At 44.1% G+C, this 71,492-nt stretch overlaps 2 protein-coding genes, 1 long non-coding RNA gene and 1 pseudogene across 5 annotated transcripts in view; 2 read left to right on the forward strand and 2 right to left on the reverse strand.

Annotated features, from left to right (window-relative positions):
- Positions 1–12,301: 12,301 nt before the first annotated feature.
- Positions 12,302–18,859, reverse strand: LOC136641697 (uncharacterized). Of its 2 annotated transcripts, none has more exons than XM_066617684.1 (4): positions 18,738–18,859; positions 15,498–15,830; positions 14,665–14,780; positions 12,302–13,332 (listed from the first exon to the last, which is right to left on the reverse strand). In XM_066617684.1, the coding sequence occupies exons 1-4, from the start codon at positions 18,802–18,804 to the stop codon at positions 13,219–13,221; spliced, it is 630 nt and encodes a 209-aa protein (XP_066473781.1). In that variant the 5' UTR covers positions 18,805–18,859; the 3' UTR covers positions 12,302–13,218. The 2 variants fall into 2 exon arrangements, with proteins under 2 accessions (XP_066473781.1, XP_066473782.1); XM_066617685.1 differs by lacking the exon at positions 18,738–18,859 and adding an exon at positions 17,763–18,132.
- A 2,696-nt stretch (positions 18,860–21,555) lies between these two features.
- Positions 21,556–46,969, reverse strand: LOC136641155 (programmed cell death 1 ligand 1-like). 2 transcript variants are annotated; one of them, XM_066616822.1, is made up of 7 exons: positions 46,884–46,969; positions 32,641–32,830; positions 29,573–29,881; positions 27,105–27,347; positions 26,447–26,590; positions 25,616–25,665; positions 21,556–24,109 (listed from the first exon to the last, which is right to left on the reverse strand). In XM_066616822.1, the coding sequence occupies exons 2-7, from the start codon at positions 32,747–32,749 to the stop codon at positions 24,080–24,082; spliced, it is 885 nt and encodes a 294-aa protein (XP_066472919.1). In that variant the 5' UTR covers positions 32,750–32,830; positions 46,884–46,969; the 3' UTR covers positions 21,556–24,079. The 2 variants fall into 2 exon arrangements, with proteins under 2 accessions (XP_066472919.1, XP_066472918.1); XM_066616821.1 differs by having other exon boundaries at positions 27,099–27,347.
- A 13,355-nt stretch (positions 46,970–60,324) lies between these two features.
- Positions 60,325–60,440, forward strand: LOC136642879 (5S ribosomal RNA; annotated as a pseudogene).
- Positions 60,441–60,943: 503 nt separating this feature from the next.
- LOC136642141 (uncharacterized) overlaps positions 60,944–71,492 on the forward strand; it is a 28,057-nt gene continuing 17,508 nt past the window's right edge. The window contains exons 1-2 of the long non-coding RNA XR_010793968.1: positions 60,944–61,003; positions 67,159–67,590. This is a non-coding gene — a long non-coding RNA (uncharacterized lncRNA). The remainder of the gene's footprint in view (positions 61,004–67,158; positions 67,591–71,492) is intronic.

Consider the following 71,492-nt stretch of genomic DNA (forward strand, 5'->3'; position numbering starts at 1 on the left):
GACACTAGAGTGCCTCTCTATTCATCTGCAATTTCTGCAGGGCCTGTCATTCTGCAGCCCCTCCCCCCACTAGCATCCACATGATCTTACAGTGTGGGCTAATCCAGTTTAAAAGACCCTGAAGATAGGAACATTCATAGCAGGGTAAGGCAAAAACTGCTTTTACAAGAAAACATAATTTTTTTTTTGTTCCAAGCAATCTTTAGGATGACAATTCCTAGAGACACATTGCCCTCTTGTGTTCAGCCTTCAATTTGCAACATACATGTTCCCTATTCCATAATGCAAATTTTTGTTTGCCAACACAGTAGTGCAAACAAACAATCTGTCTGGCTCATCACGCAATGCAATTTGGAATGTCCTAAATCCCAAAAACCTGCCGATATCCTGCTAGACCTGAAATAATTCAGGACATTCCAATGTGAAAAACAATGTACAGAGTGTTTTCTATCTTCAAAGTTAAATATTAACATACCTACCCTTTATTAGGCACATTTTCTTCAACACTGAACCCAGTCATATCCTCCCAAATTTAGACATTTTTCTAACCCTCCCAGTCTAGACACCTCACAGGGTAATTGCCCAGGTCCTATATTTATCTCACCATTTTATCCCCTGCTTTATCTCCACATCAGCTTGTGGTTAATAAACCTGTAACATGAAGGATGCACCACTGCTGCTTTCCTCTCAAGACTTTAGTTCCGTTGACAGCTTTGCAGCTGGCAGAAATCCATCAGGCAAACAGTTCCTATCATTTCATGTATGTGATAGGTGTAGCAGCTGCACCTGTTGAATTTCTGCCTGTTAATGAAGCTGTTAAAGGAACCAAAGTCCTGACAAAAAAGTTTGCATTGCTGCTGCTGCTTGGCTTTGCAATGCTCCCGGTGAAGTTGTGACCTACATTTCGCAACATGAACATGTCACGACTAAGGTTACCTAAGCCCTTTTTGTACACTGTAATGGCAAAGAGATTGCCTCTGGAAAAGAGTGCTTTCAAATGTCTGGGACTCCACATCTCTGCCATAACTCATACACTTAGCAACCAAATGGGTCAGTGAGCTAGATCATCAGTGGTTCTGATGATCAGTGAGCTAGATCTATCAGTGGTTCCCAAACTGTGGGTTTCAGAACCCAGTTTTTGTTTGGTCCTGAAACTAACAGGGCAGATTAGGCTATGTGCATAACAAGCTGCTACCTGGGGCAGGAGCACTGTTGTCCAATCACCATTATAGCCACACCCCTTGGCATTTATCAATCAGGCAGCAGTCTTTAGGGCAGTCATTTTCAACCACTGTGCTGTGGCAAACTGGTGTGCTGTGAATGGGCTGCAGGTGTGCAGCAGGAGTTTGGAAGAGAGTCATTTATTAGCAGGGCCATTGGGGGATGTGAGCCTCCCACCAACAGCATGGTGTGCCTTGCCAATTGTCAAAAAACCGATGATGTACCTTGACAATTTGAATACCTTCTCAGTGTGCCATGAGACAAAAAAAGGTTGAAAATCAATGCTCCAGGACCTAAGTTTGGGAACCACTGTTCTAACTAATTCACATGCCCACTGGGCAGGTATGGCAAATGTGGGTTCTGAATTTATTATCTCAGCAAAGTATGTACTTGTCCCTTGGGAGCCCTGAGATGGAGTGGGCTGTCTCTCTAGAACTGTTGGGTTGACTACTGCAATGTGTTTTCAGTGGACCCCTCAGGACCCCTGGGTCCTGGAGGGGATGTTTTTCCCAGATGGCCCACCCCATACTGCAGAGAGATACCAATTTTATCCTTAAAAGCACATGTCTAGATGCTTTCCAACTTGGGTTCCAGTGGGCAAGAGCTTATGTTTTATGAACTCTGTGTTCTCTAGTCTCTCTCTTCTGTATGCCAGCAAACTATAGTAACCCTCCCCCCCTTTTTCTTTTTTGTCTTTTCCCAGGTCCAAGATACGAGAATGCAGGACCATAATCATAGGAGGGAACTGAAGGATACACCAGGTCCCTCTCTGAATTGAACTGAATTAAATTAATAACTTTAAGGGCGCAATCCTAACCTTATGTCAGTGCTTTCCAGCACTGACATAAGGGCAATGCAGTTCTGAGGTAAGGGAACAAACATTCCCTTACTTTGAGGAGGCCTCTGTGAGTGACATCCAACTGCAGGATGCAGCACACGTCCCATTGGCACCGCTATACCGGTGCTGGAAAGCACTGACATAAGGGGTTAGGATTGCGCCCTTAGTGTATTAGACTTGTATGCAGATTTCTGCAACTTCATGCAAAATAAAGTTTAAATAAAGTTTAAAGTTTAAACTTTATGCTTATGATGACACCCCTGCCCTCCAGTGCACCCTTAGGTCCTCTCTTCATTACGTATGTGGCTATGGAATTGGTTACAGGCCAACTGCTAAATCTTCTGTTTTACTTGGAAAGCTACACTGGGAGATGTCAATACTATTTTTTTTCCTTAACTCTGGTAGGCTCACTGTAGAGTAGTTGAAAAAACTGAATGAATCCTTTAATTTATATCTGTATCTATATATCTGTAGATATTCTCTCTCTCTCTCTCTCTCTCTCTCTCTCTCTCTCTCTCTGTGTAGGAGTTGGACCATGCCCCAATGACATTTATTAGTGCAGAATGCGGTGGCCAGTGTAGCACTTCGCTACCCCCCCCCCAATGCTCTGTTTGTGCATGCAAAGAAGATTCTACTTGCTTCATGCAAATACAGAGGATGGTGAAGAGGTAAGGAACATTTTTCTTGGAGCAGGGAAGTGTGCCCTCTCACAAAGGTAGACTCAGTTGGGCTGGCCGTGGAGGGAAGAAAGAAAAGTCTTGCTGCGGTTCCAAATCACCCCTTCCTGCCTGCTTAGTGCATATGAAACACCAAGCAAGCAGGGACTAATTACTTGAAATCTGTCATTCTCCCTTCACTTACCAAGAGTGTGGCATGCAGCCTCCATTATATTCTACTTCTGGAAACAGTGCAGGCTGGGAACCCAGACTGCATCACTTCTGTTCTCAATAAACAAAAGTGGCAGGGAACAGCCTGCACACCTCACTCTTAGTAAGTAAAGAGAAGGGGGGTATGGGGTGCCCCCACCCATTTGGCCTGCCCACCCTCTGTCCACATCCATGGGGTGTGTGTGAGTACAGAGGTAGTGTTTGGGGGCACACTGCCTCAGGCATTGGGAGGTCTTGGGTCAGCCCTGATAGGTAGACAACACTCCTGAAGCCAGCACTGGATATGGCCCTCAAAAAAGGAATGACTGCACACATGGAACTTTAGCTCTCCAGCAAGTATGCCATTGAGATTTAAGTAGCTTATCAGTAGACATTTAATAGTATTTGGGTGTTTAAAGCATATTTAATATGCAGGGAATTGAATATTTATGGCTGGTTTTTAATCCTTAATAAATACATGCAGGAATAATCAACACTCATGAGCTGTTTGATTAAATCTCAATTATAAGGGAAAGTCTTCTCTGTGTTTATTATAACTCTTCCTTCAGTATTAGTTAATTATGCCACATTTTATTACAGAGGAGCAATAACCTTATTTATTACAGATTTTACAGCTCTATAATTGATCTGTATCAAAGCTCAGCTGCTAACGCTTCTAATAAAGGTTTTAACTAATTATTTTGTTATCATAAAATAAGTCTCCCCCTAGTCTCAGCAAGAAGACATTTTTCCCCCCAAAGCATTAATCAAGACCAAACCATCTCATTGTGTTTCAGTGCTTCTGTCAACTTCATAAGAGCTGAACTTAATAGGAAGTAAGGTACACAACCGCATGGAAACCTGTACATTTGGTGTAGATCCCTTACAGGGAAGAGTGCTTGTGTGATGTTATTGTCAAGGCCAAAAATATGACAGACCCCCCCCCCTCCCATTAGTGAATGATGAAAATAACAATGAAAACAACAAATGCAGAAAAAAAAATAAAGGAAAAAAGAAAAATACATTACAGTATGTATTCAATAAACATACAAATAAGCATAGCTGTCTATAAAGTTGATATTGAAAGGCAGTCAGTCTAGATGTTTTTAGATTGTGAGCCCTTTTGGAACAGGGAACCATTTAATTATTTGATTTTGTCTGTGAACTGCTTTGTGAACTTTTTTTTGATCAAAAATGCTATACTGTATAAATATTTTTAATATTAATAATATGATGTCCACATTATATGCTCTCTGCAGTGAACATCAGTGTAGCACTGGAATTTCCTGCAGCCATCATAAGGTGTGGAGCTGCCTTCAATGTGCAGTGTCTATAGTGGTTAATAGTAGAGCTAAGCCAAAACAGGCTAGGATCCTATACTCAGTTGCCAGGGCCATTGGACTCAATAGGACAAACTTCTGGCTAGAAACACACAAGAGGATTGTACTGTTAGTTGGATTCCCTATGGTGGAAAAACTTCTCTCTTTTCTGCCAGTGTTTAGACCTCTCTCTAAAGGTTTTCTCCACCCTGCGTGCATAATGTACTCGTACTGCATTTATGACCAAAAACGATGGTTGTGGTAACTGATCTGCTTAATGGGCTTCCTGACATCATGCCCTTCAGAAAATGTCATGTAACCACAATTTTGTTAAAAACAACTTGCGACTATAAATTCTCATTAAGTTTAAAAAAAAATTGTCAAAGGAGCTGTACGCAAGCATATTACAATTGCTATTCTGGAAGTCCCACATTTGGTTTCTAGTAGTGACTAACCCTATGCCCCTGAGAACAAATGATCTGTGACAGAGAGAGCCATCTTTGGAAATATTCATGTCCCGTCCCCCCTGAACTCTGTAAAAACCAGAGGCTGCCGTTCAGTGTGAAAGTTTCATTTGATTATGGCCATTGATAGACTAATTACTTACAGCCCAATTCTGAGCTGCCTGGCACAAGGCTACCACGGTGCCAAAAATGGCTGCCACGGCATCCTGGGCACACTGGGGAGCTGCCGGCAGCTCCTTGGACGAAGGGGACATTTTTCCCCTTTCCCCAGTTAAGGAAAGTAGCCCTGCAATGGGGCTACTTGACTTTGCAGCAGCTATTTAGCCAGCACAGAGTCAAGGCACCTCTTGTCAGACCACGAGGCCTGACACAAGGCTCTGGATCCAGTAGAGCAGAGCTCCACTGGTCCCACCCCTCCCACCCTGTTCCCTCCTCTGTCATGCCTTCTCCCCACCCTGGAATGCCTCCCCCCTACCTCCCCCCACACTCCCACTTACCTTTCCGTCACCTGGTGCTTCACCTGGAGCACCTGGTGGCAGTCTGCCAGCCTCCAACCGGTGCTGGCCCAGCACGGACGTGCACTGAGTGAGGACCTGCACTGGCCCCATGTTAATGGTCACAATCACAGGTGTTCCTTATGGCACATTTGAGACAGTGCGCGCCAGCAGTGAACTGGCGCATGGTCTTCAGGATCATGCCTTTAGCCAGCAAAGTCAGCATGTGGCTACAAAATGGTTATGTTGCGCTGATGATTTTGTGGCAGTTGTTTGATTTTGAAAGTGTACTCCATTCTGGTAGCTATATGTTGAAGGACAGGTTAATCAATTTATTAGTATTCAATTTCATTTAATAGTCCCAATTCAGACCCCATCCACTTTTATTTGAAATTAGGACCCATCACCAGATTCTGCAGCACCTGCTGGAGGTGGTAAGCCACCAGCAGAGGTGGGCAAATTGGAGGCAAGGATCAGGGGCATGTCATGGGTGTAAGCAGAACCTTCTTTGCCAATATCCTATCCCACATTTTGTCTTTGACATGTCCTCTTTGCTCTATTCTACTGCACTAAGTAATTGGCACAGGTTTCAGTAGACTCATTGGGGACCATGTGAGAGCAGAGAAGAATAAGTAAAACATCTTTTACTTCCCTCCTGAAGCCCACATGGTCTCCCAACTGCCCACAGGGTGCAGTGGAGCGTTTACTGGCCCCACTGCACCTTGCGGGCAGCATTTAGTTAGGATTGGGTTTCAGAACACTTATGAATGTCAATAATACTGATTCTACTACAATCAGGCTAATCATGGGTGACTGTGAATAGATAAAAGTTGAAATGCAGATTAATATACCAAATAAAAGGAACAACATCTCCAATCTTGAACAACAGCAATTGCTTCATCAAATGACATTTTTTTCAATTGAGCATAACTTGGCAGGTATGCCAGCATTACAATGGATCCTTCATCCTTGGCAAAAGCTGGTGTATTGGTACTTTCTGGCATTTTCTTAGGTGCTATTCCTAAAGGAGACAAATGTAGTGTGGGAAAGAGGTACAGTGGTCAAAAGAACCAACAATCCTTGTCGCATCAATCTCCTTTTGAATATTGGCATGAAGTATATTTTGAAAAACTAAAACTGATTTCAGTGTATTTGCTGTGGTATGCCAGCAAAGACTTTCAGATGGTGTTCCGATACTCTGGCTGTAATTTTTATAATGGGTAATATCACAATATTTAAACCATAGGTCCCAATTTAAGTGGGTTGGGTGCCTTAATCGGAGTCCAGAATCTCTCTCTCTCTCTCTCTCTCTCTCTCTCTCTCTCTCTCTCTCTCTCTCTCTCTCTCTCTCTCTCACACACACACACACACACACACACACACACACACACACACACACACACACACACACACATTAAAGTCCCAGCATGTGAGGTAGGACTGAACCCACTGAACTTGTCTGAATAGCTGTTGTTGGCATTCTTCAGTCTTGGAAGACTATGGTATTGTACTCTGAATGGTGGTTCTGGAACAGAGTGTCCAGTGCGTGAAGCCTGGGTAAAGTAGATATGGAGGATAGACTGTTTCCCATGCAGCAAATCCCCCCTCTCCACGTCGCTGAAATGGTCTAATGGAAAGGCAGAGGCCAATATGGTTGGTTCCAGCAGCATCACAGGAGTTGCAAGAACCTGACTGTGTTCAGCTATGAACTACCTCAAGGACTCCGGCTCTGGATTTTGCCTCAAGGTTGACTCCTGAAGCCTTTTCCATAACTGGATGTAGCCACAAGGCAGTGGAGGTTTGGAATCAGAGTTTTCCGTCTCTCAGATGAGCTGCCTTCCCAGGCTAACGAGCCCCATCTACCCGGTGACTGTTTAGTCGCCTCTTACAACAAGTACAGAATAGCACCACTCTAGAATTAAGCAATAAGATGTCCACTACTTGCACAAAAGGGCATCTCCAAAGTTGTTTGTTCCAGCTTTTATGGGCTTATCTCAAACTGTATGTAATCCAACTTTCCTCATTAGAGTCTATGATTGTGGGGGAAGAGTCTGTGAGATGCACATTCCTTAGATTATAGCAGATTGGGTGAGGGGGAGAATTAATGCCTGCAGCTAACCAGCCCCCCCCCCTTCTTGCAAGGATCTTGGGGAACACACACTACTAACCAATATAATAAAACAGGGAAAGCAGCAATGGTGATTTATTTCACAGGGAGGGGAACTGAGCAGGAAAAAAGAAGAGTGCAAATGTATATATCACTGTGAAGGTAAATATCTATGCAACCCAAAATAGGGGTGGGTTGAGTCCAGCAAGACCTTTGAGATCTAGCTGCAGTTATCAAGTGGCCAGACTTGTTCATTTTTCAGATTCTACCTCTTTGGGTGTACACATGAGCTGTTTTGTTTTTTAATTAAGTGAATGTAACACCCTCCATTTTCTGACCTCTGTAGAACTGATCCACTTCTGCAACATTTTCTGAACTGAAGAAGAGTTAGGAAGCTGGCAAGCCAGCTTTGCAGAGTGTTGCCAGGTGGTGAGTGAGGCTTAAAAAGCCTCTTTCAAAGCCTCTGCAGCAGGCAATCCAGGCCTCCCCTCTGTCACGAAGACCTTGGCAAGACAATGGAAGAGGTATATACAAGCCCAACAAGAGATCAAGCAGCAATGCCTTCCTCCATTCATCCTCAACAACCATAGTTATTTTTCTTCTACTTTGGAAATGGAAAGACCATGTTGAGTCCACTCTTTGCAGAAGACCACCCCCAGCCTGTTAACAATGTTTCAAACCCTTAAAGAGTTTGTTTCTGTGGTTAATAGTTTGCTCTCATTAATTCAACCACAATCTGACTTTCAGGATCTTTATGATTTTTATTATTGTGCAAACAGATTTACCCTGCAGCAGGGGGAAAAGAACATCTTGAGAAAATGTTCATTAAGACAGCTTTGGGGGTTTTAGAGTCTTTTCTAATTCTTCTAGGTAAGAATTTGAAAAGAATAGAAGAAGGGCAAGAAAGCCGGGAGTCCAGGATACAGATGAAAACATGCACCTTTTGAACTGTTGGCTGTTGTACAGCTGTTAAAACTGTGGGAGATTTGCCAGGAGTAAAGGCAGAAATCCTCCTTTTGTTGGTATGCCACATAATCATTTTTCACTCCCAGGCCAAACTACACATTGCAAACATTTATGTGTCACATTTTCTCAGAAGTAGAACCCAGGAGCTTGCAGATGAGCAGAGTAGACGACCTGTCATTTGGCCTGCAAGCTGACTCCATGTGAGAAGAAATGCTGAAATCTCTGGTACTTCTTAGCAGATCGAAGCTGGCACCCAAACCGACTCCAGAAATCTATAAGGAATGGTTGTGACATGTCAATAAACTCTATGAAAGTATGCCCATGTATACTCCAGGCCTGAACAAGTTGTGACCCACCTCCAAGCCAAAAGCAGCTGACTGACCATATATCATGGCCTGCCATGTGCTTGACAACCCAGCCCATTTTGGCAATCTGAAACAGGGATTTGAGACCCTGGTGGGCTTGAAATCCTGGTATGCTCACATTTGGTCTATGTGGTGAATGGGTTATGTTCAACTTGGCAAGGCATATGTTGTACATTCCTGAAATAAACATACGCATGCAAAACAGTTGTACATGCTAGTAATGCTACCAGTTTCCAGTGGCATGAATCAACAACAGGTCAAATGGAAACCCATCAAAGCAAGAAATTTAGAGATAATGTCAGGGACAAGGCACATGGAAGTACCATTAACTTCCACTTTGGATGTCTCCTCTTCTGATTATTTAATGTGCAATTTCCTGACAGCCTCTCAGCTCACGATGACTGTTGAACAGAAGCTCACATCTCTCCCTAAGAGTAACCCCAGGGATAACCCAAGACCTCCCAGCACTTTTGACAATGCACCAAATGCTGCTTCCGTACCTTGTGCCATGCCACATTCTAGCCCACCACCCTCCTCTCTCCCATGTCCCCTGTCCATTGCAAAATCAGGGAGCATGAGGAAGAGAACTGTTGCAGGAAGGCAGACAGACAATGATAGATACCCCCCCCCCCCATCTATTTTCTGAAGAGATTGTCTCATGAGTGGACTGGTCTGACTCATCTCCGTTCTAAGAAGTTGAATAGATGTTCTATGTAGATGTTTTACTGTGTATCATGCAGTATTTCTCTAAACGCTTTTAAAACCCAAGCTCGAAGAGATCTTTACAAATGTCTCTTGGTCACCCTATAGCTGGTCTCACCAATACATTTCCTCATCAGAAAATTGTGCAATAGGCTGGAACCTGAGGCAGGAAAGGGGGTTCTGTGGTCTCTTTAGTGGCTTTGAAGCAGGAAGCCTGTTCTGTAAAACTCATTCAAACGCTGCTCAATTCTATAATTAAGACTTGCTCACAAAAGCTACATGCTGGGTAGCATTGCTGCCTGATATGATTTTTCTTAATAGATGCGTGAGACATTTATCTGCCAGGACAGCATGGTTCCATGGTATTTTGAACTGGGCTAATGGCAGTAGACCCCCAAGTCCTACAGGTTTCAAAAGGTAGGCCAAATTTTGGTCTGTCAGAGCAACCCTGCCCCTCCAGCAGGCTCATGTTCCCCTCATTCCCCAAATTGTCTTTTGGACAATTCCATGACTATTCAAACCTAGCTTTGGTCAGCAGATATGTATCTGTAAACAGAATTGAATCCTAGGCACTTCCTGACATAGGATAAATATGACACAAAGGAAGCTCAACTCCACCAACCACCTTAGAAGATAAAGATGGGTAGCCATGGCCTTTACCAATCTTGTTTATTGACCCCCAACTCTATCTTCTGTATCCCATCTGCAGTCAGCTTGATGGCATGTTTAGCTCTATCTTTTCTGCTTTTGTGTGGGTGTCTAGGACAGAGTCAAGGTCTATTTCTCACAATTTAGAGGGTGACCAGAAGACTAGCACCAGCTCTCGAGCATTCAATTTCCCCTAACGGATCTGTCAAGAACTCTAAGATCAAGGAAGATCCTTGCTTCCCATCCCTTCTCAGAGACTTGGGACATCAGTTGGGATTCTTGGACAGTGGGAGAGGCAAGCTTTCCAACTGCAAGTGAGGGAAGTGATTTTCCAGCCTGCCAGGGAGTTCATTCCTGACCTAAAGCCTTGGTTCTGGCTACTACAAAGAACACACAGTCTTGTGCTGCAACTGGAACTTTGGTATCCTCTCGCTTCTTTCTTTGCTTTCCCCTGATCTTTCCTTCCTCCTCTTCCACTATGTCAAACCTCCTGCTTCTTCAGCCACCTTTCCTTCTAGGTAACCCTTCTGATTCCCCTATGATCTGCTCCCCTTTCTCTTGCCTTCTCTTGTGCCATTAGACACTCCTCCTTATTAAAGACTTCCTTTTTCTCTCCTTTCTGCCTAGAAACTGCTGATGTTTAGGACAAATTGGACCCTACACCTGGAGGGGCACTGCACTGGGGTGGCAAGTGGTTTACCCACAGCTGTAGCTGACCCTCTGACATGGAATTTTCCATGCTCTTGTGAGGAGAGCACAGCGAGTGGAGCATTCCCTCCTGCCCGCCCCTGGGTCCAATTGGCTTGAAATCACCCCCCCCCCCGAAACAGTTGGCGGTGATGCTGCTACCAGGTGGCTCGCCACTGCCACTCATCCCTGGTCAGTAGGGGGGTGGGGCTCCTTGCAAAAATGTTTTGAATTGGTCCCCACAGCTCCTAAGGCGAGCCCTGTCTATTAGTGGCTTTGAACGTTTGGATTTGCAGGTGATAAGAGAACAGAAAGCTCTTGTGCCTTTCACTTTCCAGCTTCTTGTAAGGTGCTTTGAGTCTTTAAGTCAGACCTTTGGCAGCAGGACTTGATTACCGGATTCTCTGCATCACTGAAATAGCTCACGGGTGGAGCAGGACAGGTTGACCCCAGGTTTGCTACTCCACAGTACCCACTACCTGACAGTGTCAGGAAGACAAACAGGTCAGATTGCCCAGGAAGATCAGGTGGCATGGGCAATCAAGAGTGTGCCTGCTAAGAAGACTCTCTAGGACTTTGAAGCTATGAGGTCACTGGAATCTGAATCCTCTTTTTAAACTTAAGACCAGAAGTGAGCAACTAGTTCCAGAGCATAGAAAGAGGGCAAACCAAAATTATAGAAGGAAAATAAGAAGTTCCCCACATTTCCTTGAGGTTCCCCACATTTCTGCACACTTCCATTATTGCACACCTTGATTTATTGTGTTCTTCCTTAATTCAAATCACATTTCTAAAGATTTTTTCATTTATTTGTTTTTGTGAAGGGGATATTATTTGCTTCGATCTGCAATGGTGGCAGTAGCAAGAGTAAAGTTTATTTTGATTGCTGTATCTTGGGGCCACTGGAAGCTTTAGACTCTGGGCTTGTAGCAGTAGGACAGTAATGTGAAGGCAAAGGGTTAAATGACCATCCCCTTATTCCCCCTCCTGTTCAGATCAGGTTCTCCCACAGGTGCAGTCACAAATGATGCATTAGCATTGCATCAACTTTGATTCCCAAGTGTTCTCCAAAAGACGAAGGAGGCTTCATACCTGGGATGGAGATCCTTCCATAGCCTTGGCAACTCATGAAAGGGTGTGCTTTTAGCACAGTGTTTCTAACTTTGCCTGTGGATGGCCCTTTAAACTGAGCCTGATTACAAGATCAAATCTGATGTGGGGTGGACACCATACAAGCAGTCTTCGTTGTACGGTATGTCTCTGTTGAATTAGTCTCTTGCATTTCTCTAATTCCCCAGCTTGGTTAGAGGAACAGCAGTAGGAACAATGGATGGTGAGCCTTCTGTCTTAAGCCTTTCTAGTGACATTTTGAAGAAAAAAAGACTTGTTCTTTTAGCCTCCTAAAGACAAGTCATTCACACCCCAAGCTCTAAAGCCCAACCCAAGCCTCAAGCTTAGACAAGCCTCAAGCTATTCAGGAAATCAAATGTGTGAAGTCTACATCAAGCAGTAAACACCCACTCTTACTGTGGGTAGAGTGGTATAGACAATCATAATGCATACCACAAACTCAAAAGACAAAATATTTCTCAGCAACTATTTTTACTATTCTTCAGGCATAAGACAAGGATGGATCATGCAGATCGTAACAGACACAACGCAACGTGCACAAAGATAATATTAAGAATCTTATTCAAGGAGCATAGTTTTAATCACAGATTCCTACTCACAGAGGTTGGAAACTGCACTCCAACTCAGGAATGAGATGCCCCATTCCTGATTCACACTGTTTTTATACTGTATTTATCACCACCAAGCAAAATAACAAGATTCATTGACAACTGATGAGGACTCCTTTTGTCTACACATATTCCATTCATTAACCTGAAGCAAAACTTTTTTTTTTCCTGGAATATTTCCACTAAGAACTAAAATCCTTTGTGCTTAATCTCACAATAAGGAGAAAGCTTAATCTGAGATGGGGGAACAAAGAAATTGCTTTTCAAGAAGTGCACATTGATTTTGTTCTCCTTTGAGAACAAGAGAAGCTTTGAGAGGTGGGAAATGCAAGAGCTAAACATGGCAAAGGGTGAATAGGACAGAGTTGAATCAAAGCCAAAAGAGCAATAACTCAATACAATTCATTTTATCTTTGATTAACTGTGACACCCTGATACAAAATTACAGATTTCAGTTATAGCACACACTTTTAGTTTTATAGGTGCAGTCCAAATTTTGTCTCTCAACACACACTCAGTAAAAACCTCTGCTCAAAACTAATATATGTACATAACATATATAGTATAGGTGAATTTTCACTTTTGGTAGGCTGCTGTATGTTAGAGCCTCATATTTAACTTGCAGAATTACAAGATTCCCCCTGCCAAATCCAAGTTTCAGTGCAGAAATGAATTGTAAACTTTATAGAATTACAAAAACAACATTTAACATTGACAGGCCTCAGCTCTGATGGAACTTCTTACATACAACAAACATTTCAACAGTGCATTTGCTCCATACATTTCAGCTGAAAAGGCAGTTTTAATTCTGATAAACATTTGGCACATGACTGTTATTGTGCTTGCAGCCATTCATGTCTTCATAGATTATAGTCTGTATTTCCATTCTTTTTCCTTTACGGCAGTATTTCTTTACCTGTTTAAAGGGGGGAAAATTAACAGCCATTAAGATGCAGTTCTTCTGAAGGATCCCTTCCAAAGGGCTACTTGTCTTATCATGCAGAGAGTGTTCTTCCCTTGAAGAGTGAACTACTTCTTGACCCATCCATCAATGCCCTGACTCTTTAGATCTTCTATCTGGTATATATAGGACATGGAGGAAGATAGATGTGACCTCCTCTTTAAAGACAAACCAGATGATTTATTATGCTACATCAATTTGGAAAAGCATCACTTCAGTCACAATCCAGAGAAGCCTCATGAAATGGACAAAGCTTGTCCGTTTCACCAGAATTTTCTGGATTGGAGATGGAAATGGAGAAAGCACTGTCAGTTTCACAGGTATAATTATAATGATGGTGGTTGGAGATGAGTGATACTTGGAGCTGGACAGTTGGGATTGCACACAATCACCAAGGATGTCACTGACTCCTTCCAGGTGAAACAGTTTTACTATATCAACTGGCATCAGAAACTGTACTGTGACTGCAGTAGAAGTTTTAAAGCACTTGAAACAGTATGACAATAGGGGAAATGCAGTAGTTTAGGATGAATATAATTTGGATTCTCTCAAATAAATAAGTGGGTGAATTATGTTGATAGCCAGGGTTGGATCAAAGTGCCCCTCTCCCTTGCAGCCCTATTTATAGGCTATGTAAGGTGGCCTTAAGACAGAACCATGATTTTCTGGAATGGGTAGAAATTTGTTGATGCTTTTCTCACTGAAGCAGCCTAGTATTCACCAACTTCATGTAGCAACACAGGCTGTGGAAAAGGGACAAAGAAAGATAGGTCCTTTGGCCTCTGCACATTTGATCTGAAAATTTTTGTGGGAGAGTTTTTGACTAGCACTATAAGATAGCAGCTTGTGTACATGTTTTAGTGCATGTATGTTAAAGTCATCAGTTCTGCTGCTTTAGTGACTGGGGAGCAAGAGCTGTTAGAATGCATCTTTACCCATTTAAACTGGGGTGCTTCTGCATACCAGGCCTGCCAATGAGTACTAGTGTAGATTTGATTCTCTGCACTCTTTTTGTTTTTTTTAATTTCCAGGATTGAGACCACATGAACCCATCCCAACTGTTCCCAATGTGGAAACTGTTAAAGAGTAGCTGTGGTATTGACTTATAACCTGACCCATAATGTTCACTCCAATATGCTAATGTTTCTGAGAGAGATGAGATCCACTGGGAAGTTACTTTGGAAGGTTCCCTGGTGGAGTTCCAGACTTTTCAGGAAGAAATCAAATCTGTAAAATACAGGAAGACAAATGGAACTCTGCACAAACAGTGCTAATAATTATACTCACATCCATATGAAACAAAATAAAATATCCCAGAGCACAAGCCAAGAGCAGTGCCAAGATGATGACAACCAACATCTGGGGAGATGAGGAACACTGTTCCAGCTTCATAACTGATTTATCTGTAGGAAACATGTTTACTTACTATGCAACACTTAAAGAGAAAATAAATGCCATTACTATGCTGGAATGAAGTATTTAAGGCCCAAATCCTAACCCACTTTCCAGCACTGGCACAGCTGTGCCAATGGGACATGTGCTACATCCTGCAGTTGGGGGGCATTCACGGAGGCTTCCTCAAAGTAAGGGAATGTTTGTTTCCTTACCTCGGAGCTGCATTGCCCTTATGTCAGTGCTGGAAAGTGGGTTAGGACTGCGCACTAAGTTATTCTTGTTATATTTGATTTTGCTCATTATCATCTTAACTAAACCCACACATATCAGAGTCAAGAGAGGGGCTGTCAGTGACTGCACACTGATCTAGGGAAATAGGACATAGTAGTTAGCACACTCGTTCCCTTCCTATTCCCTTTCCTCCCCTGTTTGCACATTATCTTATGCTATCTTTAAAAAAAACAAAACCAGACAAAACACCTTCTGTGGGACATGCAGTTTGTCCTCTATAAGATTATTTTCTTTGCATTATCTAGCACTTTGAAGCAATGTATCTATTATGCATGTTCTGTGTTATATGTTTGCAGGCTTTGTTAAATATTTGGTTTCATATTTGTAATTTTTAGTTATAAATCAAATTCACAACATTCAGCTTTAGTGATAATTGACATTGCTGCTGTCATCTTCCGATCCTTTGTATTGAAGAGAGAGGAGAAAATACTAACCTCTTACTGCCAAAATGACACCTCTTGTTTTCATTTCTTTGAAGTCCTTGTCTATGTGCTCACACACATACACATCACTGTCATCCTTCTGCACCTGTTGTAACATTATAATTGCTCTGTCCTGCAGCTCAAAGTACTTCGTGCGATTTATATAGGCAGACTTCAGGGTCAGTTGTTCACCATGTTTTGTAGCATACAGCACCTCAATAGGTTTTAGAAGGGTTCGTTTCAGATACAGACCATCAATGTTTGAGGAGAGAAACTGGCAAGTAATATTGACCGATTCCCCTTCCTCAGCATGAATAACATTTGACTCCTTTTTGACCACGGTCTCTGAGGGGGAAAAAAGAGAACAGAATAAAAGAAAGACGTCAGGACATCTGAGGACAGTGTATGTATTGCATTGACGTTTTGATGCACCTGTGTCCCAGTTGAAATAGGTGCTTAGCCCATATGTTTGCCCCATTCAACCAGTGGAAGAAAAGGTAAGGTGCTGCTAGCAATATTCATAACCCCCCCCTTGACTTCCCTTCCTAATTTTAACCAAATAATGCCCCCTCAGAGCCTTCTAAAAAATTAGGTAATGGGGCCCTGAAGCATTGACTCATCTCTGGCCTCTGTCTTTCTGGCACTGACTTCAATTGGACATAGCCATGACAGATTGGACCTGTATAAAACTACACAGTGTACAAAACCTGAATATTGAAACCAAATCAGGACCTGAACGCTCATGCACACGGACCAGTTTTGGAGAAGTGCTGGTGCACTCTTTGGACACTAGAGATACAGACACCTTTCTTCCAGGTTGGACTACTGCAGCTGGAAATCCAGCATTCAGGCTGCAATTGAAGGTTACTGCTGCAATGTGATTCTTCTTCCTTGCTAGCAATATCATTGCATGATCGTAAATGATGGTCTCCAGGCTCAATTCAAGGTGCTAGTATTGATTTTAAACCCCTTCACAGTTTGAGTCCAGGTTACCTGAGGAACTGCCTTCTCCCGTATGCCAAATAAAGGCTGAATGAATGAACGAACAGACTGCCTTCTCCCATACATTCCAGCCCGCTCTCTAAGATCATATCAGAGGGGCTCTCCTACAAGTCCCACTTTTAACCCAAGTTACTGGGATGGCAGCATGAGGGCGAACCTTCTCAATAGTGGCACCATAATTATGGAATTCCCTTCCAGGGGAATTAAGAGCTACCCCTCCCTCATGGCCTTTCAGAGATGGATCAAAATGTTCCTGTTTCATATGGTGTTTGAGTGAGGCTTTGTTCTCTATTCTCTGATGTCTTTCAGCCCAATCCTATCTACACTTTCCTGAGAGTAAGCCCCATTGTCTCTGATGTGACTTACTTCTGAGTAAGACTTAGTCTCTGTAATATTGCTGTGGTCAAAATAGTTGCCCCCCCCACAATTGTTCATATTATGGCTTTATTTATTGTTCTAGATATTGTATATTTTAATGTGGTATATGTAAGCTGCCCTGGGTATTTGCTTTGGCATAGGAAAGATAGGATATAAATCTTTTACATAAATAAATATAGAATAATGATGTTCCTGTGACATCATTAATCAAAGGAACTTGGATATCCCCCCCATTCCATTCGAAAATGTCTTTTAAAAATAGCTTTCAATTATTTTTAGTAGCTCTTGAAGAGAGGGCTCCTGAACTCCTATAGACTCATGTAGACTTTGAAGGGGAAAAAATGGAGAATGTGAGCAAAGAGAGTCCGCTTTCCCAAAGCAATGCCAACCACAACAGTAAGGTTTTTTCCTTAAAGTATGGCTGTCCCCAACTCATACAAACATCATCTCTTCCAGTTCTCTTTGCTTGCCAAGCTGCTGACTTATAGGTTTGAACAGGTTTTTTCTTGGCCAGGTCCTCTGCAGCAGGACTTCTTTCTTCTTATGACTATTTGAATCGCTGTCACACAACTGCCCACTTCTGGTACAGGAAAACCACATTTTCCCAGCATTCAAGCCACATTCTAAGAAGGTCCAAGAGTCCTCGGAAGAGTGTCTTTTCTTTCTAGCAAGCAAATCAGTTTCTAGCCAGCTTCTACTATTTCCATGCCAACAATTCTCCATTGAACATTTCCTCAGATTTGCACTTCCCAGTTTCCTCCCCTGTACATGTCTGCCTCCTTCTCAACACTTCTCTTGGAGGATTGGGTTTATGGGATATACTTCATAGTCCCTAACACTACAGCTCTATGCACAATTCCCTGGGTGTAAATTCCATGGAAACTGAGTGGAACTTACTTCTGAGCAGTTTTAGCCTCTTTGTTGTTGTTGTTGTTGGCATCCTTCAGTCTCGGAAGACTATGGTGTCATGCTCTGAATGGTGGCTCTGGAACAGAGTGTCCTCTCCAGTGTGCAAAGCCTGGGTAAAGTAGGTATGGAGGATAGGCTGTTACCCATGCAGCAAAACCCCCCTCTCCACGTCGCTGAAATGGTCCAATGGAAAGGCAGAGGCCAATACGGTTGGTTCCAGCGGCGTCGCAGGAGTTGCCAGAACGTGACTGTGTTCAGCCATGAACTGCCTCAGGTACTCCAGCTCCTGATTTTGCCTCGAGGTTGACTCCTGAAGTCTTTTCCATAACTAGATGTAGCCACAAGGCAGTGGAGGTTTGGAATCAGAGTTTTCCTTCTCTCAGATGAGCTGCCTTCCCAGGCCGACGAGTCCCATCTACCAGGTGACTGTTTAGTCGCCTCTTACGACAAGTACAGCCAAACTGAGGGCCTATTCTTATCCCCAGCCCCCAGGGGAAAGTTTTAGCCTCAACTTGTAGGAATTGCACTAAACAGACCTTTAGACAGAGTTGGAGTTTTAAAAAAGTCTTTCATGTCCTAAATAAATGGTTGAGGGCCCAAACCTATCCAACTTTCCAGCACTGGGGTAGTCATAATGCAGCCCCAAGGTAAGGGAACAAATGTTCCCGTACCTTGAGGAGGTTTCTGCTTCCCCAACACAGAAAGCAATGCATACCCCATAGGCACAGCAGCACCAGTACTGGAAAATCAGATAGGATTGGACCCTGAATCAGCTATACAAAAACATATATTGATAAAGATACTGAGAATGGATTAGATATTATAGATTACTAGAAGGAAAATTCACACAATCCTGGAGGCATTCACCCACATTTAATAGAAACCTTTAATTACTTAGCATATTTAAGATAGCACTGTGATATACAATGTACCAAAGTTATACAAGATCATTTTCCTACCTACCATTTGAAGCTGCAGCTCCAGTAAAAATCAAGACAAAAACAATCAGGACAAAACAGATCCAAGACATTTTGCATGAACTTCTCTCCTTTTTTATTTTTGCATAACAGTAGGTCTAATTGATGTGATACTCAACCAAAAGGTAGCTCTGCAGGCTGTAACCATACAGTGAAATGAAACTGCACAAAGTTGTCAGAGGAACGCCCTGTGGTCTTTGTCATATCATCATCATAGCTGAACAGCTATTTTTAGAAAAAGGCAACAGGGACAAGAGACTTTTCAAGGGGTACCTAACCCCTTCTGCACCTAGCATTTACTGTCTCCAAAGTACAGTTGGAACTCTACTTGGGGTAAACCCACCAGCCTACCCATATTTAGAATGACATGCTGAGCTATTAAAATAAACTTGAACAAAGAAGTATGAGCATTTCATGGAATCTTAGAGTTCTAAGAGATTAGAGATTAAGAAGAAGAGATTAAGAAGGTCATCTAGTCCAACTTCCTGCCTGTAATATCCAGCCTCAGCTTGAAGATCACCAGTAAGGGAGAATCCACCAACTTCCTCGGCAATCGGTTTCACTGCTGAATTGCCCTTACCGTCAGGGATTTCTTCCTGATGTCCAACCAGAATCTCTTCTCTTGCAGTTTTTACCCATCAAATCTAGTTCTACTTTCACAGGCATTTATTTACAAGTGTAATTTGACCAGACTAATTTTGATGGTTTGGTTGTGACGTCTTGTTACAGTTTAAACTGTACTATATGTAACAACTTATAATCCACGATATGCCTACTGGAGCTATTGCTATTATTGGTGTGCTTAAATCATATAATTGTTATAATCAAATACATGACCAGGATAAATGAATTGGCTAGATATTCGGTGCATAGATGATTTTGCTTAGCAGTCGCTCAACAGGTCAAGGCTGTTGCCAACATATGCACATGTATCTATTCCTACATATGTCATGCAGAAACACAGTAAACTCAAATTGGGGAGATTAGCAATACTTGTAGAGTTTCAGCAATGTCTGACAATTTTAGGATTGTTGATTTGGATAGCGGTGCAAACAACCTCATAGTGCCTCTAATCCGGTCCCGTCTGGTCCATTCTCTTCAGTCATTTGAGAGGGCTCTGTTAGTTGTGCTGCCACCAAGAGACATGAAGGGGAAGGTGACCAGAAATAGGTCCTTCTTGGTGGTGGCTCCTGTACTGTGGAATTCCCTCCTCTTTGAGTTGAAAACAGCTGTTTCAATGCTAACCTTCCAGTGAGGGCTTTTTCTGCCTGAAGACATTTTTATTCCAGAAAGCCTTTAATGCCTGATAGAGGGTATAATGGCTGCTTTTCTGGAGGAAAAGTTCATCACGGGTTACAAGTCATGGTAGGTATGTGCAGGCTCCTGGTTTTAGGCTACCTCAGAGTGCCAGATGCAAGGGAAGGCACTAGGATTCAGGTTGTGTCTTATTGTCTTGTCTTGTCTTGAAGCATTTGGTAGGCCACTGTGAGATACAGGAAGCTGGACTGGATGGGCCTTTGATCTGATCCAGAAGGGTTCTTCTTATGTTCTTGTGTTTTACTAATTAATGTTCTTTAATTGCTGCTTTTTCACTGCTGCTGTTTGGCTTTTATTATCTATTTTATAGTTTTATCTGTATTTTATAATCTTTTATGTACTGTGTTTTATGGTTTTTAATTGCTGTTAGCCGCCTTGGGTGCCCTCTGGGGAGAAAGATGGGGCATGAATTAATTAAATGGACTGCCGATAACCACAAGACTGAGCTTTTCAAAGAAGATAGAATTTATAAAGAAATATCAAAGTAAAAGGCATGTTTACTTTTAGTTACTATGCTTAAGAGATCCATTACAGAGCTTTAAATGGTTGTGATTGGAAGAAATACTAGTAAATACTTTGTACAAGCAAAGCAAATAGCTGCACTATTGTGTTTTGATTTTAAACCAAAACCACAGGGTTCTGTGTTCTTCCTGGGAGGGGTGGTTTTTCTGAGATGGCCCCCCTCTGTCTGGTCTGGGATGAGGGTATCAGGATAGACCTACCAGCCATCTATTCCCACCCATTCCTTTGCTGCCCTGTGAAAAGGGAAAGTAAAGAGGAGAAAAGGTGCATGAGCACTAGACACTACTCCCTTTGGTCAGCCTGCCTTCTCCAGCTCCTTTCCCAATAGTCCCCTTACCCCAAGTACCAGCTCAGTACTTCATGCCTGTCCTGTTTAGAATAGTCAAGAAGAATGGTGCATGCTAGCTCTCATGGAATGGAGGCCAGAGGGAGAGATCTGGAGCTCCAGGTAAGATAAAGGGTGGGCTCCAGATTGCTACCCCCCCATCTGTCTCTACCCACTTGATTGCTCTTCTAAGCTGCCAGGTGGCTGAGAAAGGATGAGGCAGTGGGGACAGCTCTTTATGTCTTCCTCCATGGGACTTGGAGAAAGAAATTGGCTGTAACTGGCTCAATCCCCTTCCTGTTTGTTCTCAGCAAGTGGGAAGAGGAATGGAGTGCTGATGAAGTGACTCCATCAGCAACAGACTAGAAGCACTTCAGTGTAGGAGCACTTCATCAGTTTGTCACTCCCCCCCCCCTTTAACTTGCTGTTCAATGCAAGTTTTCAGTTGGTGTCATTGGTGGGCTGGCCCTGGGGGATGACCAGAAGAATAGTCTAGTTCACTCCTTTATTCTTGTGGATGTTCCTTTATAGAACATTGCTAACAAACAGTAGTCCTGACAACTTGCTTTTATAAACAATAAAACTTCAATAACTGTTACAGAGATACAGCTTAAAATGTGATTATAATCAATACCAAGAATCTAAAGAATGCATTTTATTTTCCTGCAATGAACAAAAACAAAAATGCTTTAAACAGCAGAGATATTTACAAGTGGATAGATACAAAATACATGAGAAAGTCCTGCAGGAATGGATCTAGTGGTTGCTGCATCAAGAAAACAAGCCAGGACTGTGCCCATATGTGACGTTTTCTCCAGTATTGCCACCAATCACCACTCACTCATTTGTTCCTGAGAAAGTTGTTTTCCCTGTTGTTGAGGATTTTGGAGTGTTGGCTTAACAGGTTTTTCTTTAAAGCTTCCAGCACAATAGTGGTGTTGAGCTTTCACTTGTGAACTGACTGCCATCATCATTTCACCTAATTCGGTTTTGGATAGGGTGGTTGGTGGTGCAAAACTCTACCTCCTTGATTCTTTCATTAACTATTTCTTCCAATTTCCCCCTGCTGTTATTGTAGACACCACGTTAGTACTGAATTTTCATATGCCGTTAAAAAAGCAAACAATGATTAAGTCTCCTCCTTGGACCAGCTGAAAACAATTCTGGACAAGGAGATGCAGGCAAGCCAAATGCTCAACTAGTGAAGTGTGCAAAGCACATGAGCTCCCCCTGGAGACCAGCTCAGAATGGAACAACCCACACTATATCTATGGTCGCTGCAACCAGAGGGTTCTGCCTGCTGCTGGAATTCCTGCTGTCTGGAACTGGAAACAGGATAGGAAAACTGCACTATTTATAATGGGTTCAGTGTGGGAAGCTGCTTGAGCAAATTATATACTACTACTACTACTACTACTACTACTACTACTACTACTACTACTACTACTACTACTTCATAGGACGTTCTGAATTTTCAAAAAGTTTTATATGTATTATCTTTCTTTATTCAATACAGGGCTGCTCGAACCCCGCCCCAGGGACTGGATCTGGAGTTCCAATGTATCAGTCTGCCTGGTGAGAGGGCCTTTCTGTTCTGCCGGGTGGCACAGTCCTCCATGTTCGGACGTCCTGTTGTGCGACCTTCTGGGATGCCAGGCAGCAGACATGACTGCCCAGAGCATCCCTGTCCCCTGGTCATGGAGGACTACATACGGCACCCAGGCGGAATGGAAAGATGCAGTCTGAACGGGGACTGTTTTTCCGTGGCACAGCAGTGGCCACTGCTGAGTCAATACAACAGCCCTAGAAGTTATCACAGTTATCAAGACTGGCCCTAGGCCAGCAGCACCAAAGTCACCTTCTCCTCCCTAGCGTGTGCAGTGCACCATAACCACACATTGAATGACTAGTGCAAATGGGACTACTTCTGAGTAGAGCTGCAAAGAATTGGGTCATACTGATGAGCCTCCCAGCTGTGACCTTCCTCTCTCTTGCTGCTTCTGTCTCTGCTTTCACACAGTTCATCCCACCCTCTCCCACCTTGTTTACAGATGGGATGGGGACATCAGGGGAGTGTTTAAAGAGCTCTCTCTTTCACACACAAACACATCCCAGCAGCAGCTTCCTTGTTTTTTTTCCTGCAGAGCCACGGCTGGCTTTGTAAAGGGAAAGACTCATGACTCAAGTCTTTGCGAGTTGTGAAAACCCTCTGGGCAACTCGGAAAGTCCACCTGTTAGGACTCATTTTTGACTCAAGTCATGGGGATAGAGACTCATGGCTCAACTTGAGTCAAGCTGCGCTGGACTTGCCTGTCCCTGGTTCCACCTCTCTTTCCTCAGCAGAACTGCCCAAGCACTGCTGCTTTCAGGTGGCAACCCAAAACATTCTTGTTAACTTATTGAACTCAGCCCAGTCCTATGCATGCATACTCAGATATAAGCCCCACTCCATTCAATGGACTGATACTCAGGAAGCACATACAGGTTTGTAGCTTTAGTGGGACTGAGAGCACAAGCGAATAGCCTCTCAAGTGCTAGGCCTATTTATGGCCTGGGACAGTTTGTGGCTCGGACAGTGTCAGTTCTAAACTAGAGCAGAAAGGATTATCTCTCCTCTGCTAACACTCTTTTTCATGAACTAGGGAATTATGTTGATCCTTAACTTTTAAAAAAATCTGTCTAAATAGTTCCCTACGACACCATCTTCTTCTGCACCGGTCCAGGAAGTTCAATTCAAAGATTTTTTTTTCCAGGTAGCAGTCACAAGCTTTCACTTCAAAGGAAACTCTTCATCATTATGAAGACCTATTGGTCACCACTGATCCTGTTTGCCAAATGAAGAAATGAAGTCAGAAACAATTTGGCTAAAGTGGCCCTGAAAGCCAATAGATGAAGCTAGAGCCTTGTGCTTATGAAACCATCCACAATGGCTTCATGAAGGCCTGCTAATTAAGGAAAACTGTGACATATGAATCCTGTCCAGAGCGTGAACAAAAATGCCCCTTCTTTAAACACATGGAGGTGTGAAGCGCTTGCAGAGCAGAAGGGAATACTGTACAAAATATTTGCCTTCACAGCTTTTTCGAGTTGTCATGTTATAGTTTTTGTATTAAGATCTTCATCCAAGAATTGATGTTAGTGACCTCTGAACGGGAAGCATTCTGTCATAATGAACTTCTTGTTGAATTTGTTCTCTGCAAAGGAATAAAGAAAGCAAATAGAGAGAGAAATAAAAATGGCAGCATGAGTAACACTGAACACAGACTAAAAATTAGACCAATTTTCAGATTACCTTATGGAAACGTGGGTTTGGATCCTAACTAATAATTGTGCAAATGGAAGATTTTTTGCTCACACAAAGAAGGCGGGAAGTTTTCCGCAGATGACCCCCTCCCTCTGCTACCTCCTATGTTTCCCTGGAAAACTGCTCCTGAGAACTGTCAACCGTTATGGACATTTAGGTATAACCTAATTATCCACAGATTTTTCACCCACGGCTTTATCTCAAGGCAATGAGAAGAGCCCTTTAAATTAAAGGAAAAAGTTGTTTTAGCCTCATTAATGCGAGAGAGGGCAGCTGGCTGACAATCCATCAATCATACTCTCTCCAGGTACTTAGAACAGCTTCACTCCAAGGCACCTCCCTTCCACCTGAGCACATGAAAGAAACATGATCACTTGGCATTCTTTCCCTGAGCAGCGCTCTGAGTGAAGGATGGGTCGCTGGCTCAGAGTGAAACCTTTCTAAGCGCCTGGAGAGAGACTGATTGATGGATTGTCTGCCTAATGCCTCTGTCTTACATCACAAAGGTAAGCAAGGCTGTTTATAAATCACCTGGCAAAGGGACAATGTTTTTTAAATGGATTTGCTTTAATGCAATTTTTGCCATCCATGTGAGTTCTGGGAATGGAACGCTTGCGAAAACTGAAACTCAACCTGTATTTTTGGGGAGTTGCAGAGGTAAAAGCCCTCCTTGTCCCCCTTGCACATATTGAACTTTTTCTGTTCACAGAAGTACTAATTTGGATCTACCCATCATTTTTCTGATTCACTCATGTTAAAAAGCTTCCAGTCTGTGCACCTGACCTACCCAGGGGCAGGCTGTACTGACTGGAAAAGGTGCACAGAGTGTGATTTCCCTGGAGAGGCTGCGGAATCCTTTAGTTGCAGTGCAGCTCTGACAGGGAAAATATTCTCTCTCAGAGCTTGGAGTGACCTCTACCATAATGTAGTACCATTGCCACCAGTGGTGGTGTCTTCATGGTACCTTGGAGCTGGGAGAAGGGGAGGCAACTGTGGCAGAGGTGTCTTGGAGCAGCCAGACATCACTGCTTCTATTGCTGTCTCTCCTGCATCCCAAACTTCCTAGTGCCTTGGGTGGGGGGACAGGAGGGGGCAGCAAGGCGTAGGCACTTTTTAAAATTCTCAGCTAGCAGAAGCTTCAGCTGCTGCCGCCGCCATCACTACCACTTTCTGATCACTCTCCAGAGATAGGGGATACCTACAGAAGGGCCAACTCCCCAAAAGTTCCTGCCACCTAAAGGTGTGATTCCTGACATGTTTGCTACTCCATGGAGTCTACTGGGACTTACGGTACTCCTAGGTAAGTGTGCATAATACAATATGTGGCTGCAGGATGCCACATTCAAAACTGCATTCTTGCATTGACTTCATTAGTAGCCTTCATAACACAATTTACCTTTGGAGCTTTGCGAATAATCATTCTTGGCCAGTATACATCATTGGCACCTAAAACAGGAATTACAAAACAAACTGATACAGCAAAATGTACCAATTAAAACATTGAAGAAATCTTCAGTTATTGCAGATGGATGAGGTGGGAGTTTTGAAGGCAAACTAGACTAGGAAATAATATTTGCATTCATGCCTCCAATTCCTGTTCTTTATGCTTTTTTAATTGTTCCTGTTCTGAACAATTCCTGTTCTTTATGCTTCAATACATTGTTGAAGCTTAGAAAATATTCTTGTAAACTGTAAAAACATATTTTCAAGTACTTTTGTTTTGTTTTAAAATAGAACATTAGGTTTGTTGAAGGTCCTTGACACAAATGTGAATGCAAATACACATTTGCACATACACATACACACCTACCTAGCTCCCTCTAATGTCCACACATTAATCCCATGAAGGCAGTAAAGTTGAGTGTATGGTAGCTATTTTCTTCCAGCTTTGTGGAACTGGAAGCAAAGAGATATTGGGGTAGAGAATGGCCCTTGAATAAGCTTGGATGCTCTGAAATCCTACCAGCTTTTTCAAACTTAAGAAGGATGACCCAAAGACCATCGCCAATCACACTCAAAATATGGGGAGGGTTCAGAATGCATGACTAGGCTTGTGGTTATTGCAGTGGATGTAATTTGAAGGGGTGATATGGCCTCAAGGGCCACATTCTGCATGCAAATATTGTAAAAAGACACAAATTTTCTGCTCCAGTACCTCCATAAGTATCTTTCCTGAGGAAGAAAACATCAATCTGAAGTACATACTTCCTGGTTATTAAAACCATACCTTTCCTCCTTCTGTACAAACAGAAAAATGCAACACCAATGACCAATACAGGAACAATGCCTATTAGGATGAATGACCTAGTGGTGTGTTCTTCAGATTCGAGCTTGTTGGGTGTGGTGATTTGTTGGGCAGCCCAAGCAGAATCTGTACAGAAGAGAAAACAACTGAAGTGAATGTACTACCAGGGCTATATTCACCACAATAATATCCACATTCTTCAGTCTGTAACATATAAAGGTCAGGAATATCTGGTTTCTCAGAAAGGTAGAGGTGCTTCAAATCCAATGCACATGGCCAAACAACTCCCTACCACACTTTTGGGAAGGAGAAATGACTTGACCAAGGCCACGTCCATTAATACATGACAGAAGGGAGTCCTAAGTCCTAAACAAAGTCCCCAAATCTTCACTATATGCCCAAAATATTCATTTCCCACCTGTGTCCCTCCCAGCTCTCCATGTCAGGACTGCTTGGAAACTGTAGTCTATTAGTAACAAGAATTCTTTGTTGGAAAATTATTCTCACTCTGGAAAACTACAGATTGGAAAGACTACAGATTGGAAACCATGACAGTTGAACATGCATGAAACTTCTTGAAAATGGTAAAGTAGACATAGTCTGATGGTGACTGTTCTAGAAAAATGGAACTCACAAGTACCAGAACATGTTGTATTGTTGAAACTACAGCAATATATTTCATCGACAGGTGATTCCACCTGGAGAGTGCTAGAGAGAAAGAATGAGCCATCCTCAGCTTCTGTAGCCTCAAGTTTTGAACTGTGAGTCAGGTTGAGTCCATTCTTATCAAACCAATAGAGTTGAGTTTTTGGAAAGCCTCCAGATGCTTTGCAAACAATGGTAGTATCATTCTGCCATCTCACCTCATCTATAGTATATGGGGCTGAAAAAAACAAAGGAAATTTAGGGTTACTAGTTGGACGTTAGAACCCACATAGTGGAACAATAGAGAAGATGTTTTTAAGATTTTAAAAGATGGGCAGCTCAATCCTATGCCAGGGCAGTGCTGGTGGCCCATGCAATGCTCTGGCAATGGCCATTGTAAATTGGCCGTAAGGCATGATGCGGCGGCTGGGAGGGGAGTGGCACTGGTGGGGAGACCAGCGCCAGTCAGTGCTGAGTCACTGCGCTGATCAGATGATCGGCAGCACCCACAAAGGGTAAGTTCCTCACCAAGCGGTACAGAGACATTCCTGGGCAGGGAAAGGTGGGGAGGCAGCACAACTAGGCAGGGTGAGGATAGGTCAGGCCTAGTTTAGGGTTGGGAGGGGGCGGTAACACAGCCTTGGATGCAACCAAATCCTATCCCCCTCCTGAGCCTTGGAACCCAACACAGGTCTCTTCAGTTCTGTGCCAGTTACATAGCTGGCACAGCACTGAGTAGACCCATAGGGGCTGCTGGGGTTTTACACAAGGTAAGGGAATCAATGTTCCCTTGAAGGGAATTGCCAGCATACTCCCATCATAAAAAGTTGTTACAATAGTATATGAAATGGACTGAGATGTACCCTTTGCATGGAAATCGATGTTCCCTTACCCCTAGGAAACCTATGGCTGCTTCTTTGATCCTGCAAGATACAGTGGTGACTATTTCAGCGCTGCTATACCATGGGGCACCAGCTAGGGATAGGACTGGGCTCTAATTCTGCTTACCTAAAGGCCACTATGTTCAGACAGAATTTTTTCCTATTTGTATCCCACCCTTCCTCCAAGAGCTATATCCCTTGATTTTGCAAGCAGTTATTTAGCTAATGGCCTGGCGAGACCTGTTTGGTTTCAGTACTTTAGGTACTTTCTACCCATCCTAAATTCATTTTCAAGCTGCTCTTATTTGCACATTTACAGAACTCATGTCTGCTTTAGGCAATCAGCACTTTGGTCCAGCTCACTCAGTTTACTTACAGTGCTGAGCTGCAGTTTCCCAATGACTAAGGCAGAGGTCTTCCCAGGTGTGCTGTCTGAGATAATTTTTAACTGGAAATACCAGGTGTTTGTTCATGCTCTCCTTGCTCTCCCAGGGTACAGTGTTTGACTACAGAGGAACATACTATATCCAGAGAGAGATGCTGGGTCTCAGTGTTCTAAATCACAAGAAGGATCTTTTCCTGAATATACCAAGTGCAGACACACACAGGGAAGAGGTGGGGGAGCAGAGCTATGGAGCAGCACCAGGGGCAGGGATTGCTAGACTATTCCCATCTCCATGCAATCAGAAAAAATGTTCATCGTTGCAATAGTGTATGAAATTTTTTAATTTACAAATTTATACCCCATTTTATCTCCCTAATGGACATTCAGAGTGACTTTGAAATGGGCTGAAATGTACTCTTTGTATGAACCTTACATTCCAGTATGCTTTTCGTTACTTTCATTTTGCCATGCATTCTAACTCATTAGGCCCTTTGAAATGGTTATAGTCCTACCCTCCCCATTGGGCCATATTCCAGCTGCTTCTGGAATGAGTGGAAGAAATTTCATTCATCCAAGGGGGAGGACTCACTTCCATGTTTCCCAGTTTCTCCTTCCTGCTGCAGTCCTCTGAACACTGGTTCTGGAAGTCTACTCTCAAGAGCAGATTTTTGTGGGATTGCCGAAGGAAGATTGGTGAAAATCAGCCCTTCCTCTTGCATAAGTGAAATTCCTTCTATTCACACTACAAACCACTTAGGCAGCACTGGCCTTAGGAGCTGTAGGAACCAATGCAAAAAATTTTTGTGGAACCCTTCTCCACAGCCCCTCTCCATTCACTAGGATGAGTGACAGCAGCAAGGCACTGGGCGTGGCATCACCACCAACTGAGTCAGGAAGGACCTGGGGGAAGGGGGAGGGGGGACCATCCAGTGGCAATGCTCCCCTTACTGTGCTCTCCTCACAACACCTTGGCATGGAAGATTCCATGGTGGATCGTCAGCTACAGAGCGAGGTAGTGGCTGCAGATGCAGTTACTTTGCTCACTGCCCCAGTGCGGGGCCCCTCCATGCATGAGGCCCAATTTAGTCAAATTGGTTAAATTGCCCTAAATTGCCAGCCCTGCACTTAGGATGCAACCCATTGACTTTGGTTCAATCACACTTAGTATCTTCTTGATGCTCATTGGCCCAAACTTACCATTAACCTTTAAAAATGAATGTTGACAGCGATGGCCATTGTTAGTCTTGACACAAATATTATATTGTCTATGGTCAGATATTTGTATATTGTGGATATTTAGGTGAACAGAGTTAACGTTCTTCTTCAGTGAAATTCTTCCATTATCAACAGCATATAGGTCGATGCTACTTTTATCAGAACAGCTGTCATTATGATGAGAGCAGAATGACACTTTTACACTTGTAATCTCTTTGGTGCTCTTGCATGTAATGGTCACATTTTCTCCAAGTTTTGCAAGATAACTATTACATGTCAAATTTGCAAATTCTGAAAGAAAACAATAAACATAGCAATGCATTAAGGTCTTCCAAGAATAAAAAAAAATGTTGTTATGAAGACAGACATGGCAAAATCAAATATTTATTTCTATTTCCATGCATTTATGCCCTGCCTTTGGGTCCCCAAGGCAGCAAAGACAGTTGTACATGTTGACAAGGAATGGCTATGGCTCTGTGGCAATCTCTAGAGTAGAGAAGGACCATGTTCCACTCTAAAAAATCTGGAGCTTCTCTCCACCCTGAAGACATACTAAAGTCACACATATAGTCATGCTTTGGCTATACCTATGAGATAGGTTTTCCAGACCCTACATTTCTGGTGGCATTTTCATCCTTTCTCTCAGTGGGAGATCTGTCTGCCACCCAACAGCCCACACACTGAGTGATCTGTGGAGGGGAGCATTTTACCTGATCTCTTTCTCTCATAAGAGCCTTGCTGAATTAGGCCAAGGGTCCATTCAGTTTCTTGTATCTTACAGTGGTCCACTAGATGCCCCTGGGAGCTCACATGAAAACAAGATACCTAAATGCTATTGCCACTCCACTGCATCCGGCATTCAGAAATAGACTATGTCTAAAATCCAGAGATTCCATGTAGTCATATAAGAACATAAACCCTGGTGTATCAGGTCAATCCATGTATCCTTACATGTTCACACACATTCAAGCCTTCTCGGGATTGCATGCAAGACTGAACTAGGCTTCAGAGATGGGAAGCTAATTGCTCTGTGGGATAAAGCCAAGTTGGTTTTTTCCAAATCAAAGGAAAATATTTATTGGGGATTAAAATGCATCTGGCCTTAGACTTATCAGGATCCAGCACCCTCCCCAGGGTCACTCAACTGCCCTGTTGGTCAGGACCCATTGAATGTGCAGGGGCTGGTAGCATGCCCAGGAGATGCATGCCCAGGAGATGCAGTCAACCAGGCAGGTACAGCACAAGACAGGAACAAGATAGGAAGGGTCCTCACAGTGGGACTCTTCAATTCTTAGCATCTCATTCCAGCTTTGAAACTGAAGAACTGATTTTTTGCAGGGATGGGAACTTGGCACTGAACCAAGAGTCGAGTTGAGTCCCAAGTCTCTTCCCCCTGCAACTCAACTTGGGCACAAGTCTTAGAGGGTGCCCTTTGCTGACCCTGAAATTCTCATTTTGACTTGATGGCTCTGGCCATTGTTAGATAGATCAATGTTCTAAGTCAGGGGTGGGCAAACTTTCAACTTTAGGGATTCTAGACCTTTAACAATTGTACAGAAGAGGGAATTTCAGCAGGTGCAGCTTATCTCAGGGATGACAAGCTGCACCTGCTGAAACTCTCACGCCTACACAGTTGTTAAAGGTCCAGGATCTCTAAAGTTGAAAGTTTGCCCACCCCTGTTCTAAGTCAATACACATATAAGGTGCAGCTTCATACATTCACATTCTTGTGGAGCACTCTGCAGTGATACGTGCAAAACAAAAATGGTACTATCCTCACAACTGGGACACACATGAATTTAATTATAGATGGCAATTACATGCAGAATCTGAGAGAGCACTGAATATTTGGTGAATATGACTTCCATAAGCAAGCTCAACCTCATGAGCATCCATTTTAAAAGGTGCCCAGTTTATAAGAGACAATCAGTGGTCAGTTGTAGTTACATCTGTATTGCTTTACTGTCTTCCTAGGACTCTCCTGTAAAGTGCTAAAGTCATTTCACCCAGGAGAGATAGGCTGGCCCCTCTCTGGTTCAGGAAACAATTCACTCTGTTTCCAACTCTGACTGGTTTTTCATACATGCTGCTTTCTGCAGGCTGGTGAGAAATTGACCAATTCATGTCCCAAAGGGGAGGAGGCTGGAATTTAACTAGGAAGAAAGGGAAGTACCTTACTAGCTTCCCTTTTTGCTTCTTCCTTTTTCTCCTGATGCATGCTTAGAGGATGCCTGAGCTGAAGCTGTTCCTGTCCAGAGACATGCAACCAGTCCCATTTTGAAATGGCCTGAGAGACACACAATTTCAGAATAGGGCCTCTGGGAGAAATTTTATCAGGGAGTACAAAGTAGTAAACTAGTGCAAATGACCAGTTTTGTAAACTGTGCAAAATGTGCAAATGACCAGTTTTGTAAACATCCATGACATGCAGTCTGCAGTATGGCCACGTGCTGAACTGTAGAAAATTCAACTCTCATTTTGTGAAAACGAGCGTCCTTGCAGCTTGTGCCTGTCTCCTTGTAGTTATCACACCTTCTCCAGGCCCAATGTGTAAATTGTCACTTCATGGCAATTCTATCCGTTGTAAGAACTATCTGGCTCCACTGCTGAATAAAATACAGGGTTGGGAGGATTTGATTAAGTTACAATCTCTTCTTTCTATAGTGGAAACTGATTCTCTTGACAAGGTTGCTAACTTTGCTTCTGGGGTACTGGCAGGACGGAATTCCGGGTCTTCTGCTATATTATGGTGAATGGAGGAGGGGGTATTGGATGACTGTTTTATTTTATTGTTTTTGTTTGTTTGTTCTGGATGTCTGTTGTAGTGTATTTCCTTTATCTATGCCAATAAAGGTCTTATGTATGAGTAAATTGTCAGAGTTCCATGAGTTTCAATCTGACTCAGCCAAAATTCCCAATTACTAATGCCGTTATAATGAGAGACATCATGGACATCTTACACTCATTGCTTAATGGCAGTCCTTGCTCTCATACTTGCAAGGGAACTTAAAATGCCACAGATGGTCATCTTTAGAAATAGGAAAGCTTACCACTTGAAATGACAGGACCACTTGAAGTAGGGGACAGTAGTATGAGGCACAGATCTAAGAGCTGGAGTGATTTCATCAGGTAAATGTTGAAGAATTGCTGCTGCACCATAAACTGCTCCAGGATCCCTGACTGAAGAGGTCTTAGAAACCTAAGTCACACACTTGAGCAAGTAATCATGGCAGTGTTCACCTGTGGAGAAATGGGGATATTTGTGAACAAGACCATCCACAAAAGATTCCTTCACTTCTGCAGTGAGTTCACCTTAACAAAAAACCAAATACAACCAACAAAAGAAGAAGGAATTCTGGGAAAAAAACTTTCTAATAGTGGGGTCCAGCCAGTTGAAAGCATGAGTGGAACTGCAGATGTATGTCAGTCAGTGGCATAACTATGTCATTTGATTCCTGCGACCCATAAATTTTTGTCACCCCCATAGGACAATATTTATTTATTTGATTGATATTTCTCACATTTTTATAGTACTCTTCCTCTAAGGAACTCAGGGTGGTGTGCATGGCTCCTCCCCTTCTTTTGTCCTCACAACAACCCTGTGAGGTAGGTGGGGCTGAGAGATAGTAATAATCATGACATGAAATGAATAACAATAATGGCCAGAAAATAAATGCAGTGAATATTTCCCCACAAGCAATGGATGAATGTCTGTGCCCTCCTCTGCTATTGCTCCCCTGCACATAGTACTCAGTGACATACTGCCCCTGCATCTGGATTTTCAGTGTAGCCATCATGGTTAATAACCATGGTTAATAGTCCACCATGAATGTTTAGAACCCACTTTAAAAATCATCTAAGCCAATGACCAAGAATACCCAACCTTCCCACCAGTGGCATCACTAGGGTTGGTGTCACCTAATCTGGTAACTCATAATGTCAACCCCATTAACTTTATTTAACTATAGAGCAGTACAGGTTACCCAACCAATCACTAACCAACAAAATACCAGCGGCCAACTTGATGACACACAACTGAATAGGAGTTCAATTATTACTGCCGATACACAAAGAAGGAAGCCAACTCATAACATCTTATTGGTTCCCTACTGTGTCATAATAGCACCTCATTAGCTCTCAGAACACAGACTCATTGGTCAGTTTTAAGTCAAAGAAATCCAAAACGTTTTGGCATACAATAGTTGTGTTTTTCTTTTTCTGGTTATTTGCCTATAGCTTTTGATAAAACACAGATATTTCAATGTGGTTTGTTTCATTACATTCTGCATTAACATGATGGCATTATTCCCAAACCCCACGATTTCGGTCACTAGTAGTCTTTGCCCCGGAGGTTGTCGCCTCACTAACACCATATTGGTTCCATACTGGGTCATGATAACATCTCATTTGCTCTTTGATCAATCGGTCTCATCGGTTCATTTTGAGTTAAGGAAATGTACCTTTTGTTACATAAGACAGTTGCATTTTTGTTTTCTGGTTTTTTGGCCATACCATTTGATAGAATGGAATATTTCACCCTGGGGTTTTTAATTGCATTCTGTTGTAAATTCCAGATTGAATTGTATATAACATGATGGTATTATTCCTACAAACCTCAATTTTAGTGATTTTGGTCACTAGTGATGTCACCCCCGCCTGAGGGTGGCACCCGGGGCTGACCTCCCTCGCCCCTCACTAACTACACCACTGATCTCAATGAAAGGATTTCCTCTGCTTCTTGTGTGAGGAACACTTCATAAAGGCTACTCAAACTTGAAAAGTTAGAGGTGGACATCCTCAACACACTTGTAGGGAAAGAGGTTCTCTTTATTGACCTCAGTGATGGGTCAATAATTCTACATGGAATTGCTCATCTTCCTCACAGAAACATGCTGTCCTCCACAGTTTAGCATATATCTGTTTACACATCTATAACAAAATGAGATGGTAGCACTGAGAAGATATAGTGGGACATACAACTTCAGACTGCTGAATGCAAATATTGTTTTTGAATACTTCGCCATGTGAAAAACTCCCTTCCAGAAGATGTCTCTCTCCCTGCTTTCTTAGATTTGCTGGGAGGTTTATTTATTTGTTTTTGGGTTTTTTATATTTTTGTTAACATAAGGAATTCAAAAAGATTCCTGTCCATAATCTGAAGTAGTTCAGCCCAATTTCTAACAACATTACGTTCCATGAATATATCTAGCCATAATCTGGCTTACCAAAATGATGATGGTAGAAAATAAGGCTATCTTGTCAAACACCAATCAAAACACAGAGCAGTGATCTTTGACCTTTTTCATGCTACGGCCCCCCCAAAAATAAAGAAATAAAGTGTGAGACCGGGGATGCACCGCCAATCCCACCCCTGGGACCCGATCTGGGACCGCATCTTCACTATCCCATTTCCACTATCTCTTGAGACTTCATAATAACCTAATGCAGCATGAGCAGGTCTGGCCTTAAGAGCTGCACGGCAAGACAGCAAGAAGAGGCTGTGCAGGATTAGATCAAGAATTCAGTTTTGATAAGGCAGTGACATTACTGGATTGGATCCAAGCCCTCTATTGCACAGGCTTTGAAAGGTTGCAGCAACCTCCCTCAAATGAGACTTTGCAACCCCACTGGTCCTGATCCATAGGTTGAAGAACACTGACCTGGAGCAAAACCTAAGCCAAGCGATTAAAACTTGCAAAGTGAGTTTGAGGTTTAATATGAATTGAGCAGCCATCTGATATACATATTGCAAATTACTTTCTACCAAGCATCAACTGCCACAGAGATAGTGGCCTGTCTCCCAAATCATCCAGTTCGCTAGCTTAGTTTCTTCATCTACATGTTGAAAACAATTGGTGATTTGCTGAAGAGAGTTTTTGAAGAGATAAATGCCATTGTTACCTGAAAATGGTTTGTATAAGTGACTGGCTATACACCAGCGATGGGAACCTAAGCTTGAACCTTGAGCCTGTGACTTGAGTGACTTAAGCCTGACTTAAGCCTGAGTCGCAAAAACATGTGTTTTTGCTAACTTGTGTACATTCAAGTCAGGTGTGTCACTGACTTGGGCACTAACTCAAGTTTGAGCCATTGACTTGGAAATAAGTCACCACATGTGCAGACTCAAGCCTGTGTCTGGGTGTACTTGCTTACTTTTATCGGTGCGTGAAACACATTGTGGCCATAATTCAGACCATAATGATCACTGGACAAGGGATGGGTGGCATTTTTTTTTCCTCCGGATGAGAGAGGGCAACCCAAGGGGGTTCTTGCCTTAGGACTGACTGGAAAAGCCCAGGGAAGGGGAAAAAGGAAGTGGGGAGGCAGGAAGTGGTCCTTCTTGGCTCCGGCAATCGTAACTTGTGAGAAAAAAGTTGCCTCATTGAATGACAGGCAAAGGGACTATTTCTGAGTAGATCTACAAAGGATTAGGTTGTAGTCTTAAATGTAAGTCTTCCAACTGCTGCCATGCGAACCTTCTCCCACTTGCCGTTTTTGTCCCCTTTCACTGTCTGGTCCACCCTGTCCAACCTTGTCAAGACTGGGCATCTCCCAGTCCCTTTTGGTCTATGCCGTGGCATGCCTGGCCCAAAAGACACTGACTTGAATCAAAATAACTTGGGAATTCCGGGGTGGAGATGGGGGAAGAGTCAGCAAAGGATGCCCATTAAAATTTTTGTACAAGTTGAATTGCGGGGACTCAAGATGACTCAAGTTTCACTGCAGTATTCCCTGCTATACAAATGAATAACAATCATTCATAATTCTTGAATTTCAGGAACGACACACATCTTTGAAATGTGGAACGGTGTTCATTTTGCAACAGAAAGCCTGTACTGTACACAGAATTTGTGAAACAGTTCTAGTATTTCCTTTCCTACCAAAAGAGGGAGCACTTCCCCCTTTTTACAGACAATACACTCACATCCTATTGTACTTACCTTCTAACAGATTTTGATAAGTAGCTAACAACACGTAACATTTTCTCCTCCTAAAACTATCTTTCAGAGTATATGATGCCAAGGTGATAGACATGATGTATAAAGAGATACAAAACTAGGGATCTTAAAATGAAATCTAGAGATGCCACAATTGCACTGAGGCACAGAGATCTAGTTAAAAAAATGTGATGGCAAATGCAGAATCTTGAGAATCAGGATCAATTCACACAAAATACGTACTTTGTGTACAAAGTAGCAGTCTCTGTATGTTCAATGTGTACCCAAGGGAGTCTGGGATCTCTCTTGTGAATTAAAAAAAAAATCACGTGGAGACTAAAGATGTCTTTTGCTTTCAGTTTTAGAAAACTAACATACAAGTTTGCAGCCTCCTGGTTACAGGGCAGAGTTCAAACATTTCAAAACACATACTCAGTATTCCAAAGGCTTACAGTCAGGAGAGTGTGGCTGGGTGGCCTTTCCTCCTCACCCCTCCTTGCTCCCCTGTCATGCTCTTTAATTTGTGTCCACAGTTGCTGCACGCAAAACCACTTCCATACCCTCAGCAGTGGCCTCAGCTGCTGCCCAAATTCTGTGTTTTCAAAAAGACTGATAGAGATTTTGCATATAAAGAGAACTGACTGTATCTGTGAACCTGTCCTTAAATTTCTCCCAAAGGCACCTCTTGCTATCAGCCCAATCCTAACTAAATTCCTGCACAGCAATGCAGTGCAATCCACCCACCACCCACCCCTGTTGCTGCCATTCCCTGGCCCCTGTGCTGGACTTACCCACTCCTGTGGTCATCCTTTGCTCCACTGGCAAATGCAGGAAAGCTCCAAGCTTTATGGCATGTTTGTGACAGCATGCACCCGCAGAACATGTGTTCTGCTATACTGTACGCATTAGTCAGGATTGGGCCTTAAGCTCAGGCAAAGTGATTTATATAAATTGACAGTGCTGGCTTGCCTTCCTGAAGTCTTTAACTGAAAGTCTTTCAGTTTGGGAATTTCTTTAACTATTTTCAAGTTAAAGGCAAGCTGGCTTGCCTCCCTGAAGTCTTTAACTGAAAGTCTTTCAGTTTGGGAATTTCTTTAACTATTTTCAAGCAACCTTTGTACTGATTAGAGATTAGATCAGCTCTTTATCTTTGTGTTTACCTTCACATATTGCTCAATCTTTCCATCACATTCCAGTTACTTGCGGTTTCATTTTTCTGGTCTGCTTTTTTCTTGCCCTGGCAGATATTCATTTGCCTATAATTTATGCATGGCAAAGTCTCATCTATCCAAACAGTTTGATACAGGAAACCCAAAGTGTTAAACTGAAGCATGGATCAAGCAAGTTATGATTGGCATACACAAAAGGAACATATATCGATCACAAACTAACAGTGAAATCTTCCACATGGTTTACCCAGAACTAAGGCCAATTGAGTTTAATGGGACATACTCCCAAATCAGTGTATATGATTGCAAACTTATAATGCAATCCTAGACCCTTCTTACTAGGTAGCAGACCTAACTGAGCTCAGTGGGACTGAGCTCTGAGTTCACATACTTACTGCTGCTTACTGTTAAACTGTTGAACTGGTATTCAAATTCTTAATCCATGGATCTCCAGAAAATGTAGTTTAGTGAGGGGTGTGATGGAGTCTCTAACAGCACCCTCACCAAACAGTGGTGTTCCTCACCACTGTGCAGCCCAGGGGCACACCTCAAAGGGTGCCACCCCCCACCCCACCCCCCGCTGCCTCGCCCACGTATGTTCTTCCCAATCTTCAGAAGTCTTTCTAAGGCCTTCTGGAGGTCAAAAATAGTCACCTTTGGTTTTCAGCCAAAAATTGGAAGTGATGACTTTTAGCCTCTATTAGGCCCTAGAAGACCTTCTGAGGGCTGAGGAGGTGAAGTGTGGCTTTCCTAGCCCTCAGAACACCTCTGGGGGGTAGCCCTCAGGAGGCAGCCCTCAGATTGGCACATCAATACTATCAGCAGCTGATGGAGTGCCACAGGGGGGCGCTGCAGGGGGAGTGGATGGCGGCACAGTGCAGCCCCCCAAGCCTGGCACCCAGGACTTTTGCCCACCTTGCTTCCGCTCAGATACACCACTGCATCAAGCTACAATTCCCAGGATGCAGTGGAGAACCATGACACTAATACTGGTATAACACTTCTGTAGGGCTGTGGTGTAGGTATATCCTTAGAATCACACAGAAGAAATGTGAACAGTTTCAAGGTATTATTATTATTATTATTATTATTATTATTATTATTAATAATAATAACAGTATTTATATACTGCTTTTCAACTAAAAGTTCACAAAGCAGTTTACAGAGAAAAATCAAATAACTAAATAGCTCCCTGTCCCAAAAGGGCTCACAATCTAAAAATATGCAAAAGAACACCAGCAGACAGCCACTAGAAAAGACACTGCTGGGGTGAGGTGGGCCGGTTCCTCTCCCCTTGCTAAAAAGAGGAGCACCCACTTGAAAAAGTGCCTATTACCCAGTTAACAGGGGTTATTAATATCCCAAATAATCTTGAGAATGGCGCTTACTATGCTGGGCACACAGGGCTGCAACGCTAGCCCATCCATGAAGCAGAGGATGCAGCTCATGTTAAATGGCGGTGGTGGGGAGGAGCAAACAGACTTGGGATGCCCTTCATCCCAAGTCTGCCACTGCCTCTCTCCAGAGAGAGCCACTTCTGCCCACTTCCCTGCCCCCCTAACCTTGTCCCTTCCTCTCACAGTCCCTTTCAACAAAGCAGGAAGTGAAAGACAACATCGCAGCTCCTGCTTGGTTGAAATGAATCACATAGGAAGGAGCAACATAAGGAAGGAGGGGGCTGGATTTCTGCCTTCTGCATGGGGTTTCAGGCATATGTGATGGTGGGTTGGGATGGTGGTGGGTGGCAGATCACTTTGGGCCTTCCCAGTTGGGTTGTAGCCAAACACTCCCTTTGAAGGAAAGAGTCTTTCTGCCAGGCGACAGAAACCATTGGATACAACCCATTGCTTTTTGTGGCAGTTTCTCATGGTCATTATTGCTGAGTTCAGTTTGAAGAACGATATGAGAGGGAATAAAAAAAAGATTGCCCTCATTATTTGATCACACTTCAAAATTCTGAGAAACTGTAGAGTTTTATTAGATTAATAGATTTTCTTTATTAACTAGATACACAAATTGATTTCTTCACTAAAACAGGTGTCTTCTGCAGTGGTGTACCTAGCCCATATGTCACCCGGGGCAAACTAACATTTTGGCACACACACCCCCCCGATCTAATTAATTAATTAAATTTATTATTATTACTGTATTATAGAAGATGGCAATGTAAAAATGGTAGATGAAATAACTTTAGCTTACAAAAACTTGTGCCACATTACTTTGTTAGGGCACGATCCTAAGCAAGTCTACTTACTTAGGAAGTAAGTTCTATTGTTTTCAATTGGTCCTACTCCCTGGAAAGTGAGATTAGGATTGCAGCCTTAGGGCTCAATCCTATCCAACTTTCCAGCACAAGTGCAGCTGCAGTGCAATCCCAAAGTAAGGGAACAAATGTTCTCATATCTTGAGGAGGCCTCTGTGTCTGCCTCCCCACCACAGGATGAAGTGCATGCCCCACTGGCATAGCTGCACTGGCACTGGAAAATTGGATAGGATTGGGCCCTAAGTTGTCACAGGGTCGTGAATATTTTACAGTCTTGGCACATCTCCCACACATACAGTTCTGTCTTAAGTAGCATTATGAAAATATCTGATCAAAAGCATTCTCTCAGAGACAACTGCATCCTAGTGTTCTGTCTCTTTAAAATGCAGTGTAAGAAGTTACCCATAAATCATAATCCTGAGCACATTTATTTGGAAACAACACTGAAATAAATTAAATTTACTTACAAGGTAAAGGTGTTTGGGTCCATAGAGTTAGGTATACCATTTGTTATCATTATAATATGAAATCCGTAATGCTCAGAATGGACAGGATATTTTCAGGGACTAAAATCAATGCATCTAATCCTGCAAGCCTATCACAAAACACAACCTTCTTTTCTGAGGCATAGTTCCCTGTGTTTCTAGTTTTGCATTTGACATAAACACAGATCTCTCCTAAGCAAATAAGCCCAGAAAATGACCCTGCCCTCATATGATATTTAAATCAGACACAAAACAAAGGTGCAGCTAATCAGTTACAAACACACTCAAACAGCTTTGATCGGCAGCGTGGCCATGCTTCCTAAAATGTGCACAGCACTCGTGAAATTGGCAAGAAACTCCAGGGCTAGCCCAGGCTAGGAGGCTCGATCCACCCTCCCCCCCCCCCCAGATACAGTGCATCTGTTTTTGATGTGACTGAACCAGTTGGGGAGTGGGAAAGAATAGGATTGGACAGTTAATAGGATTGGACAGGCATCCCCAATAATCCTGGCCAACATATTTCTAAACAAAAATTTTAAATAAGTACAGTAATAATAAAAATTGCAAATGGCAGGTGCTCCTTAGAAGAGACATTTTTTCTTCACTCTTACACAGGAAAGCATGCCTGAATTACAATTCAGTAAATCTCATCAATCAAATTTGATTAACTAACATTTATTCATTCATTTGGGTGAAACCTCTCCCCTCCCCCAAAAACCTCTAACTGGCATCTTTTGCCACTGCATCGAACATTTTAAGTCAAAAATTAAAGAATTCATGCCTGAACAAGAGCTTCCCAGCCTCTTCCCCTCCCACCACAGCACCTCTTGGCTCCTGAAAATCTGCCCCTTAGGGGATCTTTTCGAGCAGCACACAATGCAACATGGACAGCAGTCAGAAAACAAAGTATGCCTTGTGTGAACAAAGCATGTGATAGGAGCTGGCTGACGCAGATGTGTCTGCTGTCTTGGTGGTAAAGTCTAGTAGTAAAGTACTATTTCTATGTGTGTTTTGAATCAAGTGTTATAAAATGCTGTAACTTTTTATTGACACAGCACTAAACTGTAAACTTGTTGCAAAGTTGTAATTGCTTTGGGTACATGAACAGGCTTCCTGGGGTATCACACTGCCTTCCCTACTGCCTGAACCCCGCCCCCCATGCGTGTCCCTGTGCACACATGCATGAGCCCATCCCCAGTGCAAAAGGGTGAATGGGTGTCCAAGGGGGAGGGCAAGTAAGTGAGTGAGGTGGAGAATGGTTGGGTAAGCTGGGATAGGAGTGAATGAGTGCCTCCCATTGATAGAGAAAGAAAGGCATGCTCTTGTCCCCCTTCCCCCTCTTCCTTTCTCTACCTGGAGCCTGGTGTATAGCCTCCCTTCCCCTAGCCACTTCTGTGATGCAGCCAGGATGCACACTCTTGTTCATTCAAAACAGTTGTGGAGGGAGGCTGTGTGCTGAGCACAGGTGCTCACTGTGGCTGCTTTGTGCCCTGTTCCTTCTCTTGTGGAGGCACCCCTTTGAAGGAGAAGGAACGGGGTGCATGAAGCTGCCAGCACCTCCATAACTAGGGTGGAGCCTGAGGGGTAATGTGCCCCCCTGGCATAGCACCCAGGGCAGGTTCCCCTCAGGCTCCACCCAAGTAATTATACTATAATCATGTACAGATTGTTATGCATTATGACTGAAAAAAATAATTGAATGGTATTATTGAATAATAATAATAATAATAATAATAATAATAATAATAATAATAATAATAATAATAATAATGTATAGAATTATGCTGTAAATGGATTACATGCTGCACTAACAAGCTGGTTTTACAGTCTAATTCTGTGCATTTTTACACAGAAATAAAATTGCATCCAGCGAAATGCATACATTTAATGTGTTATTGGCTTCTAAGTCTAATTATTTAAGAACGTTTCTGCTTAAGGAAATGCCTGCTTTAGAAACAATAGCATAGGGGAAATGAAGGCTTTCTCTACTAGTTCCGGGAATACAAAGCTGAAAATCAACAATCAACCAGTCACAGAGGTCACAAAATAATCCCAGGCATGTCTACTCAGAAGTAAGTCCCATTGTGTTCAATGGGGCTTACTCCCAGGAAAGTGTGTATAGGATTGTAGCCACTGCAGCATTATTGTATACATGAAGAGATAAGATACTGCGTCACATAGCCGCATTTGCTAGCTTTTTGCTCTGCCCCACAAATTATTTTGCAAACCAGGAAGGACCAGGTGGTATTTAGGTTTCGGGTGGAGCTCTCAGCTGGGCACTCAGGGACTTAGCTCCTTCATCCAGCTACAAGATAAGCAGCTCTTCAAATATAAAGTGACTGTGTTGACAGCGACACCCAGTTGTAAATGTTGGTGTCCCCCCAGCACCAACAAAAACCCAGGCTGCTTGTTCCTGAGGTGAGAGGGCAGAGAGTGACTTGGAGAAAGCCATTTTTCTTTGCCTTTGTAAATATTGGCATCAGGAAGGGAAGGGGGGAGCCTGTGTGTGACTGTTGCTTGCTAGAGAGCACCAGGGAAGGGGCTTTCTCTTCTCCATTAGTTTAAAATGGTGTGACAGCCAATCCAATATTGCCTGAAAACCAAACTTGGGATAGGGACACAACTAATCTCTGATCTCACAACTAGATTATCAACTAATCTCTTCCTTCTCCTAAAATGACAGAGACATGAGAAGGCTTTACTGCTTCCTGGTTACAGTCCCTGGAGTACCCTGGTCATGCTCCACTGCTGTGTCTCCTGCTTTGAAACAGGGAGGCAGGCAGCCTTCATTGCTGATCAGGTGGAGGCATTCCAGGTGCAACAGGAATGCTGCTTGTCTACTGGAGGTATGCAGCGACTATTTGGCCACAGCAGCAAAGAGGGGGCAGAACCATAGTTTTGCACTGGAAAGGCCAGTCCAAACTAGGGATTGAACTGGGTGACCTTCTGGGTTACTTCCAATTCTATGATTCGAACTGAGGAATCCTGTCTTGTACATATTTGTGTTATGTTTGATTTGTTCACTTTAAAAAAGAACATTTTGTTTATCAGCAGCCATCACAGGCAATTTAGATTTTTAAAATTATGGAAACTGCATCTCCTCTTGGAACTCTGTAGTAAGAACCAAATGCATGTGGGACTTTTTCCCTCCTGCACTTTCACAACACCAATATTTAGGTACAAACAAGGGCAACTAAATGATGCACATTGGGGTTGTGCATGCTGTGTGCACATGTGCGTGATGCGTGATAATGGGAGTAGGGAGTGGGAGTAGGGGGATGAGTAGCAGAATTTGGGAGCAGATGGTGGAATTTGGGAATGGGGTGGAATGAAGGTTTGAGGAGGCAGTTCACTTAGGACTACTCCTGATATGGAACCTTAAAATTCAGAGGTAGTAAACCACTGAATACTAGTTGTTAGAGGAACAATTCTGAGGGACAGGTGTTGCCTTCATATCCTGGTCATGAACTTCCTTTAGGGCCTAGGCCAGTGGCATACATGGGGGTCCTGGCGCCCTGGGCAACCCCCACTTTTCCACCCCCCCACAGCCCTTGCCCCCCACCTGTGACCTGGGCAACCCCCCATCTCCGCCCCCACCCATGACCCAGAAGTAATTGCGGTGATGTCATTGCAGCTACCTTCTCTGTTCCCCCTTTGGAAAAAAGGGGGAACCAAGGAGGCAGTCCAGGTCCCGATGGAGTCAAGCAGCATGAAGTTCTCTGTTGGAGTGTTTTGGGGCTGCTGCAAGCCCGCCTGTCTGGGGCGCTGCTTCCAGCAGCCTCAGACCACTCCAAAAGAGACTTCCACACTGCTTACAAGTGGCGTGGAAGCCTCCATTGGGGGTGGGGAAGCCCAGAGCGTCAGCACGACAGGAGTTGCGCTGACGATCTAGGATGTGCTCTTGCTGTCTCTGGAGGCCTCCGGAGGCAGTGAGAAGGCGAGGCGCCCAGGCCAGAGTGTCAGTGCTGATGCTCTAGGCCACCCTCTCGCTATCTCTGGAGGCCTCCAGATACAGCTAGAGGGGAAGGTGCCTGGGCCAGAGCGTCAGCACAACAGGAGTTGTGCTGACTCTCTAGGGCGCCCCTGCCCTCTCCTCCTATAAAGGAGGAGGTGGGGGGGCAGCCCAGTCTGGCACTGAGTTGCTGCCAGAGAGGCAGCTTCTTGCTGCCTCTCCAGGAGCACTCCTGGATGCCCCTCCTCCATTGGGAGGAGGCTTTCTTAAAGGGACAGAAGCCAGCGGAGCTGCCGGATTCTCTCCCTTTAAAGGAAAAAGCGGGCGGGCGGGCGGGCGGGGGGCAGGTGGGCAGCGGGTGGGAGGATTGAGGCGGCGCCCCTGGAGGGTTGGCACACAGGGCATTTGCCCCATCTGCCTCCCCCAGGTACGCCAGTGGCCTGGGCATCTGGATGGTTACAGTGGGAGACAGACCTAAATTGACATTTGAAATGAACTAGCATGGCTCACCTTATGCTCTTAAGAACAGTGAAACCCAGATGTAAAATTATGATTTAAACTGAACCATTTCAATCAGAACATAAACAACAAAACAGTCTCAACTCACTTGGGGCAACAAAATATATGGGCAAGATGTAATGGTGCTGGGTAACCAGATTGATGCATTTAATGTGGACCCCAGTGTGATCTATGATTTGATGGTAGAATGAGGGTGGGGTTCACTGAAAAGCTCATGAGGATCTATTGAAATTTTGTGAATTTTCCTTTTACTTTCTTGTTTGAAAACAGCTCCTAAATCAGGCTTTCAGCTCAAAGAAATACACAACTCCTCCATTCTTCTCCTGTTTGATGATGAATCCCCTTGCATTGTGTTAGACGGAGACACTTAATTTGATTTTACAGAATAGATAGTTCTCAAACTCACAGGGAATTTAAGACCACAAGTAAGTCTTGGTGGGGGTGGGGGGAGGCAGCTACTCAGGGGCTTTTTCAAACTGACCCCTGACCGCAGCAACCTCCTGGGGATGCAGGGAGCCCCAAGGAGCCCTCTACAAGGCTTTCCACACTTCAGAATAATTTTTAAAAACATGAATGCAATCATGACCCACTTCTGAGTCACAATTGCAAAAATGCAATTGCATTTTTAAAAAGCAAACTAATTTTAAGTTTGAGAAAAGCCCCTGCAAATCCAGCAGTGATGCAATTCTGTGGATCATGTCTCTGCCTTCCCCTCCTTTCCTGCTCCTTAAAGTGTCTGGGGCACTTGTTCTCAGGCTGGTGAGTCATGTCCCACCAGAATGAGAACCACAGGAATAGTTTTGTAAGTCACCTGAGGTACCTTTGGATAGAAAGGTAGATTATAGATTTTAAAACACCAAAGAGTAAAGTAAATGAATAATTCGTTCTAGGGTGGTGTTTCTCAAACTGTGGGTTGGGACCCACTATGTGAGTCACAAACCCATTTCAGGTGGGTCCCCATTCATGTCAATATTTTATTTTTAATATATTAGACTTGAAGCTACCATGGTATATGACTGCATTTGTTGAAATATTACAGATCTATGCTTTTAACAGGCTACTATGTTTATGCTTTTAACAATGATAGTAAATGGGACTTACTCCTGGGTAAGTGTAGGTAGGATTGCAGCCTAAGATTGTTAAAAAAATTTTCTTGCTTGATGAGGTTACTTGCAGTCATGACATCACTTCCTGTGGGTCCTGACAGATTCTCATTCTAAAAAGTGGGTCCTGGTGCTAAACTTTGGAGAACCACTAGGGAGTTCTAGGGGAAAATGTATGCTGAAATACTTAGAAGCAGAGAAGTAACTAATTTAGGGGAACAGCCTCTTCCTTGTACAATTGATATGGATATAACTTCCTTATGCAACAGTTTTCTCTGTTACTGTTTCTCTATTACTGTTATGCAATATAGTAACTATCATTTGACTCACAAAGACTGACCTCTTTGCCATGCACCACCACTCAGGACGTTCAAACTTGTCCAGAATGCAGCTAATAAACTGATCTGAAGTCACTACTATCTTCCTACCTGCTCTACCTGGTAGCCTGAACACAACTCCTCCAAATCCTTCTCCAGTTGCTTTTTCCCATGGTAGGGTTTCAGATTAATTTTTGCTATCACAATCATGCACCTGGAACACCACAGGGAGGAAATAATTATGGAGGTGTGCAATTTACAGTGCAATCCTATGCATGTCTACTCAGAAGTAAGTTCCATTGTATTCAATAAGGTTTGCTTTCAGGAAAGTGTGCATAGAATTGCAGCCTCAAAGTGGAAAAGCAGCAGATGCTGAGAAGGTTAAATGCCCTTCTGCCCCCACACTCTTCCATGTTCAAAATGACAACTTCCAGAATCTATGGTTCATTTTTTAAACAGGAATCCAGGCTCCAGCAGAATCTGTAAAGGACAGTCATGCAAACTGTTTCATTCTCTCTCATGTAACCAAAGCAATAGGATGCCTTACCTGACAGCTAGTCACATGCTGTGTTTGGACAGCACCAGGGAGAAGCAGTGCCCACTCTTGCTGCTTCAAAGGACAGATGCTCTTCTACAAATTAGTGGAAACAAAAGTATCCTTTTACGCAGGCTGCTTTCTCTAAAATGAAAGAAAAACTCAATGTGAGTCACTTTCACTTCTGCCGTTCCGTTTCTGTTTTCATAGGAATGCCACTGTCTTGAGAGCAATGAACTTGCTGATCATACTGAAAATAATAAGGTAATCCAAATACTGTTCTGTATCTCACAGCAAGGATTATCTTTGGATAACTAATTCTAATCTGTGATTGATATCTCATTTGAGCCAATTAGATGTTATTATGATTCATCATGGAACCAATAAAATGTTAATGTGAGTCAGCTCTCATTTCCATGTATCATAATACAGTTACTGTGGCTGGTAAACAGACACTTTTTCAAATGGTGCTCCTCTTATGTTTAGCAGGGGGAAGAATAACCATCCCTTCACCCTAGCACAGTATTTCTAACCAAAAAGGGCACACTTCTTATTTACAGGTCATCCCTTGTTATCCACTAGGGTTCCGTTCCAGAACCCCTAGTGTAGAGCTATTCAAATTGGGGCGTCATGATGACCCGGCCTGAGGGCTCTGTCCTCTGCCCCATTAAGGGGTGAGGCAGGGGAGAGGCAGTGATGTGATCCCCAGGATCCTGTTGCTCAGGGGCTGCAGGGACTGGGATATACTCACCCCCAGGTTGCACCCGTAGGATGCTGCTGCAGGGACTGGTGAGTGCATCCCAGTCCCTGCAGCCCCCCTTAGTGACACTATCCTGGGAATTTACAACTATGATTTAAAACAGCTTTTCTTACTGTTGTAGAGAAGCAGTTAGCAATTAAAAATGCAAAGGACTCCCTGTCCTTGCCTGGCTCAGCTGGAGAATGGAATGATCGCTTGCATGACTGTCTCACTACAACAGTAAAAAAAAACAGTTTTTTGAAATTGTGAATTTAAAGGGAAGGATTTTTCCCCTTCTCCAGGGATCAGCGCATTCCATCTCATTTGCAGTGGCCATTTGAGTTGAGTCAAATCCATGTATAAAGAATCCGTGTATAACAAGGTTGGACCTGTATTTATGTAATTTAATTTGATTTTGTTGTGGGGGGGGGGCTACAAAATCTTCTTTGACCCCAGGTAGCAGATATATACCTTAGCTATACCAATGGCAGGGGGGATGTGGCAGAGCAAGTGGGTGGTGAGCTGCTGGGGGGAGGAGGCGAGTTTTCCCCTAATTTTCACTTTTTAAAATGTCCAGGTATGACATCACTTCCAGTTGTGATGTCACTTCTGGGGCATCATCTGGAGCTCAGCACTGGGCTACATGATCATTAGCTACACCACTGGTCCCATTGTGTTCAATGAGGCTTACTTCCAGGAAAGCGTGTATAGGATTGCAGCTTTATACAGTTTGAGAACCACAGGGGGCTGGAGATGATCATAAGAGCCAGCAGCTTACTTTTAGGAATGGGAATAGAATAGATTGAGAACAAAACGGCTAATATTATAATGCCGTTGAACAAATCGATGATAAGCCCACACCTGGAGTATTGTGTCGGAGGCTTTTCAAGATGGCCACCTGGTAGAATCCCTGCTATTGTGCTCCTGCTATCTGCCCTGATATTTCTCTTCAGTTGGATCCATTGACTCTTTTTCCTCCTCTGGATGCTTTCTGAGTCCTGGTAGAGCAAAGCAATACTACCAGTTGTTTCCAGTCTGCACCCTTGTCTTTGGATTACAGTGGATTCTAAAAAGCTGCTCCGATGGGGAAGAGGAGAAGGCATAAACACTCCCCTGGATAGGGCAACTCTCCTACCAAGTCAGCCAAGCAGCTACGCCTGGAGGATCTCCCAGCATGGTCAGACACAGTGGGTGAGTTCATGATTCTCACTTCTCCCAACAGATATGAAGCTCTTCATGTTTCTGAATCAGAGGCAGAGAGGGACTACCAGTCTCCCTCCAGTCTTATTGGCACAGCTTCAGCCTGCCCTCCTTCAGCCACCCCTTCAGCTCCCTCTCCACAGGACAAGTAGTCATTATCTCAGCAGAATGGTCTCAGTAACTGTTTCGTGTCCTTGCTGGGTGATTACAATATTACTATTGGAAACTTGGTTCTTTTTGTATGTAAACAGCTTAATACTATTCTTGCCCAGCTGGACTCACTTCACAAGGCCATTCAACCGCCTTTACCTTCCCTATCTGCTCAAGTTCTAGGTTTGAACTCTAACAAGCCAGGGGAAGCTGAACTGCTGGGGCTGCATGAGAATCTGGATTGTGGTAAATCTGCCTATTGCTTGTTGAAAAATCAAATACTGCTGGAATTCCAGGACTCCCCCATTCATAAGGAGCGCTGGGCCAACAAACTGAGGGCGAATGTCTCTCTATGCAGATTATTATACCTTGATTCATCTCAGGCTGACTGTGTTGATCTGCAGGAAATCATAAAACTCCCTTGGATTCCCCAGTCTCCAAATTGGACTCGGCTTCTTTTGAAGTTTGGCACCTCTCAGATCCTGGGCCAGCTGCATGGGAAGAGTTGGTTTCTTCAGTCCTTTGGCAACTTCTTGTAGAGAGTATTTGCTGACATGATTATTAAACCTCTGCTCCCAAGGCATAGAATGCAGCCTCCCCCTCCCCTCCTTCCATCAGCCTTGAAGCCTGCGCAGGCTGGCTCTGTGCCCAGTCATTGGAGGAGAGATAACCATCCCCAGAGCGTGGGAGTTGCTAATTGCTTTTCTCCTGGTTCAAGTCCTTTGGTGCTGCCTAATGTTAATGAGTTAAAGGCTGCCACTAATTCTTTAGGAAATGCTTTGCTTCAGTTAAAATCTTCACTGCATAAGCCACAAGCTTCTGCTTTCTCCCAGCCAGTTAATTTAATAACTGGCTGTTCAACTATTGCAGCTTCTAATAGCGAATGGCAAGCCCAGCCTTTTGGCACTAGCACCAAACCTCAAGCACCAGACCAGGCACATTCTTTGTTGATATCTGAGATGGTGGGAGCTCAGTCACCTTCCGTCTGCATACCCCCCCTAACTGGAGCAGTTGAGCTTATGGATAGCTCTCCTTCTGAAGCCTTTAAGCCTGTGCTGATGCATGAATTGGCCAGTGAGGTGGGCTATCTCAATGGGGTGGGTTTGCTGTGCCATTTGACTAACTCGGAGGAGGCCTTGCATCATGTTGTGGCTATCCAACAATTGCCTAGAGACTCAGCCCAGGTCTTGTCATCTTCCCCAAGATCATCACAGCCTAATATGAACTCCTTATCTAAAGCCCTGGATGGGGTACCATCGGGGGCAGCGTCTGCTGTTCCATGCGATGAGGAATTGGAATAAGCTCTTGAGTCCTGTAAAGCTTTGCCAGAGACTCCTGGCTTCCACTTACCCTCCAGGTTCCTTGTGGACACAGAAGTGGATGGCCAAAATTCAGGATCAATTAACTCAATAACTACTGACCTCCCAATGCATTTACCTACTGATGACCATTCACTCATTGCAAGGGTGCTCCCAGCCCCCAAAGGCCCCTTGTCAGCAGAACAAGGTTTTAGGGCAGATCCTCCTGCATTGGTGGCTAAAGATCTGATAATGGAATTACAGCTGGAGGGGAATGACATTGTGGAGGGTGCCATCAGTGACTTTAAGGAACTCACATGACCAGAACAACTAAATATTATCAGATCCCTGGACAGGGTTAAAGCAGAACTTCTCAATTATAACACGGAAACTTTGACCTATGAAATCCATCCCCTGACCCTTCTAGTGCAAGCATCTGCTCATCAATCTATTTCAGAAGTAACCATGAAGGCAATTCCCGCCCCTTATTCCAGGAATTTTAAACCATCTCCTGTGGCCAACTTAGCCCTGAGTAGCTGCGTGTCTCATGATCCGTCTGGTGCTGAGTGTCCATCAGGAAGCAAAGATTGACTAACTAATGCTTCTCCAGCCTCTACTACTTCTTCCCATCTGAGAATTCTTTTCTGGAACATTGCAGGGTGGAAGAACAAGAAAAATGACAGTGGCTTCTTAAGCTTAGAAACTTTGACATTATTCTGTTGCAGGAGACATGGGTTTTGGACCATCTGTATATCCCTGGCTACAGGGCATTTGTGGTACCTGCAACTAAACCCACCTCTAATGGTTGTCCTTTGGTGGGTTTATCCAGCCTTGAACTGAAGCGGTTTAAGTCATGCCCTTTAGACATCATTCCAGGTTGTTGTAAGATACAAGCACTGAGGGTGTCTTTTGCAGACATTGACTTAATCTGCATCAACACTTATATTCCTCCTTTGCTTAACAGCTTACAAAGGATCCAGCTCTGGAATGGCTTACAGCAACAGTCGTGCCTATCCATAAAAAGGGTGACCCTACCATACCAGGAAACTTTCGGCCTGTTAGTTTGCTTTCTGTAATGGATAAGATCTATGCTAAATATCTATGCAATTATCTTACTCTCTGGGTTACCTCGCAAGGCATCTTAGGCCACGAGCAATCTGGCTTCTGTCAGGGCAAATCAACTTTGGATAATTGCCTGATCCTGGCCCATAAGCAGGTTAGGATATGTAAGGCTCCCATTTATGTAGCCTTCCTTGATTTGAAAGGTGCCTTTGATTCTGTGGATAGGGAGCTTCTTTGGGCCAAGTTGGAAGACATGGGGATTGATAAAAGATTACTGCTGCTGATTAGGTCCCTCCATTTAAATACCTCATGCAGGGTTAGATGCTCCTGGAGGGGGAATCTAACTCATTCCATCATCACTAACAAAGGGATCAAGCAGGGCTGTGTCTTGGTCCCCATGCTTTTCAATCTATTTCGAAATGATCTTGCCCCATCCCTTAAGGAAGTAGATGGCCATTGTCCGAAGCCTGGCACAAGCCAAGTGCCACTACTTCTGTACGCGGATGATGCAGTACTGATATCTCGTACTAGGATTGGCCTAAAATGTCTGCTCAGTCGCTCTGCAGAATATTTTTTGTCTAACAAATTGCAGATCAATTATGCTAAATCTAAGATAATGATATTTGCTAACAGATGGAAAGCTTTTAAATGGTCTTGTAATGGCAATAATACGGAACAGGTTAAGCATTTCAAGTACCTGGGAATCAACTTCCATTACAGGCTCACTTGGGCTTTTCATCACTTGGGCTTTTCAAGGCAGTGCAGAACGCATCCAAACTAGCTTCCTCAGCTATTTCCCGTTTCTTTTTCACCTGCGGCAATGGTTATGTTCCAGCCGCTCTGGAGGCATTTAAGGGAAAGGTTCTTTCCCAGGTTCTTTATGGCTCTCCTGTCTGGTATAAGGCTATAAACCAACTACTATAACACATTCAAGCCTCCTTTTTATGGAAGATTTTGGGTTTACCCAGGTGCATTCCCTACTTGGTTCTGTATCTCTAGGTGGGGTTAATTCGATTAAAGACTACTGCATGGTTAAGACTACTGAAATTTTGGTTTAGGACTTTATTTAACCCTACCTCCTCTGGTTTAATGCACCAATTAGTGTCGAATTCAGTTCTGCCTTTAGAGATCACTGATCTTCTAACTAAATTTAAGTCAATAGGGCTGGACACTGCAGAGTTAGGTATGATTGGCTGTGATCCAGCTTACAGAATCGTTAAAGAAAGAATTCTTGATATTGAACAACAAGAGCTGTTTAGTGCCGCCAGAACCACATGCTGTCCACTCCATTTCCATATTCTAGTCAGTTTTGGGAAACTGGACTCCTTCTTTTACCACCTGGAGTGCCCGCAGGGTCAGAGAACATTCACACTTGCAAGAAGTAACGCTCTTCCTTGCTAACGGGCAGGTTCAGTGGTATTCCCTACTCAGAGAGGAAATGCAAGTGTGGTAGGGATTGCATTGAGACTCTAATACATACTTTTTCCTACTGCCCGCTACATGATGCTTCATGCAAGAAATATCTAGGCCCATTGTTAGCTAGGATGCAGGGCTGGGAGGATTCAATCATGCTTCAGTCTCTCCTTTCCACACCTGATTCTGAGACCCTTGATAAGGTCGCTTCCTTTTTATCTGGGGTAATTGACAGGCAGAGCCTTGGGACTCTGGGCAGTGTATGAGAAAAAGACTGATGTTTATGTTGTGTTGTCTTTGTATACTTTTGTTCTTTCTCTGTATTTTATGCCAATAAAGGTCTTACTGAACTAAACTGAGTATTTTGTCCAGTTCTGGTCACCGCATCTCAAAAAAGACATAGTGGAAATGGAAAAGGTGCAAAGAGAATGACTAAGATGATTACGGGGCTGGGGCACCTTCCTTATGAGGAAAGGCTACGGCGTTTGGGCCTCTTCAGCCTAGAAAACAGGCACCTGAGGGGGGCCATGATTGAGACATACAAAATTATGCAGGGGATGGACAGAGTGGATAGAGAGATGCTCTTTACACTCTCACATAACACCAGAACCAAGGGACATCCACTAAAATTGAGTGTTGGGAGAGTTAGAACAGACAAAAGAAAATATTTCTTTACTCACCATGTGGTTGGTCTGTGGAACTCCTTGCCGCAGGATGTGGTGATGGCATCTGGCCTGGATGCCTTTAAAAGGGGATTGGACAAGTTTCTGGAGCAAAAATCCATTATGGGGTACAAGCCATGATGTGTATGCGCAACCTCCTGATTTTAGAAATGGGCTATGTCAGAATGCCAGATGCAAGGGAGGGCACCAGGATGAGGTCTCTTGTTAACTGGTGTGCTCCCTGGGGCATTTGGTGGGCTGCTGTGAGATACAGGAAGCTGGACTAGATGGGCCTATGGCCTGATCCAGTGGGGCTGTTCTTATGTTCTTATATATAGAGGTTGATGAATTACAAATAAATGATGAAATGAGCAGGCGACTGGCTGGCAGGGCTCGGCGCTTTGGTGGCTTGGTTTCTGGAATGGGCGCACTTGGCCAGGAGACCTGTGAGTGGGAGGGACGGGGGGGAGGCTTTGTGCTGGCTCCAATGCTTTCTTCGCCAAAGGAAGTCTGAATCTGAGTTGCAGCTTCTGCGACTTCTCACCTTTTGAAGAAGTGGAGCATGAGCATATAACAATATATTGTGCAATTGCATGCTAGAATGGCATTCTGTCACACCCGTTTAATATTTGCCAATATTATGTCTGCTTAATATTTGCTTTTAAAATTAGCATTCAAGTTGCACCCTGGATGGAGGTAGGTAGCAGCACTGGCCTGAACCTCCACTATGCCTAAAGCAGGTTTTCCCAGCCTTTAGGAGGCTGCAGACCACTGAGGCAAACACTGGAATTGCTGTGGAGCACATACAATCCCCTCCATCCCCACCACACAAAAAAATACAGTTCAATTCTGTAGCCCATTGGGAAGCATGCAGCGTGACACTGGAAATGCCAGCTTCAAGGGGGAGGGTCCATTCTCCACCCTCTCTGGTGGTCCATGGGGAAGCATCTCACTGACTGAGTACCTCTCCACAGACTACCAGAAAGGGTGGAGAATGGACCCCACTGAAGCTGGCACATCAGGAAGCAGTGGACCGTCAGAGAGGGAGGATAACTACCTACAGACACAGCAGACACTTCAGTGGTCCATGGGGGAGTGCTCACTTGGCAAGACACTGGAAGTGATGAAGGGCGATCATCTTTTTTTCCCCCTGAGAGCTCATGGACTGCAGGTTGGAAACTACTGGCCTAAACCACTGAAATGTACAGAATCCTCTTTGCCACTCCTTTTCACTTTCTTTTGCTTGTCACTAGTGATGGGCAAATGTTTAGATGAAACTTGTCCTATGATTACACGTCCATTCTTGCAAAAACTTCACATGCTATATTTCTTTGTGCTACACAGGTGATTTTTCTGCATAGTTTCATACCAATCCACATGCCTCAGTGTTTCTATTGGTGTAATGAAGACATTTTTAAATTTATAAAATCATAAAAATACTATTTGCTTTTGGAACTTTTCTATGGCAAGACTTAACATTATAGTTAAAGTCTCCCGTACAAAGAGAACGAGTGATTCCTGCCTACATACCTGCGATGATATTTTGGTGCCAGAATCAAAATAATGTCCTTCATACTGGCAATAATACAAATGAAATGATTCACTGCCCTTAAAAGGTTCTCCAAAATCTGCCTCCTGAGGTTTTGCCTTACACAGACATTTGTATGAAGCAGGTGTACAAACACCTGCAACAATCGTTACAAACGTCTAAACTGAGGGTCCAATCTTCTCCAACTTTCCAGCACCAATGCAGCAGTGTCAATGGGCCATGTGCTGCAACCTGTGGTAGGGGGCAGTCATGTAAGCCTCCTCAAGGTAAAGAAACATTTGTTTCCTTACCTGAGGGGTGCGTTATGGCTACATGGAAAGTTGGATAGGATTGGGCCCTAAGTTTTAAAAAAGATTTTATAGTAGTGAGCATTTCTCGTTGAGATTTCACATCATGTTTCCATGCATTCACCTTTGAGAAACATTGAGTAGATGCCCCACTGTCTAGTCCTCTTTAAGACATATCACTTTCCCTGTGTGCAGTTATGTTCATGTGGAGAGAAAGAAATTCATTATCATCAAGGGAGAATTCTGCTCCAGAAGTAGAAAGTATTTTGTACTTACCTCTGCCTGGGTCCCTTCTAACTCTGTTTTCTATGATTCTATGAATCCATTATTTAGTATTATTAGTAGTAATATTGCTTAGGGTCGTTTATTTTGTGTCAGTCTGTTTTAAAAAGCATATATTTCACAAGAAAATGTTTAATAAATGCTCATATTGATGCAATATTTTGTGGGCAGGTCATTAAAATCATAACTGGTTCAAAAGAGGGATATAGATACTGCGTTTGGGGTAGTTACAAATGGATAATGAGGGACAATGACTGGCTTATACATGTTTAGGACTGCAAGCCATTCTGCACAGTCCCTATCTGTACCTTATTCCATTGTTTCTTACTGGAGAAAACACCCTCCTTTACATCTAACGTAAGGCATGGATATATGCATGGTTCCCATTAGTCCCTCTTTACATTATTTCATATGGGGGGAAATGGCCATTTATTTGTCATTTCGCTGTAAGTCCAAGCTTTTGAGTCCCAAACCCCATCTTAACAAGGGGACCTCCTCTACCCAAACGGTGAAGGAAATAGTGGTGGTGCTCCTCGTATATCTAGCAACAGGAGCATCACTATCCCTCCTCACCCCAGCACAATGTCTTTTCTAGTGGCTGCTTGCCAGAGTTTCTCCTGCATCTTTTTAGATTGTAAGCCCTTTTGGGACTAAGAGTCATTTAGTCTATCCAATCCTATCCAATTTTCCAGCGCTGGTGTAGTTGTGACAGTGGGACGTGTGCTGCATCCTGTGGTGGAGGGGCAGCCACTGGGTATGTGTTCCCTTACCAAGGGTCTGCATTGTGGCTGCACCAGAGGTGGAAAGTTGGATAGGATTGTGCCCTTAGTGTTTTGATTTTCTCTGTAAACTGCTTTGTGAACATTTTGAGGAGGAGGTTGAAACACGATATATAAATCATCGCTATTATTATCCTGTGAAGGAATCTAATCTTATTTGGGAAAGAATGTGGGAAAAGAATTAATTGTTATGAAAAGGAAGCACACTTGTTGATCCAAAATAATTCCCATGAGTCCCATAATTTGGAAGTGAGCTCTCTTTCATTGGCATTTAACTCCAGCAAGACTGAACTGGATATTTTCAGTAAACTATACTAAGGGTATGGAAATATTCTGCACCCCATGCAGCACTTAGTCTCATGTGGTGAAGCTGTCAAAAAGCAAAGTAAGTGGGCTCAGATGGCAAGACACTTTACTGTAATAATTGGTCACCACCTTGTCTAGACTCTTATGATGGTGGCATTCGGAGAGATCAGTGTCAGCGACAAGCTGGGAAACACCAGCCCCATGGTGCCATCTACCCACTTCCTGATGGCAGACTAGGCACTGCCACTGTCACCAGTACTGAGGATTCAGGGGCTGGCATGGCTCTTGGTCAATTGGCTCTTGGTCAACCCCTGGCACCACCCCTACACATAACTGAAGACAGCTTTCATATTTCTGGAAAAAAAAAAATTCTTTTCCAAAATTAGCTGCTGAAATTGCTTAGCCTCCATGTTTTGACAGCTGTTTGACAGCTCTGGGAAGGGCAGGGCTGGCTCCACAGCTATAATCAATCAAGGCCAATGGAGACTCTGATGGACACCTGAGCTTCATTTGACCTTGATGGGACTTTGAGTGAGCTAAGGAGGTAGCTCACAGCTGAGCTGCATTTGGACTTAACAAGGGGCTGCAGGATAAAAGGCAGCTTCAGAAGGCGCAAAGCTACCACACCAGAGGGAACCTGACCCCGAGGCTACCTGACCCCAGACATATGGGAGAAGGGGATTGCCAGGACCCTGCTGGAGGGGACACTCTGCTGGAGAGGACACAGAGGAGGGACCCTGCTGCAAAAGACTGAATTGGGAAGACTGGACTGTGCTTTGGAGACTGGATTGGATTTGGACTGGAGGCTTCAGACCTCTACCCACTGAGTTAAGTGGAGATTTGGGGAGGGAAAGCCTCTGGACAACAGGACTTGCAGGGAGTGCATGTGTTTGTAGCAATAAATTCTTGTTAATTACTCAACTGATAAGGAATTCTGTTCCTTTCTTTGCACACCACAGCTGTTGTTTTTGGAAAAGGAAGGTGTTAATTAGCCAAAAAGTGGGCATTAGAAGGGAGTTGGAAGATTTGGATGGGACAGTGAAGTAGGACCTTTTGTTTTATATTGGAACACATGTTCTATGTATTTTGCTATTGTGTGAACTGTGCACAAGGGGGAAAATCTATTGTCTTGCAGGGACCAAGTGCAGTGGTCAGTGGCACAGCTCAGTGGATTTGCATATAAGGAAGAGAGAGGCAAAAGCGAAGGCACAGCAGTAAAAACTTTATTGTGGGAATAGTCATGCAATTGCAGGGAGAGGGAATCAAAAAGAAAAGGAAAAGCAGTGCTCCAGCCCAATCATGTTTGCATGTATGCAACCAAAAATGCCTGCTCTCCTATCTTAGCTCAGAAGCTTCTTGCACTTACATATAAACACCCACACATTGTGATGTCTTCCAAATGTTGTTGGCATGCCATATGCCTTTTCTCCTACAGCCTTTGGCAAGCTACAGAGCTACAAGTAAAATCCTGTTCAAGGCACTGAGAGAAGTCAATGTTGAGTTCAGTGGACAAAAGCATTTTCTCTTGGGCTTTCCTTCAGTTATTTGTTCAGTATTTGGAAGTATTGGGGATGATTTAAAGGAAACCATTGCATTATGCCACACTCATGCAAAAAACAAACTTGATTTACAGGAAAAAGGAAGGGTAGTATTCTGAATTAACTCTGTTGCCAAGTGAGTAATGCTGCTTCTCCCTGAGAGACAAAAGATTCAACAATTACTCACAGAACAGGAAATAGCATAGTAGTGTAGGGAGCAGAATGAATGGGCTGTTAATCCCGCCAGCCATAATTTCTACTCCCATTAGTTCCCTCCTATAGATCAGCTATTTTCATCCAGTGTGCTGCTGTGGCACATTGGTGTGCCATGAGTGGTCCACAGGTGTGCCACTGGAGTTTTGGGGGAGGTTCCTGTATGAGTAGGGCCATTGGGGATGTGAGCCCTCTACCATCAGCCGAATGTGTCTTGCCAATTGTCAAAAAACCAATGTTGTGCCTTGACAATGTGACACGGTGTGCCATGAGATGAAAAAAGTTGAAAATCACTGTTATATTAGGACCCACCTAGTTTTATGAGACTTAAAAAAAAAGTTTCACTTTATCAGCCACTCAAGCCTCTGTTTTTATCCTTTTTACTATGGTGGGAGGGGGACCACCTTCTGGAGCATTTGTTGAGTTCACCTAAATCAGATTGGGACCATTCTGGTAGTCTTGTGTTCCCCTTCACCTGGCCTTTGATAGGTGCTGAGGCACAGTTGCTTACTTGTGGGTAAACATGCAGTGTGGCTCCATTTTGCTTTCTGTATGGCTCAATACATTTTCCATGTGCTGCTCCATTCTGGTTTCCCTTGGGCTCAATACAGTTTCCTTGTCAGCTTAGAAGGGGGGACTTCCTTCTTGAGTTTGTTGGGCTCTCTGTTCAACAGATTGAAACTATTCTGGTGGTGTTGAGTTCCCCTCAGCCTACCTTTCAAAGTGGTCTAAGAGCCCAATCCCAGGCATGACTACTCTGTAGTAAGTCCCTGTGAGGGGGTGCCCCAAAAGGGGGGGTTGTGAAGGAGGTGTAGGGGGTTTTAAGGGGAAATTAAAATTATAAGGGATTATTTAATAAGAGGGTGATGGGACAGGTAACTGATGGAGAGTACTTAACATGGAGGGTAAACGTGGGAAAGGAAGCTATGCCTTTGAAGTTGGAACTGCATAGTTAGGCAGAGTGATGGAGTGGAAAAGGTGTGAAGCAGCAGAAAGGGGGAGGAAGAGTTAACTTTGAAGTGGAAAGTAGAAGAAATTCAGAAGGCCAGATAGCCCTGGGAAGGAGAAGGGCAGCACCAGGGCCTGGAGATAACACACAGGTGCAATTGATGAGATCTTGCCAGGGAAGAGAAGTATGTGCAGGGGTTTTGATTGGAGCGAGGGGAAAAGTGGACCCAAGATTTTTTTTGTATTGTATTGGCAACCTTCAGTCTCGAAAGACTATGGTATCGTGCTCTGAAAGGTGGTTCTGGCACAGCATCTAGTGTGGCTGAAAAGGCCAATCTGGGAGTGACAATCCCTTCCACACCGGGAGCAAGTGCAGTCTGTCCCTGGTCTGTCTCCCTGGCTATGGGCCTTCCTTCTTTGCCTCTTAGCCTCAGACTGTTGGCAAAGTGTCTCTTCAAACTGGGAAAGGCCATGCTGCACAGCCTGCCTCCAAGCGGGCCGCTCAGAGGCCAGGGTTTCCCACTTGTTGAGGTCCATCCCTAAGGCCTTCAGATCCCTCTTGCAGATGTCCTTGTATTGCAGCCGTGGTCTACCTGTAGGGCGCTTTCCTTGCACGAGTTCTCCATAGAGGAGATCCTTTGGGATCCGGCCATCATCCATTCTCACGACATGACCAAGCCAACGCAGGCGTCTCTGTTTCAGCAGTGAATACATGCTAGGGATTCCAGCACGTTCCAGGACTGTGTTTGGAACTTTGTCCTGCCAGGTGATGCCAAGGATGCGTCGGAGGCAGCGCATGTGGAAAGTGCTCAGTTTCCTCTCCTGTTGTGAGCGATATGATTGGTTAATTTGATAAGTGGGATGAGTATGATTTGGCAACATTGTAAAATGTTAATTGGTGGATGGGAAAATAAAGTTGCGCCAAGCCTGTTCTCTGGGTCCCCCTTGGGGTTGGAGAATGCCAAGGGGAAACTCTGCTTCTCTGAACATCTGGAAGGAAGGATCATGTAAGTGTAAAAAAAAAAAAGTGTAAAGCTTTACCCTGCACATGCCCAATCTTGTCTGATCTTGGAAGCTAAGCAGGGTCAGGCCTGGTTAGTACTTGGCTGGGAGACCGCTTGGGAATCCTGGGTGCTGTACGCTTATACCAGGGGTTGGCAACCTGCGTTTCTAGAGCCACATGTGGCTCTTTCAGCTGTCTGCTGTGGCTCCTCCAGGTGAAAGTGGCAAAGAGTGTGACAGGAGGCACCTGTGTTGGGATGGTGGGCTGCTTCCCTCCACCCCCTGAGCTCACTGCCCTCCTCTCCCTTCACCCCACCTGCCCCGCATTGGTTTCCCTTTTCAATTTTGCTGCTCTGCAGGCTTCAGGTCCCTGTTTTTCCCTTCCCCAACTCACCAGCAGGCTCAGCCAATCAGCATCCAGCAGACTCCTGGCTTTTTCTGATGGAATGGCTCAGGGCCCTTCACTGGCTGACCACCAGCCAATCCTGAGCTACCTTCCTCCTCAGCCATTGCAAGCCCTTGCAGCCGGACTTTCCCTGAGCAGGTCCCCACTCAGTGCAAGGAGAGGCTTTTCCTCCACAGCAGAGGAGACATCCTGTGTCTACTCAGTTGTAAGCCCCATTACAGAGGATGAAGCTTATTCCCAGGAAAGGGCACCTGGGATGGCAGCCTTGAAGCCTGCTCAAGGCCAAGCGCAAGGACAGGTGAGTGAGAGCCTGTCTGTTCCAGGTCTGTTCCAGAGTAAGCCCTGATGTAGTCCCTGGGCTACTCCCAGGAAGGTATGGAGGGCTGTATCCTCAGCCTCCTCCTGTGCAGGTCTACTTGCAAGTAAGCCCGGCTGTAGTCAGTGGGGCTTCCTCCCTGGAAGGTGTGGAGGGCTGCAGCCTCAGCCCCCTCCTATGCAGGTCTACTCACAAGTAGTCAGTTAGGCTTCCTCCCAGAAAAGTGTGGAGAGGACTGCAGCCTGAGAGCTCAAACCAACTTGTCTGCTCAGAAGTCCCATTGTAGTCAATGGGGCTTACTCCCAGGATAGTGTGGAGAAGGTTGCAGCCTGAGTGAGTGAGGGCAGGCAGGCAGGCAGAGCAGAAGCTGGCCTGTGGTTCCCCCCCTCCTGTGTAGGTCTGTTTGACCTTTAAGCCAATGGGGCTTACTCCCAGGATAGTGTGGAGAGGGTTGCAACCTGAGGGAGGGAGGGCAGGCAGGGCAGAAGCTATCTTGTGGCTGCCCCCCTTCTTCTCTTCCCCACCTCTGGAGTCTGTGTCCTTTTTTTCTTCCAGCAGGGTGCCTCTGGAAGGTGGGGGGAGTTCTTTAGTATCCATGTAAGATAAGCAGATGTCATAACTGCCATATGTATTGGAAGCCTGGAAGATCTGGTGAGGAGGTAGATGTGGTGTCAGCAGTGGCCCCTTTAAGGGTAAGGCCTGGGCATCCAGCAGAGTGTGCTGCACAGCTGCAGCCACTTGAAGGCAATAGGGCCCTCCGGGATATAAGGAGCACCTGAGGAAGGGGGTGTGGGTTGTAGAAGGAGTGCAGGTTGGAGGTAGGAGAGGAGACTGACTGGGCTTATTGACTTTGACTTGGATACTCTGACTGATTTGACTGACTTACTTTGGAATCTGATCTTGGACTATGACTTGGCTTATTGAGTTTGGACTCTGCCCTGGATGCTCTGACTTTGTGACTAATGGACTGCTGGAGACACTGGAGTTTGTGTGTGGCTGCTGTGCCCAAGACCTGCTGAGGACCCAGGGTCTGCTGTAGTGGTGGGAGGCTGCTGACAGGAGAGAGGACCTCTGCAGGTTGAACAGGTGAGCTACCCTGGAGGTGGGGTCCAGCAGGACTGCAGGGCAGAACCAGGGTCATTTGTTGGGGGAAAGAAGGGGAGCTAATTTGCTTAAAGTGGGCCTAATTCTCCAGGCAGAGAATGGCCTTGGAATCAGGTAAAACATCATAGAGAACCAGGTGTCTGAAAACACAGGACAAGAATGTATGACAAAACTAACTAAAAGCTACAAGAGGGGGCTACATTATAAAAATGGGACCTATAAGAGCATAAAGGTGAAAAAAAAACTATATGTGCAATATTATCTTCATTTTAGACGTCAAAAGGGTTTTGTGGCTCCTGAGGTTTTTTCCTCCGGAAAATGGGTCCAAATGGCTCTTTGAGTGTTTAAGGTTGCCGACCCCTGGCTTATACCATAGTCTTTCGAGACTGAAGGTTGCCAACCATACAGGCATGTAGTAGAGTAGAATTAGTGAGATTTATTATTTTCCCTATAGCTATGTATGTACTGACACCTGCAGCTGCCCTTGAAGAGCCCACTGTATTGGGTGGCAGCTGCTTAAGTTACTAACCTCAGTTACAATAAAGAACTTTCTACTTGGATTCTGGTGAGTGTGTGTTCAAAGGTGGGATTGGATGGCTCAGGAGAACCCAGGGGCTTGTGTGGGCAAGCAGCAAAGGGAGCTGGGGTGGCCCAAGCTCTTCACAGGGGTCTCTGGGGGTCACCCAGCATGGTGCCGAGGGTCAGCTGGATGGTCTCTTGGGACCCCAGGTGGGGTGTCCACCTCCCTGGGGTTCCTTGCAGAGGAAGCCTCAGACCAAGCCTGGGGGAGGGGTTTCATGGTACCCCTATCCTCCTCCCTGGAGGCAGGACCTGAGGCCCTTGGTCTTAAGGCAGGAGCTCCTGCTTTCCCTCTCCAGAACTGCCGGTCATCACAGGCTTCCCTGCCTTTATTCTCCCCAGCTGCACCCTTGTCTCCTCCCCTTCCTTCCTCTCTAGGCTTAAAGGGGCCCTGACCCTAGCCTACTTTCTCCTCTTTGGTGGTGACTGGTGACCCAGCCCTGCTCACAGCTCTAGTCAGGTGAGCTGGGGGGCAGTCTCTCCCACCCAGCTGCCCTGCATCTTGCCTGATCAGCTGGAGAGGTGGGGTGGCTCTGTGGCCAGGCCGTTCTGCCCCTGGTCTGCAGCCAGGTAGGACAGGGGTTGGACAAGTCTTGACCCCTGACAGTCCCATTATAGTCTGGGTAAGTGTGGATAGGATTAAGAACATAAGAACAGCCCAGCTGGATCAGGCCATAGGCCCACCTAATCCAGCTTCCTGTTTCTCACAGTGGCTCACCAAATGCCCCAGGGAGCACGCAAGACAACAAGAGACCTGCATCCCGGTGCCATCCCATGCATCTGGCATTCTGAGGTTTTCTGAGGAATTCTGAGAGGGCAGCCTGAGGCACAGTTGCCTACTCATGACTAAACATGCACATGCTGCTCTGTTTCAGTTTCCATAGTGCTCTATACATTTTGCTTGTCAGCTATCAGTTTGACAGTTTTGTGCCCCACCAAAAATTGGATTGTGATCCACTGATGGGTTGCTAACCACAATCTGGGAACCGCTGAATTACTGTAGTTATTTTCCCAGCACAATACTTGCCACTAGTTTCAATTTCACAAAATGTTTCTTCTTCCCCCAGAGTAATTTTACAATTCCATGATGTCCTATCCCCCAAGGAGGCATCAGGGGCCAGGCCCCTAAAGCGAGGAAGCTGTATTTACAGTAGGTTATTAAACCAAGGAAGAACCAGATCAAAATTAATTGCCGTATCCTAAAACAAACAAGCAATTAGAATTCCACATATCCTTATCAAGCATGTCACCTTTTGCAGGTACAAGAATGCCTTTTGTTCAGTGCTTATGCAAGTGTGGGAACTGAGGAAACAACTATGGAAAACCTGAGATATGTATCACACGTTATAATCCCCATTTGGAAACCGGCAATGAGGATAGCAACCATTTCCCAGACACCACAAGGCAGACTCTTCTGCCTGCCAAGGTAGCCACTTCTAGAGAAAATGAAACCTCATTGCTTATTTAAATATGCGCATTAAAAAAATATATACACCACACTTAAGATCACTTGGCAAATTCTGGTCAAGTAGAAAAGTACTATCAGGCACCCACCAGGGGGCAGCTGCACTCTCTGCTGAGCTAGTCTTGTGGTTGATATCTCTGCCCCAAAGAAGTAATTAGTTCTTAACTCAAGTGCTCCAAACCACTGATTAGTTCAACTTCAACACTAAGCTATGAACAATTATAAATTGGTATAAGACCAAATAACATATGCAGTCCACCCTGTTTGAAAATAAATGCACAGTAGAGTTTTTGCCTTGGAGAAACCAAACTGTAATGATAATCAGATGCACATAATTGCTGCTAGATGTCTGTATTACTACACAACTTTTAAAGCATGTTATACACTGTTATGCTGATGAATGCTTGAACCAGGCAGGCAAAATGCACCTGGACCTACAGACCACTTAAGCATTTGGACACCATTTTGAGCTGTTGATTTTGTGCTACCAGCAATCATAAAAGGGTAACTCTGTCCAGTAATGCAGTCATTATACAGGTATATGCTTCTGTGGACTAAAGCTTATCCCACAATAAATCTGGTGGGCTTTTGGGTGCCGGTAGGTAGGTAGCTAGAGGTGTGTGTGTGTGTGTGTGTTTGCTCTGACATATGGGTCAAAGTAGATTCAGGATGAAAAGCAGCACTGCTTTTCTGTCTAATTTTTTTTAAATAGCAGTTCCAAAGGATCCTAGTCTGGCCTGGGACTGTAGGGATATTGAGGATTTATTTTTTCCACTCCATACCATTTTCTTGGTGAAAATTCCTGTTTGCCCTGACAAGAAAGCTGGAAGATGATGTAGCTGCTACAGTTTCCCCTGTCAGGGCAAAGAGAACCTTTGAATTGGTTATACTGTATCCATAGTGAAAATGTCATGGTGGGAGGAGTTCACCCCCTACACACACACACACTGACACAATTCTGATCTGGATTGCCTCCCATTCATCCTAATTTTTTTTTTAAAAAACTAAGTTATGAATATAGGACAGAGGTATCCTATGTTTTTGGCAGGGGGATCACATTGTCTCTCTGACACTGTTTTGGAGGGCTGGGGGGAAAAAAGAATTAATTTACATTTAAATTTGAATAAATTTACATAAGTTTACATAAATGAATATATTAAAGATGAACTTATATGAATGAATGAAGGTCTTGCAATAGCTCAAGGCCTATAAAAGGCCTTGCACAAAGCAAGGCTGGCCTTTCCTTTGCTGCTGCTGCTACTGCATCACAGACATGAAACAACAAGCAGGGGAAGGAGCCCTCATCCCACAGCTCACATGAGAGGTTGAACAGTCGCCCTCATACTGAGAGCAGTTGCGTTGGGCCTCCAACAAATCTCCGGAGGGCCAGAGGCTCATTGGAGACTGGGGGCTCCCTGAGGGCAGCATTGAGAGGCGGCGAGGGCCGGAAGTGGCTCCAGGGCCAGGGTTTGGGCACCCCTGATATAGGATAATGCATTGTTGCCCATGTCCAGTTTGACTCTATACAACAACCATTTTGAAATTTGCCACGCGCAAGCAAATCCAAACTGATTTCAAAAGTTGGTTCTTCTGTAACTAGGAGTGTAAAATGAAGTATCTACAGCTCCACTTTGAGAGTTTCCTCCAAGCCAAACAAATATTTAAAAAGCTGAGAGAAGCCTATTGTTCCCTAGATGGCACAAGTAGCTCCTTTCCATTCAGTTCCCTCAGCAGCCTCAGAGGAGTTGTTTCCGCATGCAGCAAAAAAGTGGCTGTCAGGTAAACATCTCTGGTAGTTCATGGTGTCAGGGGTGGAGCGTGCCTGGGGGCTGGCTGCCTTCATGGACAGCCTGTGCATTCTGACCCATACAATGCAGACTGGGATACAAAAGTTCCAGAAGTCACGTAAAGCGCATTATAGGGTGTTATTTGGGAATTGCTGTATAACTAGAATATCCACAATATTGACGACAGCCTGGGAAATGGACACACAAAAATACTAATGCTATAGAATTGGCCCAAGCTGCCATATTTACTGTGTTGTGGTTCAGGTCTCCTTTCCAACAGCACTACCATAATTGCTCACACTCACATATCCCAACTGTCTGCTTGAGGCTGTTACAAAAATCACAATTAAGACTTACAAAGTAATTAAGTAGATAAAGGCTCTCTTAGTGGGCTCTGCCCTCATTAAAATGAACTAAATGTAACTGTTTAGCCAACTATGACTGCATCCCTGATTGCAGAAAATAGAAGTATCAGAGGAAGTGCACTGCTTAGTCATTAGAATATAAATTCAGAGATGAGGCCATTAGATCCTTTCCATGTATTGGTTATGTATGCAGAATGAGCAGCCATTGAGGACTTTTACAGGATGAATTCTGAGAACCTACTGACAAGCTGTACCTTTCTCAGATTAAGGGCATACAGTGGTGGTCAGGGGATTTTTCCCTTTACTGGAGGAGAGGAGGGGAGAGTTGTGACTCCCAGCGCGTTGCCACTCTAGGCCGCCCCTTTCCTCTCCTCCTATAAAGGGAGAGAAGGGGGGGGTCAGCTCCGAATGGCCCAGATCATAGCTAGAGAGGCAGCGACTCACAGCCTCCCCTGCTACAATTCTGGGAACCTCCTCTTTGTCAGGAAAAGGGTTTTGTTTTTTGTTTTTTGTTTTAATTTTAATGTTTTCTTTAAAGCAAACTGCATAGATTCTAGCTGATCCTCTATACTTAAGAGTGTGGAGAAAATGTTCCTTGGGGCACATCCATATGAAACTATCTTCCAAATGGTGTCTAAATTCAGCCAAGATCAAATAGATAAGAGGCTTCTAAACAAATACATAATGTTTCAAAGCTTCATTCATGCCACAAGATTCTGTAGAAAGTCTAAAACCAAGAGCAATTTTGTCAAAAGTCAGTGCAGTGGGGGTTCAAGTAAATCCTATACGATTCACATTGTCTAATCCTACTTATTCATTCATTTATTCATTCCACAGTGGCAAGATCCACCACAGCTTCCCCCCTCTTAGCAAGCATTCCATGAAGTATCCTGGTCCCAAACTACAAAGGGCTTTCAAGATCACAGCTAGCACCTTGGAGCTGAGCCTGGAAACAGATTGGGAACCAGTGCATTTGTCTGAAAACTGGCAAGATGTGTGCCCATATGTTGAGTCATTACACTCTCTGCTGTGTTTTGTACCACCAGAAGTTTCTGAAATGTCTTTGAGAGCCAAGTCCCATGTACAACACATTGCAATTGTTCAAATGGGATGTCAGAGGAGCATGGATGACTGTGACTAAGCCATGGCTACAATAAAAGCCTCAGAAGGCAAAAGGTGCTTCATGCTACTGAGTGCACTGGGGCTTAAAAAAAAAAAAAAAGTTTGGATTCAGCAGCAACCTTCAGACTGCAAACCAGGCCAGCACAGGTAAGAAGGAAAAGGAGGTAAAGGCTCCCTCACTACTCCCTCTTCATACTTGTAGTTCTGTCCACCTGCCACCATCCTGCTTGCTCCTCTCAGCTTCTTTCTTTCAACAGGGCTGGGTGGGAGCTAGTGGGAGGAGGTGGTGGTGAACCTAAAGTAATTAGGAAGAGGAATGGAGGAAGGCTCTGGATCTCTGCACTGTACTGTGCTTCCCTCCCTGTTCTTTCCTGCTTGGCTGCTTCCTTAAAAGCCATTTCTGCCAAGTGTTGCATATACACAACGGGGATCAAATGTGTACACCTGTGGGCTGGGCAGAAATGGTTTAAACAGCTGGGCAGGCAAGGAGGAGGCAATGGTGGCAACAGTGGTGGCGGGACGTGTGTGTGTGAGAGTCAGTGTCAGTGAAAAGGAGGGGAATTCCTGGAAGGGTAGCAGAGCCACACTGGCAAGGGCAGCTGATCCACGTAGATCACCCTGTCTTAAGAGGAAATGGAACCCTTTCTGGAACAAGTAATCACAATCTCTCCAGCTCTGACAAACCCCCTACCAAGCTTCAGTTTACTGACCCTTGTCTAGTCCATTATTGATCCCAAATATCCATTCAGCATTTCCACAGCCTCACCTGAGCGAAAAGGAGAAGTGGAGCTAGGTGTGAAACAGTGCCCTAGCTCCCTTGCTGCTCTTTATGCCTTGAACTCCCTCCAAGCATATCTGCATGCTGCAACCTTCCTTTTTTCCTTGAAATCTTTCCTCTATACCCGTTTTCCTCTATAACTACTTTAAAACTAGCATTTGTTCCTCATATTCTTCTTTTGTTTACCCTTGCCACCATCAGTCTCTTTTCCTTCTATTGCCTTCCCTTGTCTTGAATGTTCTGACTGTAAGCTCTTCAGGGCAGGGGCCTGCTTTTTTTTGTTTGTTAAACTGTAAAGCATAGTGAATATGGTTGTAATATATAAAACAAGGAGCTTCATTAATAAGCTTCTACCTGTCTTAACAAAAGATACTGTTAAAATAGTCGAAAAGTGGGAATAGCCACCTGGAAAGCAGAGGGTAAAGCATAACGGTATCGCTATTATCTGATGATGGAGTAATGATGAAGCTGTTCATTTCTAGGATTTAGAATTAAACAGGGTCACAGCCACCCCCAACCAGATGGGGAGATGTAGTAGAATCAGGGAAGATTCTCAAGGAGATACAGGGTGGTGTTAGTAGTGGCCCCTTGTTCAAGATCAGCCAGGAAACCGAGGGTTAACCCCAAGGCTCCAATTAGCGGTGGATGTGCTGCACGGCTGCAGTTACTAGAGGCAGCCAGGTTGTTAAGGATAAAAGCAGCACCTGGAGCAGGGAAAAGAAGGGGTAGTGGAAGGAAGGAAGGACGGACGGACGGACTAAACTTAACTAACTGATTGGCTGACAGACTAATGGACTGGCGAATGGACAACTAGCAGACTGACTGATGGATGGGCAACGAACTGGTGGATTGACTCATGGACTAGCTAACTGGCTAATGGACTGACTACCTGGCAAACTAGCTGAACAGAGACTGCTGAGAGGTGGAGAGCTGAGGGGGCATTGCTGTACCTAGAAGCAGGGCAGAGGGACCTTGCAGTCCCACAGGCGAGCTACCTACTACTTACCTTCCTGTTGGTGCTAGGATACAGTGGTAGTTTTGTATGCTTCTAGAGCTAACTGTGTTTGAACCAGGGGAACTAATTAGCTTAAAGTACGCCTAAGTTGTCTAGAACAAGCTTGGAAAGGGAATTTGGTAAAACGAATGCCTCAGGAACACTACACGCAAACACATACACCCAACATGAGGATGTCACATTGCCCCCACCTTCTACAGAAGTTACACCCCACCTCCTACAGGTGTGGCATCAGCAGCAAAGGGGCAGAAGCAAAGAATTGCTAGGAGCTCCTTCACCCAGGGTTCAAGTCCCTTCACCCACTCACACAAACGTGCACATCCAGGGGAAGCCTCTTTGAGCAGAGTGGAACAAGGGAAGAAAGATAGCTCCACTGGAAGACAGCAGCCATGTGAAAGAAATTCTCTACAGCTGGGGTTTGAGTCTATGTGGGACAATCTGCCAGCTGGCAGGAACCCTTATGCCAAGGGAGGGACTGGGACAAGTCACAAGGGAAGCCTCAATAGTGCAGAAGCAAAGCAGGCTGCTGGTAGCTCACTGCATGAAGTCACAGGCTGGGAGCAATTCAGGATGAGTTCAAGCCCAACCAAGGGACTCGCCCTAACCAGCAACACAATCACCTTTACAAGACAGGTCATAATAGAATATTCTGATCCTCTTACTTAATGCAACAATCCGGCATTTATGGGAGGAACTGAAAGAACAAATACAGAACCCTGCATTCAGGGTTCTGAACCCAATAGGTATGGTGAGTTATAGAACCCAGAACAAATACAGAGCAAATACAGAACCCAAAGGTATGGTGAGTTCTGTGACCAATCAGAAGAAACAGCAGTGAAAACTGGGCAAAAAATTCATGGAACTAGACTGGTTGCACAAGATCTTCTGTTCTGAACGAAGCCTTGGCCACAATCCCATTTCAATTCTCATCATTGACAGTGGAAAGCATCGTTAAGAAAGTTGCATCTTATTCGCAACAAGACGAGTCAAATCTGATTTGCAACGAGGAAAATTAGAAGCAAGAGTCAGTGCTGGCTTTGAATTTGCAAAGCAGTCACATAATGAAGTACTGTAGAAGCCCAGACAGACTCATCATTACTCTCTTGCTATTAGCTTAAATCCTCTTTCCATTAGCATTCAGGTATATTATTGCAGGTCATTTTATGCCCTTTCAGAATTCACAGGATGACCTTTCTTGAAAATCTTCAACCACTCTATTTTGAGATCTGAATGAGTTGCTTCAAAATACAGCACAGTAGTTCTTTTCAAGGCACTTTTCGAACATCAAGTTCCTGTTCCTGCTTAGCAATCATCTAATGTCCGTTCATTCCTAGAAATTAAAGTTAAGCATAATAATTAACATTATATTTTCTGAAAGTTGAAATTTCCTGGCAATTGTGGGGGAACGGCAATAAAAATATTTCCACAGACACGTACAATGAGCCCATGCTGGATTATTTTTACATGGTGCTCTATTATTAATATCACTTTAGCTTCTTGTTTGAAATTCTTTACAAATTTGTACCTGACCATTAGCAAAATTGGGCTCTGAAGGCAATCCATGAATCCAGGAAGTTTTCAGTCAGCCCTTCTCTTCCATGCCATTAGCTGATGAATACGCTATGCCCTAAGAATGCTGGTAGACTGAGCAGGAGTTTTGGCTATAGCTGATCCATTAGCATAAGCTACTGGAAATGGCAGTAGGTGGTAGAAAGTTGAGCTGCATTTAAGATCAGAAAGGTTCAAAACAATCTCATCCAAGAGGAAAAATTCCGTTTATCCTGGACTCAAATTTTGAATATACCCTCATAAAAATTGAGTGTTAAAGAAAATAAAAGAATTTACAGAGGTTACATGCAACCCTCTCAAAACAAAATGTGTGAACCACAAAACAACCAATGTCAAGTTTCAGAGATGTGGTAGTGTATGGTTGTGTACAACTGCAGAGCTGGTCATTGCAGCACATTACAGTCTAGGGATGCAATGCTAGACACATTTATCTAAGAACAAGCCCTGTTATCTTCTATGGAACTTACCTCTAAGTAAACATGCCAGAGCCTTCATGCATGTGTTGTTGGCTCTCCCACCACCCACTGGTGCAGATAAATCAGCAAGAAAGGCTAGAGGGAGTGGGGGAGAGTGGAATGGGACAGGGCGGGGCAAAACGGAGCAGGGAGGAGGTGGAATAAGGTGGGGAGGCTGCAAGAGAGGTGGATCTAGCGGCGATGGCAACCTCCCTGCCCCCTCTCTCTCCTC

The sequence above is a fragment of the Tiliqua scincoides genome, chromosome 2 (genome assembly GCF_035046505.1).
Source record: "Tiliqua scincoides isolate rTilSci1 chromosome 2, rTilSci1.hap2, whole genome shotgun sequence".
Lineage (NCBI taxonomy): Eukaryota > Metazoa > Chordata > Lepidosauria > Squamata > Scincidae > Tiliqua > Tiliqua scincoides.

Coding starts and splice junctions, on each gene's coding strand:
- LOC136641697 (XM_066617684.1), bottom strand. CDS start 18,804: ATGTCTTGGATCTGTTTTGTCCTGATTGTTTTTGTCTTGATTTTTACT. Junction 14,781..15,497: donor TGTCATTTTGGCAGTAAGAG/GTTAGTATTTTC, acceptor TGTTTCCTACAG/ATAAATCAGTTATGAAGCTG. Junction 13,333..14,664: donor TTATTTTGTTTCATATGGAT/GTGAGTATAATT, acceptor CCCTTTAAACAG/GTAAAGAAATACTGCCGTAA.
- LOC136641155 (XM_066616821.1), bottom strand. CDS start 32,749: ATGGTGCAGCAGCAATTCTTCAACATTTACCTGATGAAATCACTCCAG. Junction 27,348..29,572: donor TTCATTTTTAAAGGTTAATG/GTAAGTTTGGGC, acceptor TGTTTTTTTCAG/CCCCATATACTATAGATGAG. Junction 25,666..26,446: donor TTTGTACAGAAGGAGGAAAG/GTATGGTTTTAA, acceptor TTCCTGTTTTAG/GTGCCAATGATGTATACTGG.